This window comes from Chenopodium quinoa, unplaced genomic scaffold (assembly GCF_001683475.1).
Source record: "Chenopodium quinoa cultivar QQ74 unplaced genomic scaffold, ASM168347v1, whole genome shotgun sequence".
NCBI classification, from domain to species: domain Eukaryota; kingdom Viridiplantae; phylum Streptophyta; class Magnoliopsida; order Caryophyllales; family Amaranthaceae; genus Chenopodium; species Chenopodium quinoa.
The window spans coordinates 1289059-1361147 of NW_018744026.1; the positions used below are offsets into that span (position 1 = coordinate 1289059).

The 72089-nt window shown below is 39.1% G+C and overlaps 4 protein-coding genes and 2 long non-coding RNA genes across 8 annotated transcripts; 2 read left to right on the forward strand and 4 right to left on the reverse strand.

Moving 5' to 3' along the window:
• Window positions 1-21864: 21864 nt before the first annotated feature.
• Window positions 21865-24092, reverse strand: LOC110690343. Its single transcript, XR_002505076.1, has 3 exons — window positions 23670-24092; window positions 22267-22571; window positions 21865-22173 (listed from the first exon to the last, which is right to left on the reverse strand). It is a non-coding gene; the product is annotated as an uncharacterized LOC110690343 (long non-coding RNA).
• A 5915-nt stretch (window positions 24093-30007) lies between these two features.
• Window positions 30008-32005, forward strand: LOC110690330. The gene is made up of 2 exons (XM_021867157.1): window positions 30008-30958; window positions 31106-32005. Exons 1-2 carry the CDS (start codon window positions 30008-30010, stop codon window positions 32003-32005), a joined length of 1851 nt encoding a protein of 616 aa, XP_021722849.1.
• Window positions 32006-33971: 1966 nt separating this feature from the next.
• Window positions 33972-34767, reverse strand: LOC110690344. The gene is made up of 2 exons (XM_021867167.1): window positions 34592-34767; window positions 33972-34516 (listed from the first exon to the last, which is right to left on the reverse strand). The coding sequence occupies exons 1-2, from the start codon at window positions 34676-34678 to the stop codon at window positions 34202-34204; spliced, it is 402 nt and encodes a 133-aa protein (XP_021722859.1). The 5' UTR covers window positions 34679-34767; the 3' UTR covers window positions 33972-34201.
• A 7058-nt stretch (window positions 34768-41825) lies between these two features.
• Window positions 41826-43191, reverse strand: LOC110690281. Its single transcript, XM_021867104.1, has 2 exons — window positions 42055-43191; window positions 41826-41865 (listed from the first exon to the last, which is right to left on the reverse strand). Exon 1 carries the CDS (start codon window positions 43045-43047, stop codon window positions 42328-42330), a length of 720 nt encoding a protein of 239 aa, XP_021722796.1. The 5' UTR covers window positions 43048-43191; the 3' UTR covers window positions 41826-41865; window positions 42055-42327.
• An 8570-nt stretch (window positions 43192-51761) lies between these two features.
• On the reverse strand, window positions 51762-56280 carry LOC110690282. Of its 3 annotated transcripts, XR_002505054.1 has the most exons (5): window positions 56053-56187; window positions 55821-55890; window positions 53947-54070; window positions 52109-52758; window positions 51762-51991 (listed from the first exon to the last, which is right to left on the reverse strand). It is a non-coding gene; the product is annotated as an uncharacterized LOC110690282 (long non-coding RNA). The 3 variants fall into 3 exon arrangements; XR_002505055.1 differs by lacking the exons at window positions 52109-52758; window positions 56053-56187 and adding an exon at window positions 56195-56280; XR_002505053.1 differs by lacking the exon at window positions 52109-52758.
• A 2209-nt stretch (window positions 56281-58489) lies between these two features.
• On the forward strand, window positions 58490-59014 carry LOC110690331. The gene has a single exon (XM_021867158.1). The coding sequence runs from the start codon at window positions 58490-58492 to the stop codon at window positions 59012-59014; it is 525 nt and encodes a 174-aa protein (XP_021722850.1).
• Window positions 59015-72089: the final 13075 nt, after the last annotated feature.

Genomic DNA, 72089 nt, shown 5'->3' on the forward strand with positions numbered 1-72089 from the left:
AAGATAACCAAATTTATATCACAAAAATCGAAACTTTATGTTTCCAATCAACTCAAAATGATTAAAACATCAAAGTTTAACACAAAATAACATGGAATTTAGTGGTTTTTAAAGTTTCAATCACTTATCACAAATAAAGATTGAATCTTTAACACTTATGGAAGCCTCAAAATTAAAACTTTCACACTAAAAAGCAATTAGTTTGCAATTATGTGAAAATAAATCAACCTTTAAGCATCAAATACTACCAAGTAAGTGTGCTTTAAGGGGACATAAAATTGCAGAAAATAATGCAAATAATCAACCATATAATCAACAATTTATGCCATTAATTTCAAGGTTAGAAAAGACTTAAAATTTTTCGTCAAAAACGAAAAACCCCTCGAAAAAATTATTTCTGGTCAAAATTTGGCTAAAATCACAGGCCCCTTTGGGGATAAAAACCTTTCCAGAACACGTTTTCCACCCAAAATTCACTATTCTTGGGCGAAAATCTGGGTTCTGGGCCAAAATCGACATTAGAAACGGGATTAAAATAAATAAAACCGAGCTACTAATCTAATTAGCAACTTAAACCAGAAAATTAAGCCAAAATAAACCTTGAAAAACATGATTATAAAAATAAACGAGCAGGGCTCCGATACCGATATTGGGGTTTGGTGAGTCCGACTCACCGCGGAAACAAACCCCGACCCAAGGAACCACTCGCAATAATTAAAATCATAAAGCATAAATAAATAATTACTTAGAAAAGATAACGAATCTTACCCTCGAAGCGAGCTTCCCCAAAAACCGGGGCTCTTACTTGAAAGCTACGAGCACGTCATGCGCCGCGCCTCTAACGGTATCCACCCGCAAAAGGGCGAACACAACTTTAAGGTCTACTACCTGGGGGTTAGCGAGGTCCGACCAAAACCCGAGTGTTATATTTGTTTAAGAGTTTTTCCAATATTATGGAATGCTCTTTTTAACTCCCACTCAAGCATCATTTCCTAAGCCCAAAGTTGGGTATTTATAGGGAATGATGGAGTATGAAAATCTCTCCCATCAATGTGGGACAATGAGATTTTCTCATTTTATTTTAAAGCTAAAATAAAATTATTAAGCAAACTAGTAATAAATCAACAAGTGTCAAGCATACATGAGAGAGTAGGTGAGGACCACTTGGAGATTGCTCCCCACTCTCTCCCTCACCTTGTGCCACATGGCAACCCACTTGCTCCCAACCTTCCCCTTATACACGACCTTATGGCCCCGAGCCAAGCCACGAGCCAAGCCCGAGCCCGGCCCGCACCCAGCCTGAACCCAGCCCGCAACCAGCCCGCATCTGGCCCGCACCCAGCCCGAGCCCAGCCCGCACCAGCTGCTGCTATGGCATGGTGCGGCGCGGCTGCTGCTGTGCCTAGCTGCGGCTGGCCGTGGCTGCAGCACGGTGCGCCGGCTCGTCTTGCCCCTAGCATTCGGATGCTCGGGGCACTACGATGCTAGGGTATTTTCGGGAATATTGTTGATTTATTATTATTTTGCGTGTCTCGTCTTTTATTATTTAGACTCGACTTCCGACGATCGGTTTCGACGCTCTAAGCTCGAATTACCGACGTCTAATTATTTAGCACTCGGGCGACGAATTAATTTCTTCCGAATTAATTCGTCGAGTTGGTTCGCATATATTTGCTTGGGTGTGACCCGAAGGGTTCAGTCAAGATTAAGCTGTAATATTAATTATATTAATATTACTGATCGGAAGCGGCCTCCACCTAGGCATTCCGATCACTTGACCTTACTGAATATACTAGCTTTCTAATAATTCTGAACCCGCTATCAGAATAATACACTTGTTCGAAGGACACTATTCCTTTCAGAAAGTTGTCGCCAGAGTCGATCGGCGAATGCCCTTGGAGATAAACTGAGTCGACTCTACCTTAGCATGAGCCCGAACAGCAATCGGACCCAATAACTCCTCAACCTCTGAAGAGAAGACGCTGATCTCGTTGTCAAACGGCAGCGCAGCAGAACTAAACTCCAGTCCCGTAATAAGAATGAAGTCGACCGGGGTGACCATCATCTCACCCAAAGGGAAGTGGAAAGTGTTAGTGGTGTCCCAAAAGAACTCCACCAGGGCACGAGCCACGTGTTGACCCTCGCTAGAGGCCATCATGGCCTTTGCGGTCTCAAATTGTGAAGTCAACCCGCAAGACTCCCAGAGAAGTCTCACCTCTCCGTCGACACTAATATACATCTTGTACATGTCGCCTAGTGTGTCGCAGCCTGAGCCGTGGTAGCACGTCCTACCAACCATGATCCCACATCGCACCCTCTCAGAAATATGGTGGATAGGAGAGAAGTACAGAGTCCGCTCATCCCACTCAGGGAGGGGACCAAGAGAAGTGGACGGGTCGGCGTCCTCCTCTACGGGCTAATGCTCTCGTTGCGTGTCTCGGGACCGTGAACCCGAACCTCGCTGTATAGCCATGCTACATTGTGCAAAATCATTATAAATTAAGGTTCTGTAGTATCTAAGGTTTGCCTAGCCGCATGATACTATGTTCGCAAAAAAAGAGTACGTAGTACTAAAACAGAGCACAATTTCAAATTGAGCATACACGAAATTTTTCAAGCATTCAAACAATTTCTTGCAATACTATGGTAATTATTGTGAAAAATTGGACAAGAATTGCTAGTAAGAACACCAAGAACAAGCTACATTGTCTTCCCGACCTTAAGAGGTCCAACAATGGTGATTTGTTTGTTTCTTCACCAAATCGAGTCAAAAAAGTCTCATATTACTCCCAAGGCAATATATAAACATAATCAAGCAATTTCATGGCATAAAATTTGACAAACAAAGTGAATTAAGCATTTTAAGTTTCAAATTTTTAAGAAATTTGTGAACAAACATGTGCAGAATTCATTAAAACCGGAGTGAGTTTGGAGAAAACTTACATAGATCGCGAAAAAGGATGAAATAAGCTTTGATTTGCAAAAAATTTGAGCGAATTTGGATGACAAATGATCAAGAACGAGTGAATTGAGTTTCACCGGCGATTATCGAGCAAAAATGAGCAACAGTAGCGAAAATGACGAAGAAAGGGATATATACAAAAATCCCGACTATAGCGCCAATAGTTAGACTTTGGCGCCAGACGATAAGGTTTAGCGCCTGGCGCTAGAGCCAAATATGTGGCGCCAGCAATATTTCAGCAGCGACAGAATGTTCAGCTACTCAGTGCGGTTTTTTCGACCCCTTACAAACATTTTGGGTTCCTTGGTACGCCAGTTAGCCCCTCTAAGCAATTTGACATGATTTAGTGATAGGCTTGATTACAATTGCATAAAGTGATCGACCTGATGAATGAATCGTCTCACTTAGCTTAAAGCGCCTAAGCATTGGCTTATCGCAAAGCACCAACATAATGGGTTCATAAACAGCAAAGGCACCAACATACTAGTTCATAATTCATAAGGCACTGATATACAGGTTCAAAAGTAGCTAAAGCGCCGACGTATTGGCATATCGGAAGCAAAGTTCAAGCGAGCTTTTAAAGATCGACAAGTGTTGGTCTTCAGTAATTTTCCTCGGAATATTATCGCAACAAATGAGGATAGCTTCAGGCGAGGATATCTTCGGCAGCGTTCCCTAGCTTGCAGAGAGTTGTCACAAACAACTGAAGGTGATTTCAAGCGAAGTTGTCTTCGATCGTGTTCCCTGGCTTGCGGAAGATGGTCACAAAGCGCTAGAAGGTGGTTTCAAGCAAAGCAATCTTCGTGGGTTCTCTAGCTTGTAGAAGTCTATCATGGGAATTGGAGGCAGTTACAAATTTTACAGTCTTCAGGCGGCATTCTCTATCTTGCAGAAGATCGCAAAAAATAAAGCAATGCAACAACAGCAAATCGGTTACTTCTAGAGACGTGTGCTCGACGGTGCAAGATACGCGTTTCTTAACTCTTTTATCTGTTTAACTAACGCAAGCTTGCTGGTATCGGCGTTACAAGAGTGATTTAGGATCGCAGAACGTTCTGAATCATTCTCCTTCCCTATCGCTACTTTGGCTTTTGTTTTCGACACTTGCGTTTCTCCAAACTCAGTCAAAGTGGGGGCTTCTGTAGACACCCATTTTTGTCTCCCCAAAATCAAACCCGGTGATGAGTACCTTTCGCGTCGAATCATAATCGAATGAAGTGAAAGTGTGGAAAGTCTAGTGTTGCGGATAGTTTTAATTTCTTTTCTCTTCTCTTTGTTTTTGAAAACCTATTTTAAGAAAACAGCCAATCCAGTTTGGTTTGGTCCATATCAAGGGTAAAAAATGGTGTAGTTGGATGGGGCTTGAAAAGAGCTTTCCAACGATATATTATAAGCCCAATTCCGATGAATAATGAGGAAGTTATGACCAAATTACTAAACTGGGCCCGGTTTGATACTTATATGCGGCCCAATGATCAAGAGGAGGGCCTAATATGGATTTATCGTTCCTAATGCAATTAGAATTGATTTTAGTCTTCTAGAAGGTTCTTTTCATTCCTAATTCAATTAGCATTAATAAATTGACTTTGGTTGACTTTTTAGAGTATTAATTAGAATAAAAGAGTGTTTTTAAGGAAAATACGATTTTGCCCTTCTGTACGGCTAAATTTTATCAGAATTAAGAAAACGCGTGAAAATAATTTCTAGCGCCTGACGACAGAGATTAGCGCCTGGCGCTAATGCTTGGCGCTAATGTCCAGCGTCTGGCGCTAACCTGTTTTATTCTCGACGAAACTCTGATTTATTTTTCTATCTGTTTGGCTGATTTTCTCTATAAATAGCCTCCTAAAACCTCCATTTTCGATCATCAAATATCATCAATTCTCTAATTCTCTCTCTCTTCAAGATTCTCTTGATCTTTCTCTCTCTTTTTTAAACCAACCCTTTTGCATACAAATCTCCGCATTCACAAGACTAAGAAACACCTAGCCAAATTCGAAGTTGCCTTTGCCCTAGACGTGAAAGGTTTTAATTTCTGAGGGTTTGGTCCCAAATCTCTCATTCAATTATTTAATTTAATTGTTTGATTATTATTTTCCTTGAAGTTACTAAAGCGTGTATTTTTTTTATTAGAAAGAGGTACGAGGCATCCAAGTAAGTGCTTTTAATTGCTTTATTGATATTTTGATATGGAATCATGTTTAGGTTATTATTTTTATTCCTAGTATCATGTTTAGAGTAATTTCTAATATCAAGAATGATTAAAAGAATGCTTCCTAGTATCATGTTTAGGGTAAAGAATAAGTTCCTTGGATCAATTATGATTTCTGTGATGCCTTTTATTGTCTTTTCTAATATTCTTATTAGTATCATGTTAGGGTTAAAGCTTTGATCTTTATTGTTTAGTGACATGCTAGGGTTTGTTATTAATCTTGTTTGTATGATGCCTAGGATCTTGCTATTTTTATGCTATAACATGATTAATTTAATTATTATGATGATTATAATTATTTTAATTATTATGATTATTATTATTTTTATCGTGATTATCATTATGTTGCTTGATTTAATTGTTATTGCTTGATCACGCCTTTTATGCATGTTTAAAGGGAATTGGTACTTGTAATCACACTTAATAAGATAATTAATAATCTTGTTTAGGGTAAATTTGATTATAATTCAAGTGATCGCCAATAAAAGATTTATTTGTGCATTAATATTCAACCAACATAGATAAACAGGTTTAGGGTAAACCTATTGATTTCATGTTAGTCAGAAAATGCACATGAATACGAGAAGAATAAAGTAGAGGCCTATTATTAGGGCAGGTTCAACCTCTTTTAGGTTGGATTTGTACCTTCATCCCCGAACTACCAATCATGGTTCAAGACATATTGGAATTTACGATCTCCTGGATCGTTAAGGGGTGTAACCTTCACCCTGTGAACGGTTTACAAGTTCCTAAAACATTTTGGCGACTCTTTTGCTCTAACTTCTTTCCCTTTGGATGCCACCATGCTTAAGTGTATGATCACAGTGGGGTTCAAGCTAGGGATAATGCTTGAAATATTCCCTACACTCGTCAATGCAAGGAATAAGAGTCTACGACAATACTCGTCGCCAAGCTCTTGGAAAAATTACTATGAATGTAACAGCGAGAGCAATAGAACATGCCACTACTTTCCAAGTGGTAGATATTAAGGCTTCCTTCAACTTATTATTGGGACGCCCTTGGCTTCATGACCTCATGGTCGTCCCTTCATCTCTTCACCAACAGGTAAAATCCATAGTTGGAGGAAACCCTATCACAGTCGATGCTTCACCTATGAGGATTAAAGCTATCAAAAATCCGATCATTAATGTGGAGCACGATGAGGATGATGAAGACTTGTAGGGATTTAATGAAGAGGTTTCCTTAATCAAGGAGGATGAAAGGACCCTTCTTTGTCACGGATGAAAGGAGGATGAAACGACCCCCACTCCAATATGACAATAAATGTTATTTTCAAGAGACAAGGGCACTTTCTTGGAATGACTCTAGGAAAGAAAAAGGAAATAGAAAAACAAATGGAATTACTTGGCCTCCCTAAGTTAGATACTTTTGGACTTGGTTTTGAACCGACTCGGGAAGATCTTAAGTGAGCCCAAGAAAGGTCTAAGGCGCGTAGGAACGCTCGCACCCATAAGAAAGCAATCCCAACGGATCAGTATCCTCTTACTCTCAATGGATAGTTCTTAAGAGAAGGAGAGGACTATCCATGTTATTAATTTCCCAAACCTTTTGTTGTAAATGGCATAAGGCAACCTGGGTTCGAAATCTTTCTAGATTGCTAAATTCTAGATGAGATCCCAACTCCTATTCACATGGAGAAAGCACCCCCATGCTTTGACTTTAATGTCATGGGACTACTATTTGGGCGAGAAAAAGATTAGCCGAGATATGTAGAGGGTAGTTCCTCGCTCATCCAAACGTTCCTACAAAGCGAGAACTTTGACCCTTCAAAGCTCATCACTCCAGCGGAAGGATTAGTACAAGGGTGGCGCAAGACGGTCAAGGTGACTACTCCAAGTGGAAGGAAAATCTCCATAACAACAGGGCAAGGACCGATGTTTGAAGAGTCGTCAGAGTCAGAGTCAGAGTCAGAGTCTTTTCCTGTAGAGTCTTCCAAGTCTTTAGCTATAGCATCCCTTATTCCTAATTCTTCTATTTCTACTCCTAGGATAGTTAGTAATCAAGTCCCTGAGGGAATTTCCCTTATTGATGTAATGATTTCAGAATTAAATAATATGTCTTCTTCCGCTTACTCCTCGTGTTTTTCCTTAACCCAAGATGATGAGCATTGCTTAAATAATAATGAAAATGACAAAGAAATTATCAAAGCAATGGAAAAACTTGAAAAGAAAATACCGATAATTGAGGATACTGAGATGGTTGATATCTCAAAAGATTCAACCATTAAAAGAGAAGTTAAAATCGGATTAACGCTTTATGAACAAGAAAGAACCGATTTAATGAATCTACTTAAAGAATTTATTGATGTATTTGCCTGGTCATATAAAGATATGCCAGATATTAATAGAGAAATAGCTCAACACACTATACCACTAATTCCAAGAATGAAACCTGTAAAACAAAAGCTACGTCAAATGAAACCCGACGTAGCCCTTAAAATAAAAGAAGAAGTTCAAAAACAAATAACTGCAGATTTTATTAGGGTATCCAAATACCCCGAATGGCTAGCAAACGTGGGCCCAGTTCCAAAGAAGGATGGAAGGGTAAGAATGTGTGTTGACTATTGAGATTTAATAAGGCAAGTCCAAAGGACGACTTCCCTTTACCACACATCGATATTTTAATAGATAATACAGCAAAACATGCGCTTCTCTCATTCATGGATGGATACGCGGGATATAATCAAATTCTTATGGAAGAAGAAGACATGGAGAAGACAACATTCATAACACCATGGGGTACTTACTGTTACACGGTTATTCCATTCCGGTTGAAAAATGCGGGTGCTATTTACCAACGAGCAGCAACTGCCCTACTCCATGACATGATGCACAAACAGGTTGAAGTATATGTAGACGATATGATCGTCAAATCAAAAGATCGCCCAGGACATCAAATAGCCTTAAGAATATTCTTTGAAAGGCTAAGAAAATATAACACGTGGTTGAATCCATCAAAGTGCGCTTTTGGAGTCACCTCAGGCAAGCCCTTGGGGTATGTCATAAACTCTAGAGGAATAGAGATGGACCCAACCAAGATCAAGGCGATCATGTCAATGTCTCCGCCCAAAACCGAGAAACAAATTTGGGGGTTTATTGGCCAGTTGCAATATATAAGTAGATTCATATCGAAGCTAACAACGATATGCGAACCAATATTTAAGAAACTAAAAAAGAACATGACGACCAATAATATGGGACGACGAGTGTCACAAAGACTTTGAGAAGATCAAAGCCTATCTCGCAAATCCTCACGTGTTAGCACCAGCACTTCCAGGGATCCCTCTTAGGTTGTACTTAACAGTCACCAAGGAGACAATGGGGGCTATGCTTGCACAAGAAGTAGAAGGTAAAGAAAATGCAATCTACTATCTAAGCAAAAAGATGCTCGAGTATGAAGTACGCTACACACTGCTTGAGAAATTGAGCCTCGCATTGGTGTGGGCCACAACCAAGCGAAGACATTACATGTTCGTGCATACAGTCTTTGTCGTAGTTTCTCGAATGGATCCACTTAAGTATCTATTCGAAAAGTCTACACTCAATGGGCGCATATCAAGGTGGATAGTCAATTTAGCCCAGTTCAATGTAAGATTCATGCCTCAAAAGGCTATCAAAGGATCCGTGGTCTTAGATTTCCTAACAGATTTTCCAATAGAAGATTCGCCGCCATTACATGATAATGAATTTCCAGACGAAGATTTGATGGTCACAGAAGATGATACTTGGTCTTTATACTTCGATGGAGCCTCAAACCAAAAGGGATGTGGCGTTGGAGTATTATTAGTATCACCTAAAGAAGAGCACGTTCCAATCTCTATAAAGCTAGATTTCGACGTTACCAACAACGCTGCAGAATACGAAGTATGCCTGGTAGGCCTTTAAATAGCTTTGGCATTGGGAGTAAAGAAATTACGAATATTCGAAGACTCTTCATTGATCATCAACCAGAGTTATAAAAGATAGAAAGTAAGAAGTGAAAGTCTAGCCCCTTACCAAACTTATCTGGAAACTCTCACTAATCAGTTAGAAAAGGTAGAATACACTTATCTACCTAGAGAGGAAAACCAATTTTTTGATGCTTTGGCAAGACTAGCCTCAATGGTTAGGATTCCAACGGAAATTGAGCAAATTCCTCTAACTATAGAGAAAAGGCATAAACCGGCTTATATTCAAGCCATAGAAGACGATGAAGTGGTCCAAGATGAAGAAGATGAAGAAGAAGAAGAAGAAGAAGAAGAAGAAGAACTGTGGTATACGGATATATTTAATTACGTCAGCAAAGGAGAATACCCTCCTCATGCTGACAAAAGAGCAAAGCGAGCATTAAGACTCTTAGCTTTCCAATACATACTCATAGACACCGAGTTACATAAAAAGGTACCTAAGGGTCGAGCTCTCTTATGTGTAGGGAAAAAGGATGCCCAAAGGGCTATGAGGATAGTCCACGAAGGCATTTGTGGAACCCATGTTAATGGAAAAATGCTAGTCCAAAAGATAATGTGAGAGGGGTACTATTGGACTACCATGAATAGGGATTGTCATCAATATGTAAAAAGATGCCCTTAATGCCAAGTTTATGCCAATTTACAACATGTTCCTCCATCTCTACTTTACACTTACACTTCACCGTGGCCATTTTCTACATGGGGAATTGATATTATTGGTAAAATTACCCCTCTTGGGACAGGAGGTCACGAATACATCTTAGTAGCAGTTGATTTCTTCACAAAGTGGGTTGAAGCGCAATCGTATGCTAAACTCACTGCAAAACATGTATCACTCTTTATCGAAAGGAATATTATTTGTCGATACGGAGTCTCACATGAGATGATAAGTGATAATGGCACTCACTTTCAAGCTGAATGTGAAAAATTGTTACAAAAATATGGCATTCAACACCATAATTCTTCCCCTTATAAACCTCCAGAAAATGAAGCAGTTGAGGCAGCTAATAAAAACCTAAAGACTATTATCGAGAAAATGACAGAAAATTACAAGGATTGGCCTAGCAAACTCCATTTTTCACTTTGGGGTTATCGCACGTTAGTTTGCACATCAACAGGAAATACGCCATTCTCCTTGGTTCATGGAATGGATGCCGTACAACCTGTAGAGCTAGAGATACCATCTCTATGCATTGCATTAGAAAGTAAACTCGATGAAGTCGAACGGACTAGAGCAAGGTATGAAGAGCTAATTCTACTTGATGAAAAGCGACTAGAAGCTTGTAGACATCTAAAAATGCCTCCCCAAAACCAAATCCGATGATGAACAACCTTTCACCGCCATAATTGATCGGGTTCAGTATTTAATCCCGAGAGTGCTTAAAAAATTGTATTTAATTAAATTCAATTTTTGAATAGTCCATGGATCAGTCTTGATGTTTAGTCAAAGCATAGTTCTTTTTTTAATTTCAGCCCAATCCTTTTTATTTTATTGTTTTATTATTTATTTTGGCCCAAATCTTTTATTTTATTTATTTATTTATTTATTTTGGCCCAATTAATAATAATAAATCAGAAATGGCCCGAAATAATCAATCGGCACTTAAAAATGCTGAACGAAATTAGGGTAAAAAATGAATTTAGACGGAAAAACCGACTAAAGGCTCTCGCGTCACGGCAATTGACCACCGTGTCACGGTAATTTTCCCCTTCTGACGATGGGATTCCCCGTGACACGGTGCCTTTGTTGTGACACGGGGTAATTTCGTGTCCTTTTCACGTAAACCCTTCATGCGTTTTATTCCCCGTACCCTAAACATTTCCCGCGTCACACAACTATCCGTGTGTTCCCTCAACACATTTTTTCTATAAATACCCCCTTATTTATGATGTACGGGGCATCAATTAATTCTCTATTTTTCTCTCCTCTATGCTCAAGCCTAAACACTAGCCTACCCTTCTTCTTTCAAAATTCCTTCTTTAAGCACTCAAAGGAGTCCATACTTTACTCGTGGTTCTGTCCTTAAGCCAAGGCGTGAAAGGTAGAATTTTTGAGGGTTTTGCCCCCAAATCAACTTAATTTAATTTAATTTAATTTAATTTAATTATCATATTATTAATATTATTTCCTTGAAGTTACTATCTCGCTTATTATTTTATAGTTGCAAGCAAACAGAATCAAAGTAAGAATTATGTTCCTTTATTTCTATTATTTTTCTAACGATTTTATATTGTTGGATTTATTGCTAAATTTCTTCTAATATTAATGTTTATTCTATTGTTATAATGATCACTATATTGCATGTTTAAAGGGAATATGTAATTGAAAATCATGACTAATAAGATAATTTGGATAACCGGTTTAGGTTCCTTTTTAATCTTGTTAATTAATTCAAGTGATCACAAATATTTTAGAATTATGTGTTGTATTAATATTTAACCAATTTAGCTTAATAATAGTTTGGAGCAAATTGAATCTCCGTTTGTATGCCTTTGCGATGGCAGGAATGCTTTTCACCATAAGAATCGAGTAGAGACCAATACGGGCGAATGTGACTCCATGACTCACTTCGTACCATCATCCCCGATCCTCCTTTCGTGGTTCCGAACCATATGGAGTTAGTAATCTCATGTATTATGAATGGGGTGTAACCTTCACGGGTCAATCGTTGTTGCCTATCGTTGTCCCTTAATCGTGGTTGCCTTTTTATGATTCGTGAACGGTTTACAATTTCATTAAAAAACTTGTTGGCGGCTCCCTACTTTATTTGTCCCTAATCATATATTTCAATTCCCACTTCCTGTGAGTGCCAAGCATATTCACACATGCTTTTAAAGTAGGCGCACTTCGAACGACGCCTACAATTTGGTGACTCCACTGGGGAGGATTCTTGGTTATTTATCGATTTGAGTGATCGGTATTTAATTAAGATGAGTGGATGAGACTTGAAAGATTCTTGATAAAATATTCCTGTGATTAATTTGGAATTTTTGCATAAGTATAGACGTTTTAACGTCACATTTAGGTCTATCCCGTAGGAAAAATTGAATAACTTGATTGCGTACGAAGGAAGATAGGGCACAGTCGGATTTTTTGACTGTCGTGCCATGGCAGAATCTGCCTTGTCACGGTGCAGTACACCGTCTGACGGTGTGCAGCATCGTGGCATGGTGCTCTTTGCCGTGTCACGGCAGTCCTAAAATCAGTCCGGTGGCTTGTTTTCTCTTCTCACAGTCAATTTCCTTCCATTTTTCGGAAAAAACGTGTGTGTTATACATGTGTCTTAGCCCCGGGGGATTTAAGCTCTATCAACCCAAAAACGCTCATGGCAATAAGGGTTCATCCGAATTATTAAATCCACCCAAACCATGGAGTCGAGTTTGATTTCATCACGAACTCGCGGAGCCGCCCGTTGGCATACAACCTCAAGGGAGGCGACCTTGCTAACGCGTTCAAACTTTTAACCATGGTACCCTTTTGACACCCAAAGCTTAACCAATAGTTGTACATAGATCTTGACCTTAGGTTGCAAACTCTTTTTACATAATTGTGACTAAATGCGACATGGTTTGTTTGGTGCTAACCCTCATGTGTTTGCTCTCTTGGTTTAACCCATGACCGAGGGTTTTTATTTCCACATAGTAATTAATACGGACTAAAAATTGATTTAAATCTGGAAATTACACAAATTTAGGCTTGGAAATTGCGTATCGTCTACCGCGCCATGGTGTGCAATGCTGTGACATGGTGCATTGCCCCGTCTGACGGTGCACTGTACTGTGTCACGACAGTCAGCACTGTGACACGGTGCCCAAGAGGTTTGTCCAGTCAGCTTTTTTTGTCTTTGTGCATGCTTATGTGGTTCGTATGTCTAGTTTGGTGTCCTGTTTAGCTGTACGGTCAAAACACGTGTCCATAACCTTCACTTAATCACTCACATGTCGTGTTCACACAATTACCGTTAGTCGTGCACCATTTCATGACAGTACTTTAGGGTAGTCTTGTGTCGTCTTTTTTATGTCGTTTTTTTTTCGGAGTAAGTCGGATGGTATCCTCCCATATACTTTTTTTTAATAAAATAAATTTCAAAATTCAAAATAAGTTTTTTTTTAATTTCTGGATGGGTTAAGGTTAAGTTTGGTCCTTAAAGGTGTGTTTGTTTCCGTGTCACAACACTTGGTCAAGAAGTAGGGGTAGATTGTTATGGTTCGAGTCAATACCTCAACAACCTCTTATACCAAAGAGGCGTACAAGGAAACCACCACAATCATCTCCACAAGATCCCTATCTAGTCTAATTTCAACCAATGGCTACTAAGGAAGATATTTAGAACATCAACAAGACAATTGAGATATTGTTAAACATGATGCAAACACTCACCACTAGAGTCAAAACGGTAGAGCAAGACAATCAAAACAATGTCACTACCACTACAATGGACAAGATTAAGGAACAGATGAGTAAGATCTCTGAAGGTGGAGCAACCTGTCACCTCTTCGTCCATGAGGGACAAACTTCCTGAGAAGTTTTCCACTGCTGACATTCCCAAGTTCAAGCCTACTGATAATCCGCTTCTCCACTTGAAGGTCTTTTCTGCGACCATGGATCTTAAGGGATTAGATGTGACACTCTTTCCTACTGTGTTCCCTCTTTCCTTGGAGCATGCCTGTCAACATCGGTTCTACTCTCTGGAATCCAAACATGTTGCGACCTGGGAGGACGTTACCGAAAGCTTTATGAATCATTACAAGTGTAACATCCAGGCCAAGACTTCTGAACGTGAACTCTCCATTTTCAAATAGAAGGAGAATGAAGACTTCACTACTTACCAAAGCAGGTGGAGAGAAACAGCTGCACTCTTGGTGGATCCTCCCAAGGAGAAAGAGATGGTTCGCCTGTTTATTGCAAATTTGACTAATAAGTACAAGCAACACTTGAAGTTTCGCCTTTGAGTACCTTCGAAGTTGTGTACGATATTGGAATCAATATCAAAGATGAACTAATGAAGACTGCTGGTAGCAACAATAATAACAATAACACTTAGAAAAACAAGAGGAACGACACTCCTTCTTCTTCGTCTTCCAAGCCCAATAATGCAATCAACAATGTCAATATCAATGATGTGCTGGCTCTTAATGCTCCCCCTCAAAGATTCCAAAGGCAAAGGAGGGTTTAAACACCTTTGGGAATGACTTATGATGCTGCTTTTGATCACTTGCATAGTGAAGGACTGATTATGCCAATTGGACCTTTTCAAGAACCTCGACCAGAGAATAGAACTGCTAGCTATGACCCCAATGCTCATTGCAAGTTTCATCAAGGAAAGGGTCATACTACTGAGAAGTGTTGGAGGTTGAAGGATGCGATCCAAGACCTGATTGATGCTAATCAACATCCTGTCCCTCCAGGGGGCAAGAAGCCTAATATTTAAACATGTCCTCTTTCTGATGCTTTGGTTATCATGGGAGATGAAGTCTCCTTTGATCCATCAATACTCATTTAACCTGTGAATGAACCTCTGTCGGAAGTTTTATTTGTCTCAACCTATGAAGAAGTAAATGGAATTTGGGATAGTGACGATGAAGACGTCTATCTCAAAGATATAGCCTGTTCGTCTCTTGGCACAAGTGAAGATGTTTGGGGAGACCTTGAGGTCAAGGTTCTCACTAGAAGTGGACGATTGCAACATCCTAATCCACCTCCACCTCCTCCGCAATCACAACCAATAGTTGATCCCATTGACCCTGTGAACAACGATGTGGTCAAACAATTACAAAAGACCAAGGTGGAAATGAATGTATGGGAGCTTTTGGCTACCTCTCACGAGCATCAAAAGGCTGTGATGAATGCTCTAGTGAAAATAGGAGTCGATGATGATATGACTCCTCAAGGACTGGTCGATTTTCTCACTACTGAATTGCCAAGTACTAGCAATCTGATTTCCTTCTCTAACAAGGATCTGCCCCCGAAGGGGACCAACATAACAAGGCCTTACACCTCACTGTGGTGCGTAGGCAGATGAATGTTCCTATGAGCCTGGTGTGTAGGCAGATGAATGTTCCTATGAGCCTGGTTGATAATGGCTCTGCAATCAATGTATACCCACTCCGCACTGCAAAGAAGTTGGGCATAAAAAAATGAAGAATTGACTCCCTCTACTCAAGGGATTCGTGCTTACGATAATACACGCCGTCAAGCTGTGGGTACTACCATGCTAAATATAACTACTGGAGCCATTGAACCTCGCACCAAGTTTCAGGTGGTGGACATTAAGGCTTCTTTCAATCTACTGTTAGGTCGTCCTTGGCTTCATCACCTAAAGGCGATCCCATCGTCGTTGCACCAAAAAGTGAAATCCATAGTTGGAGGAGTTCCAATTACCATTGATCCTCCCCAATGCGCATTCAAGTTATCGATACTCCCATCGTCCATGTCGAGCATGACGAAGAAGATGAAGATCTCTGGGGGTTTTCGCTAGACGATGTTCTCATGATCGAAGAAGAGGAAAAGTGTCACCTCGACTTTGATCCTTATTCAAATACCAATGTTAATACTATTATGAATAAGCAAGGGCATTTCCTTGGAATGACCCTCGGACTCAAAAGGAAAATGGCTGAACTTTAAGGCCATCATGGTGCACTCAAGAAAAATACCTTTGGCTTGGGATTCAAGCCAACAAAGGAAGATGTGAAACAAGCTCTCCTGAAAAATGAAGGCTCTCAATAATGCTTGAATCACGAAGACGGAAATGGCCATGGATCCATATCCATTCACTCTCAATGGCCAATATATCAAAGAAGGGGAAAACTTCACATGTTATGCATTCCCTGAGCCTTTCGTCCATGATGGGAAGCGTGAGCCAGGGTTTGAGATGTTCCTTGATTGTGACTTCGTCGATGAAGGCAATGAACTCTTCGACTCTGGCGCTCTCTCCTGTTTATCAACTCCCTGAAAAAGTGTAGCGCTCTCCCCTGTTTATCAACTCCCTAAGCAAGCGTGAGTCCAACATCGACTCTGGCAGAGGTAAGGGCACCAAAAAGCAATCATCACTGTGCTGACGAACGACACGCTCCCTAAGATACCAAACAAAGCGTCCAGTACCAACAAAAATAGTACGGTACGTCGAAAGCTGCAAGACCTCGGGAAGATAAGTCATCCCAGCCCATGGCCGATACTGGATATCAATAACAACCTGAAAACCATAAAAGTTGCAATGAAATGCCAAAAATTGTTGGGGTTTGGTAAGTCCAACTTACCACGGAAACAACCCCGACCCAAAGAACCACTCACAATTAATAAAACCATAAAGCATAACAAATAAACATAAAAGGATAAAATTGGAATTTACCTTTGACGCGTGTTTCGCCCGACCTAATGGGCTCTTACTTGAAAGCTTTAGCTCCGAAAATACCGAGCCTCCAACGGTATCCACCCACAAAGGACGAACACCGACTTTTTAGGTCCGCTACCTTGGAGTTAGCAAGGTCCGACAAAAACCCGAGTGATTAAATGAGTTCAAAGGTTTTCACAATGGTGATGCCTTTTTCAACTCTCACTCAAGTGAGTTTCCCAATACCCCAACTTGGGAATTTATAGGGAAAACAAGAGAGTGAAAAAGCTCTCCTATCAATGTGGGAGAATTTGATTTTTCCATTTTATTTTAAAGCTAAAATAAAATTAATAATCAAACTAGTAATAAATTAACAAGTGGCAAGCTCATGAGAGAGGTTAGGTGAGGACCATTTGGAGGAGGGGGAACCAAACTTGCTCCCCACTCCCTCTCCAAAAAACCGGCCAACACACCCCTCAAACCTCCTCTTAAATCACGCCACATGGCACCACACTTGGGCACCAAGGCACCCAAGGTGGGCTGCCATGCGCGGCTACCAACAGGCCCAGCACGCTAGCATGCGCGCAATGGCCCATCCATGCTGCGTCTTGCGTGCATTGCGTGCTAGCTGCTGCATCTTGTTGCGGCATGGATGCTAGCCAGTGCACGCACAAGGCAACACTAGCAGCACTAGCACGCACTAGGCTGTGCCTAGTGTTACGGTGCTAGCATTGGTGCGGTAGCACGCACCAGCTAGCCTAGGCTCGGCTTGGTGCGCATGCTAGCCACCATGCTATATCAAATGCCCCTAGCACTTGGTTTGCTCGGGGCATTCCGATGCTAGGGGTATTTTAGTCTTGTTGATTTATTATTATGTTCATGTCTCATCTTTTACTATTTTTTGACTCGACTTCCAACGCTCGGTTTCGACGCTCTAAGCTCGAATTTCCCACGTCTAAATATTTAACACTCGGACGACAAATTAATTTCTTTCGAATTCATTCGTGGAGTCGGTTCGTATATTTGCTAGGGTATGACCCGAAGGGTTCAATCAAGATTAAGCTGTAATATTAATTATACATTAATATTACTGATCGGAAGCGGCCTCCACCTAGGCATTCCGATCACTTGACCTTACTGAATATATTAGCTTTCTAATAAATGTGAACCCGCTATCAGAATAATACACTTGTTCGAAGGACACCATTTCTTTCAAAAATAACGTTAAGGTAGAAAATAACAGGCTACAAAATCAATTCTTACACCAACAGAAGAGGTGCCTTGGCGTAGCAGCCCACGTAGCGTAGGGACAGACTCCACTCGTGACTCGCCTCGGTCACGCCAGCTAGCTCCGATAGGGAAGTCATGGACCGCTCCACAACGCCGTCGAGGGGCCAATCTCGAAAAGTACTCATAGAACCATAGGTGCAATGACAAGTAATCTCTAAGCACATGAGTCAAACAGATTAAAACAAAACAAGAAGAGGAAAGATTGTCACCTCTACGACTCTCCATAAACCGTAGACAGTGACAGGGGCCTGGTCACTCAGCTGCTTACAACCATGGTGTAGCGACAAGAGAAGATCGCCATATCCAAGGCTGGCCCAACTAAAGGATCCTATCTCACTGATCTTGACCAAAGAAGGAAGGTAGCACACGAGCACATGTGAACTCCTATCAGGAGAAAGAGTCATGAAAATGAGAATCAAAAGGAAGATCCGCACCCGCTGCTCAGGTGATGTCTCATCCATGTCAAAGCCACGGGCAAGAACAGAAGCCAAATCGGATCTCCCGCTCTTAGGACCACCTTGAAGCACCGGCTGAGTCCTGATGTACTGAACGACCGGACCTAACAAATCGGCTACCTCAGCCGCCCCCCAAGAAAGGTCAGACATCTGCTGTACGACCTGACTGGTGAAGCGTAAACCACTGATCATGCTAATATCCAGGGGTGTCACTGTCATCTCCCCCCAAGCAAAGTGAAAAGTGTTGGTAGTATCCCAAACACAACGCGCGAACGAATGTCGGGCCACAACCCCGGGGGCTGCAAAACCCTACGACTGCCGAATAAAAATCTACTAAACCAGCAGATTCCCACAAGGCGTTTGTAACAGGATCCCTCGTGATAATCCCATAACGTCGAGGAACCAAATCTCCAGCTCCGGATCCATGATGGCGAAGCGTACCATCGACTATGCCGGCGAGTGGACGCTGAGAAACGTGGTTCTCACGACAGAAAACCAACTCATCTGGCGTCCACGGAGGTAGAACCCACCTGCCCCTACTCGAAGAAGGGCGAGCCTCGGTCTCTAGGGCATCGTCGTCCATGCCCTCAGGAACTGTGGGAGTGTCCTCCCGAAAAGCCTGCCACGAGTAGAAAGATCGCGATCCCGTTGTCTAGGCATGCTATTACAAAAATAAAATTCTAAATGCTTTACATTATTTCCTAAGTTATTTAGTTATTATTCAAAAGCGGCTTAACAGTTACCTTAAGTGACATTTTCTATTATATGCAAAATTTTTACCTCAAGGCTAAAAATTAAGCAAAATAATGGAATTATTTCTAGTATTTAGTTTCTCCATGACGAACTTATTCTATGTTCTCTTAATTGCATGATACTATGTTATCCATGACAATATAGTACATATGCAAAACAAAACATGTTTCAAAATTGCACAAGAACGATAAATTGGCACATCATGGCATATTTTACACGATCTACAACTAATATATCATCATTTCAAGTGGAAAAGAACAACATGAACAACAAGAACACCATTTCACACAAGTAATACCAAAAAATGGTGATTTGCTCAATTTCTCACCAAAACACACAAACTTAGTCTCAAATTGCTCACAAACACACATAAATCCATATACAAGTCAATTCATAGCAAGAATTTTGACATGGAAGCTCAAAATTAAAAACCCCCAATTTGATTTTTTTAGGGTTTCAAGTAAATATGGAATTTACAATAAAATTTGAGACAAAGTAAAGGAAACTTACATAGATCCTTGTGAGAAATCAAAAATGAAGAAAGTAACAAAAAATTGGAACGAATTTGGCGGAGAATTGATCTCCAAAAGCTCGAAAAATCGCGGAATTTGTGCAGCACAACAACAGCAACCACCGCAGCACGGGCAGCTGACGCCGTGACCCGGTGACTGGGGTCCGTGTCACGGTGATTCTGGGACGATGGCGGAGCTTTGGCAGCAACAGTAGAGCTCAGGCAGAAGCAGCGAAGATGAAAATAAAAATGGTTCTTGCACACCGTGTCACGGTAACCTGAGCCGCGTCACGGTGATGGCTGACAGGCGCCGGTGCTGGGCTTCATGGCATGGTGGGCGGAGACGCCGAAATGAAAAAAAAAAATTGAGAAGAAAAGGTGAGAATAGAAGAATGAAAATGGTGAAGAAGAAGTGAGAAAATGGGGAAGGAAGCAATGAATTTAAAGCAAAAAAAAGTAGTCGTTATCCTCCTCCTTCCCATTCCACGTACCCTGTTACCAAGTAACGGTAAGATTTCAAAAAAAAATAAAAAAATAAAAAAAAGGGGGGGGAGAAAGTCCCGCATCACGGGGATTCCCCACCGTCTGACGGGGACAATCACTGTGTCGAGGGGTATATCCACGTGGCACGGTGACCGTTTTTTGTCTTGCACACTTCTTTTGACCTTTTGGAAAATACTCTGGCATCTTTGACTAAGTTAGAGTAATTTTCCGCAACTTTTGGTCAATTATTTTCTCATCGGAATTGCACGAAAACTTTTTATTTAGTATTTAAAAGGTGTCAAAATTACCGATTCACCCCTAACAAGCATTAGGGTTGCATTTTCTACATTTTAAGCGCCTAATATAGTCGGATAGTCAATTCAAAGATAAATCATATGCGGCCCTCGTTCGGGGATAATCGAACTATCATGCACTTGCAAATTTCAGTGATTACATCAGTCGTTAGTTTTCCTCAGGCATGGAAAACATTATCGGTGGATTTTTCTTAAAGTATAGAAAACCGTCAAGTCGGCTTTCCTCAAGCATGGAAGGCGTTATCGGTGGATTTTTCTTCAAGTATAGAAAACCGCCAAGTCGGCTTTCCTCAACATGGAAGGCGTTATCGGTGGATTTTTCTTCAAGTATAGAAAACCGCCAAGTCGGCTTTCCTCAAGCATGGAAGGCGTTATCAGTGGATTTTTCTTCAAGTATAGAAAATCGCCAAGTTGGCTTTCCTCAAGCATGGAAAGCATTATCGGTGGATTTCTTCAAGCATAGAAAAAACACCAAAATCATACGTCGACTTTCCTCGGGCATGGAAAGTATCATTCGGTAGGTTTCTTCAGGCTTAGAAAGCTACCAAATTCATCAGATGGCTTTCCTCAGGCACGGAAAGCATTTCAACAAACGTCATCCAGTAGATTCCGTCAAGCATAGGAAGCTGTCAAACTCATTTGTCACCGATACACTGGTGTCAGATACGTATTATATCCTTTTACTCTTTTATCTGTGGAACTAACATTTTTCTGCAGGTATCGGCGTATACAGAGTGATTTAGGATCGCCAAACGTCTTAAATCATTATCCGTCCCTATCAACTACTTTGACTATCGTTTTCGAAACTGACGTTTCTACAAACTCAGTCAAAGTGGGGGCTTCTGTAGACATCTAAAAATGTCTCCCCAAAACCAAACCCGATGATGAACAACCTTTCACCGCCATTGTTGGTCTGGTTCAGTATGTAATCCCGAGAGTGCTTAAAAATAGTATTTAATTAAATTCAATTTTTGAATAGTCCATGGATCAGTCTTGATGTTTAGTCAAAGCATAGTTCTTTTTTTAATTTCAGCCCAAACCTTTTTATTTTATTGTTTTCTTATTTATTTTGGCCCAAACCTTTTATTTTATTTATTTATTTATTTATTTTGGCCCAATTAATAATAATAAATCAGAAATGGTCCGAAATAAACAATCGGCACTTAAAAATGCCAAACGAAATTAGGGTTAAAAATGAATTTAGACGGAAAAAACGGACTAAATTCTCCCGCGTCACGGGAATTTGCCCTATCTGACGGTGGGATTCCCCATGACACGGTGCCCTTGCTGTGACACGAGGCAATTCCGTGTCCTTTCCGCGTAAACCCTTCTTGCGTTTTAATTAGGGCTGTCAATCGGATCAGGTCGAGTCGAGTTCGTGTTCAGGTAAGCTAATTTCGGGTCAGCTACCCCCTGACTTGAACCTGATCCATTTAAGGTTTTGGGTCGAAAACCTTAACCTGAACCTGATTTTTTCGGGTTCGGGTCAACCTGAAAATGACCTTATTTGACCTGATTTTTTTTGAGTTTAAATAAGGTTATTTGAACCTGAAATTAACCTGAATTTGACCTTAAACTGACCTAACCAAGTGAACAACCAAGTTTCAAACCACAAAAATTAATTGCTTCAAACAATCAAACCTAACAAATAGGAAATAGTCCAACATAAAACAACATAGTGTAACTACGATACCTAATTATCAATTACAAACCAAGTGTACTAACAAACTACAAACCAAAGTTCAAATATACAAGTTCTCAAATAACATTACAGGATTCAAAAGGGCTTTCTAGTTTTTCAAATTCGGGTGATATATGTGGCGTATCATTCTTGTTCTCCATCTCGAGCTTCATAATTGATCCACAAATCATTTCCAATTGAGAATCCATAGAATCTACAAAATACACAATAAAAAGCAAGTTACCATCAATAATACATAACATAAGAAATAAAATCATAATACATTATATATAACATTATTTACTACCTTCCCCAAGCCTAATCCCTTAAGAAAATGAAAGACTCCACTATTTCTAGCTTCAATGAACTTCTATAACAATCAAGTACCCGACTTTCGGTACTAAAGGCTGATTCAGAAGCCACAGTTGATACGGGGACAGCAAGAACATCCTTAGCCATTTGAGCTAAAACAGGGTAACGAACCGAACAAGTTCTCCAATAAGCTAAAATATCAATGTTGCTGGATCGAGGCATAAGTGGCTCCTCATAATACATATCCATCTCTGATTTCATAGCCATAGATGATTGCTCAACAGAAAAGTCATCAAAATCCTATAAAAACCAAATCATAGATATAAGATTTTATTATTATATAATCATATTATAAACAGATTAAAACCAGATTATATAAAACAGAATATAATCAGATTATATAAACCAGATTATAATCAGATTATATAAATCAGATTATAATCTAATTATATAAATCTGATTATATATATCAGATTATATAAATCAGATTATAGTCAGATTACATAAATCAGATTATAGTCAGATTACATAAATCAGATTATAGTCAGATTACATGAATCAGATTATAATCAGATTATATAAATCAGACTATAGTCAGATTACATAAATTAGATTATAGTGAGATTATATAAATCAGATTATATGAGTCAGATTATAATCAAGTTATATAAATCATAAAATAAATTACAGATTATAATGAACATATAAAAATCAGATTATAAAAATCAGATAATAAAAATCAAATTATAATGAACTTAAGAAAATCATATTATAAAAAATTAGATTGTATAGATCAAATTATATAAACAAAAAAATCAATTCGTATAATCCATTCGTATAATAAATAAAAAAATCAATTTGTATATTCCATAACAAAATCAATAATTCAATTTGTATAATTAGTATAATTCTTATATCAATTCATATAATTACATAAAATCAATAACTAGCATGAAAATAACAAAATCAGTTCATATAATCTACAAAACAATTCGTATAATTACATGAACTAGCATAAATTCGCATAAATGTATAAATCAACTAGTATAATTACATAAACCAGCATAAATTCGCATAAATTTGCATAAATCAGTTCGTATAATTACATAAACCAGCAGAAATTCGCATAAATCCATAAATCAACTCGTATAATTACATAAACCAGCATAAATGTGCATAAATCGATTCGTATAATTACATAAACTAGCATAAATTCACATAAATCCAAATATTAACTCGTATAATTACATAAACCAGCATAAATTCGCATAAATCAATTCTTATAAACTTGTAAAGTAAAAAAATCATTCGTATAAACTCATAAATTAAGAACAATTAGCAAGAAAATAATTAAGAACAATAAGCAAGAAAAATATTGTATGAGAGTGAGAAGATAACAATTGTAGTCGAATTCAACAATTGTGAAGAATTGAAGAACTCTGAATCAACAATGGTGAAGTGATTTTAGCCTTTTAGGGTTTTTGAGTGTGCCGTTTTTGAGGAGTGAGAAAATTACAAAGAGAGAATAGAGAAGTGGGTATAACGGCAGATAAAAAATGAGGGTAGAAAATGAAAATTTAGGGTTTTAATTTTATATGTGGAAGCCTCTTAGGAATTTGGGCTAGGCTTATTTACATTTTAAAGGATTTTACGATTTTTTTTTACTTAAAATATTTCGGGTTTTCAGGACGGGTTCGAGTTGACCCGACCTGATTTTGACCTGAAAATTTATTTCGGGTTAGGTGGGTCGTTTTCGGGTTGAGATTTTCAACCTTAACCTAGCCCATTTAATTTCGGGTTCGGGTTCGTGTCAACCCATTTAAGTTTTCGGGTCGAAAATCTCAACCCTAACCCGCTTTTTTCGTGTCAAGTTCGGGTCGGGTCAGTTTTTTCCAGCCCTAGTTTTATTCCTCGTACCCTAAATATTTCCCGTGTCACACAGCTATCCACCGTATCACAGGAACCTGTCCCATCTGACGGTGCCAGGCATCGTGTCACGGTGCATTTTTTTTAGGGTTTTTATTTTTTTTGGGTTCCGTGTGTTCCCTCAGCACATTTTTTCTATAAATACCCCCTCATTTCTGATGTGCGGGGCATCAATTAATTCTCTATTTTTTCTCTCCTCTTTGCTCTAGCCTAAACATTAGCCTACCCTTCTTCTTTTAAAATTCCTTCTTCAAGCACTCCAAGGACTCCATACTTTACTCGTGGTTCTGTCCTTAAGCCAAGGCGTGAAAGGTAGAAATGTTTGAGGGTTGGGCCCCAAATCAACTATATTTAATTTAATTTAATTTAATTATCATATTATTATTATTTCCTTAAAGTTACTAACTCGTTTATTATTTTATAGTTGCAAGCAAACAGAATCAAAGTAAGAATTATGTTCCTTTTATTTCTATTATTTTTTTAACGATTTTATATTGTTAGATTTATTGCTAAATTGCTTCTAATATTAATGTTTATTCTGTTATTATAATGATCACTATATTGCATGTTTAAAGGGAATATGTAATTGAAAATAACGACTAATAAGATAATTTGGACAACCGGTTTAGGTTCCTTTTTAAGCATGTTATATAATTCAAGTGATCACAAATATTTTAGAATTATGTATTGCATTAATATTTAACTTATTTAGCTTAATAATAGTTTGGAGCAAATTGAATCTCTATTTGTATGCCTTTGAAATCGCAGGAATGCTTTTCTTTATAAGAATCGAGTAGAGGCCAATACGGGTGAATGTGACTCCATGACTCACTTCGTACCATCATCCCCGATCATCCTTTCGTGGTTCCGAACCATATGGAGTTAGTAGTCTCATGGATTATGAATGGGGTGTAACCTTCATGGGTCAATCGTTGTTGCCTATCGTTGTCCCTTAATCGTGGTTGCCTTTTTATGATCCGTGAACGGTATACAAGTTCCTTAAAAAAACTTGTTGGCGGCTCCCTACTTTATTTGTCCCTAATCGTATATGTCAATTCCCACTTCCTATGAGTGCCAAGCATATTCACACATGCTTTTAACGTATGCGCACTTCGAACGACGCCTAAAAAGCTGTACTTTATACCCAATGCTATCAAACCCGTATGGCTAGGCACTTTAATAAGAAGGTCAAGACAAGAAACATCAAAGTAGGAGACTTGGTGTTAAAAGCACTAAGGAAAAATGTTTTGGATCCAAGAGGCAAGTTTAGGCCTAATTGGTCCGGACCCTATATTGTTAAAACCACCCTATCAGGAGGTGCAGCAAAACTTACTGACATGGATGGAAATGGGTTCTCAAACATGACGAACCTTGACCAACTTAAAAAGTATTACCCATAATTACTTGAATAGGACACTCAAGAGAGCTACGTTTGTCCTGATTCCTTAGGAAAAGATACGTAGGCAACCCTTTACAGGGTGCGGCCACTTTAATTTTCGCAAACCCCGCATCCCAGAAATAAAAGGAAATTCGACGAAATAGCAGCGCCACAGAAAGATGTCTGTCGCCGGTCGACAGACTGCAGCGCAAAGTGACAGCGCTTGTCGCCGACCGACAGATAGCAACGCCTGGCGACAGCTGCAAAACGGCGGCGCCGTTTTTTGTGAGTATCTGGGCAATTTTCGGTGTTTTTCAGAAAATTTTCGACTTCCGTACTCGAAAAAATTTCTGGAAAATAAAATAATTTAATTTGTTTTCATTGCTTTAATAAAATAAATTTAAAGAGCTTGATTTAATTAAAAACTTGAAATTTCATTAATAAAATTAAATAAAAAAATACATTATTGATGGAATTTAAATGAACGCTTAATAAAACAAATTAACTTTAAATTTAAAACTAAGTCTAATAAATTGGAAGTTACGCAATACTTCAATCTTTCTTTTCTTTCTTTGCTCTTTTCAAATTTTTATCTACATCCTCTTCATCATCCATGACTTTAGCTAGTAGGCATCCTTTAGAGGACCTACATTCAATTTTAGAGTAAATGGTTTCTCCCTTAGCTAGGACCCCACATGTTTCTTTTCTACCCAAACCTTCTTTTCTGAAGTGTCAGCTTTTCTTTTCCATTTATCCTTTGTAGAGTCTTTCTTCTTAGGCATCACAGGTATTTTGAATTCAATCTGTTCACCCAAGTGTTCCTTAATAGGAATCACTTTGTCACCCAGACGATTCTTCACATTGGTTTTACTCTAATTTTTCTTCATGTCCTTTGAAGGCTTATTAAGAAGCCATCTCTTCACATCATTGGGCAAAGAAGGAGGAACCTTTTGGGCAATCACTTACCATAAAGGCCTAGCACTTGTTAAATTTTTCTACCTCTTGTGAAACAGGGAATTCATAGGGACAACGGAGATCCCTAGAAGGAATTGTTTGAAGTAAATCGTACTGTCTTTTTACCCTGCAGGGATAATAAAAAGTCATCTTAGTTAAGCTTGGAAGACAACAGAAGGGTTGCTTGTTGACACCAACCATCTTCTCTATTTTCCACCAAGGGATGACCCACTTGATAGCAAAGTTCCAAGAAGCAAAGACTTTGCTCCACTCATGGCGCCCCATCTTAGAGAAGCGTTTCTTTTGCCGCACAAAACAATTTGGAGTATATTTTTCAATATTGTCAGGAGGACTAATTAATTCTAGTCTTTCCATTAGCCATATCTGCAAACAAATTTAATGCAAATAAATTAATATTACTATACAAAAATATGTTTTTGATTCTTGTAATTAAAAATATTATTTTTCTACCTGTAATAAATTGGAGAGCCCCGAAAAGTGCTTTGGGATTTTTCTTTAATTCATCAAGACTAAGCATAGTCTCTCCAACAATTAATGGCATTGGATTCCTTCCAGATTCAATTTGCTCCAAAACAGTTAATATAATTGCTTGACCCTCACTAGTTCTACCACTAGTGAGAAGATATTGGTTAAGCATGCAAAAGAGAAAAGCCCTTCTTTTATAAACATGAAAAGATTTAGAATAAGGTCTATCAAAGTAAAGGCGTGCAAATTCTTTTAGATTAACTACACTACCATCTACAATATTTGTTAGATCTATGTCTCTTAAATTAGAGAAGCGCACAAAATCTTTATAATAATATTCATTTATTCTAGGGATTACCGCAAGATCTAATGAAGGGAAGCCTAGGATGGCACCAAATTCTTCCGGTAAAGGGCTAATTTCATCACACCCTAGTCTAAAACAATGTGTACCTGTGTCCCAATATTGTAAGGCGTCATGAATAAAATCGATATCAAGATCTACCCCTCTAACACCATAAATACCTCATATTTGAAAAAATTCGAGTTCTTTTCTCTCTTTAGCAGTCAAAGATCGACACCATTCACGAGTGAAATTGCTAAAACTTTTAGTAACTAAAGACATGATTATTTGTTGAGAAACTAAGATAATAATTAATCTGTTCGAATTATACAGAAATTCGACAGATTAGGGGGCTATTTATGCACAAAAATCGATGCAGTTTAACTTCGGAAAGGACTCGGAATCAGCGCACTGCAGCACCAAACGACAAGCCTGTCGCCAGAGTCTATCGCCTGGCGACAGCAGCAGCGTGATAAGCCTTCTTATCATGGGTTGAGAGAAGCATTTTAGGGTGTGTTTTGATGCTTTATATGTACTTTTGTTAGCTTTTGTGAGTTTGGGGCTGTGATCTCACTTATGTGCAAAAGGCGGGATTTATGAGTATAAGTGAGTGAGTGAGCTCGGGAACCAATGAAGAGTTATGTAAGAAGGATGGACCTTGGCTCGTGATTTGAGAGTTGTGATGGAGCATGGAAGAGCAAGGAAGAAAGCTTGAGGAAAAGGTGAAGCAAAGCAAGAAGAAGAAGCAAGGAAAGAAGGCAAAAACAGCAGGAACCGCTGCCAGGGCCGCTGGCAGCTGGCCAGAGCCGCTGGCAGCGGGTATACCAGAGTGAGGGGCTGCCAGAGCAGCTGCCAGCGGGTCCAGAGCAGCTGGCAGCGGCTCTGGCAGAAATTCGGGTTGTTTTGGTTAATTTTCAGCAATTTGGCTTTGTTTTGGCTCGTGTTTTGGATATTATTTTATTATTATTATTGTGTTATGTTATTAAAATATAGAAACATATAAATAGCTTAGTTTTAATTAAGTTTTAAGTTAGAAAAGGAGAATTAAGTTTTGAGAAAAAAAAGCTTTCTAGGGTTTTTTTAGAATTTTCAGAATTCTTTGTTTTGGAATTAGAATCCATGGAAGCTTAATCTTCCGGATTCTTGGTTAAAGATTGAATCTTTTAGCTACGAATTGTGAGATCTTTCTTCTCTTAATATCTATTGAATATATATTGTTCCTTGAATTAATTTCATGATTTGCTTTAATCAATTGCTAGGTTAGAATTATTGGATTCGCTTGCATCTAATTAATCTTTCCAAAGTAGCAAATTTAAGTTATTGATGCATGCTTTTGGTTGATAACTTGAAGAGGGAATAATATTATTGAAGAAATTAGACCGCTTGTGTTAATTTATTCAATCCTTGTTGATTTCTCCGTTTATTTTCTTCTTGTGGATAATTTAGAGCGCTTGTCTTGAATTGTGCATTGGAAAGGGTTAGAAAGGAGCGCTTTGCTATTTCTAACTATTTATGAGAATTTAGAATCTAGGAATTCTACAACAAGGTGTTCAATAGAGCTTGATTGAGGAGACTTCTATGATCAATTTGTATGTTCATTAGTGGATTTCGCATAACCAAGACCGTTCTTCTCATTGATTACCTATTCATTACGTTCGTTGTTCTTACTTAGTTCATTTATCATCATTGCTCATGAAAACCCCCCTCGTTACTTAGGTTACTACCGTCCTAGAGTATTTCCACTTAGGTTTCCAGTTATTAGTCCCTTTTTCCCTGTGGATTCGAACTCGACTTCCCTAACTACGTTTATTTGCAGTTAGCTTAGTTGTGATATTTTTGGTTGCATACGACTGAGGCACACCAAATTTTGGCGCCGTTGCCGGGGACTTAAGGCGTTACTTTTTAATTGTTTATCTTAGTAGAATTTATTTTAGGACTGTTCTTAGCTATCTTTCTTTGTTTGTTCGCTAGGGTATGATAAGTACCCGTTCTGCTAACAAAGAAGTTTTGCAGTTTGATCCAGAAATTGAAAGGAATATTTCCAGGTTGCGTAAAGAGGCAAGAACAACCCCCAGTGAATCAACATACTCCTTCAATATTCAAGAAGAAGAGGAGATGGCTGACAATCGAACTCTAAGGGAACTCACAGCTCCCAACTTGAACCAACAACCGTTGTGCATTGCATACCAGCAGTTGGAGGAAGGTACTAATGTTGAGATCAAATCCGGTCTAATTCATCTATTGCCGGCATTCCATGGCATGAAAGGCGAAGATCCGAATAAACATCTGGCAGAATTTCATGTGGTTTGCACTAGCATGAAACCGATTGGGATGACTGATGAACAAATTCAGTTGAGAGCATTTCCTTTTTCTCTCAAAGATGCAGCAAAGGATTGGTTTTACTATCTTCCCCCAGGTAGCATAACAACTTGGGCAGATTTAAAGAAGTGTTTCCTTGAGAAGTACTACCCAGCCACTATTTCTGCAAGCCTTAAGAAAGCTATCAGCAATGTGGATCAGAAGGAAGATGAATCCTTGTATGAGTATTGGGAGAGATTTAAGAGATTGTGTGCTAGTTGTCCTTACCATGGGTATTCCGATCAAGACCTCATCCTATACTTCTATGGAGGTCTAACTGATGATGACTTGAGTATGGTGAATGCAGCAAGTGGTGGAGGGCTAGTGAATAAGACTCCAGGAGATGCAACTAGGTTGATTGCAGAGCTAGCAGAAAATTCTAGGCAATTCAGTCAGAGAACTCCCACGCGCCGGGTGAATTTAGCAAATTCGAATACAACTGAGTTAGAGAGTCAAGTAGCTGATTTGACTTCTATGATGCGTGAGTTCATGGTGAACTCAAGGAATCCACAGCAACTGAATGCTTGTGGTTTATGCACCTCCATGGGACATCCCACTGATGCATGTCCTCAATTACAAGAGGAGCAGAATGAGCAGGCCAACGCCTTAGGTTTTCAAGGGCAAGGTCCGCAGAGAAGATATGATCCCTTTTCAAATACCTACAACCCAGGATGGAGAGATCATCCAAATTTGAGATATGGGAATTCCCAAGGAAACCAACAACATCAGCATGCTCAAGGTCAACAACAGTTTCAGCAATATAGGGCACCGTTCCTAACACCTCAAGGCCAAAGCTCTAATTCAGGTAATATGTCAACTGAAGAAATGATTAGATCACTAACTTCTAATGTTTCTACCATGCAGCAGAATATGATGCAGTTTCAACAAGAAACCAGATCAAGTATTCAAAACCTGGAGAATCAAGTCAGTCAAATCTCAAGTGCAGTAAGCCGACTTGAAGCTAAGGACTCTGGAAAGCTTCCATCCCAAACGGAGCTGAACCCTAAGCAACAAGTTAATGCAATAACATTGAGAAGTGGCAAAAAGTTGCAAGAAACTGTAGTTGCACCTAAGAAGGCTAAAGACTTGATTGGAGTTGAGGAGGAGGAAGTAGAACAAGAAACTAAGGCGAATCCGCCAACCTTTACCTCTTATGAGCATGTGCCACCTTTCCCAGAAGCCTTGCAAGATACTCGAAGGTATGAGAAAGACAAGGATATTTATGAGACTTTCAGCAAATGTGAGGTAAATATGCCCCTCTTGAATGTGATTAAAAGTGTTCCTCGTTTTGCTAAGTTTATGAAGGAACTGTGTACGATCAAGAGAAAGCACAGGTTGGGAGGAAAAGAAAAAGTGAAGGTGAGTGCTCATGTTTCTGCAGTTTTCCAAAAGAAACTCCCAGAAAAATGTGGTGATCCTGGTATGTTTACTATTCCTGTTACAATAGGAGACACCACATTACACCGAGCCATGTTGGACCTAGGTGCATCAATCAATGTCATTCCCTACTCCCTGTTTAAATCTTTAGAACTTGGGCCTTTGCATGAAACTGGGGTAGTAATTCAGTTAGCTGATAGGTCCAATGTATATCCTAAGGGGGTAATAGAAGATGTACTTGTTAAGGTTGATGGATTGATCTTTCCTGCTGACTTTTACGTCCTTGACATGGAACATGACAAACAAGCAGCCCCCATCCTGTTAGGAAGACCTTTCTTAAAGACTGCTAAGACAAAAATCGATGTGTCTACCGGTTCTTTGACTATGGAGGTTGATGGGAAAGCAATTGTGTATAACATTTATGATACCATAAAGTATCCTGTTGATACTCATTCTTTATATTCTATAAATGTTGTCGATCCAATATTGCATGATGTTTCTAACATTGATCATGGGGATGAGCTCCTCACACCTATTACTAATGTTGTGTCTGGTGATTGCTTGGATTCTTCTATACCTACTAATGTGCAGGTGAAGGTGGCGGAATTGAATGAACAGTCCAAGCTTCCACCTATACCACTAGGGGCAACACCCACCCCGTCATCATTTCTGGGCAAGAAATTATCCCAGGTATACCACAAAGCAAAGAATAAGGTGTGGCATGACAAGATGAGCTCCCGTTGGAAGGGTCCAATTCAAGTTGACAAGGTCTATCCGCATGGAGCGGTAGAAATTCGGAGTTTAGAGACCAACAACATGTTCAAAGTGAATGGAAAAAGGCTTAAACCATACTACGAAGGGTTCAAGGTCGAGAATTTGGAGAACATCGATCTCTACGAGCCATCAATTGATTAACGAAGTTTCATGAGTTGTGTCGAGCCAACGACGTAAAACAAAGGCGCTAATCGGGAGGCAACCCGAAAACTCTTCCCCGTTTTCATTTATTTTAGTTTTTATTGTTTTTGTTTTGATGTACCAAGTGCTTTTGGTGGATTTATGTAGGAGGATGCTTTGGGAGTACGTATTGTGAGCAAAAACAGAGCAAAACAGGTAAAAACAGACTTTGGGAGGCAGCCCCTGCAGGAGCCGCTGGTAGCGGGCTGGCTTCTTATCATGGGTTGAGAGAAGCATTTTAGGGTGTGTTTTGATGCTTTATATGTACTTTTGTTAGCTTTTGTGAGTTTTGGGCTGTGATCTCACTTATGTGCAAAAGGCGGGATTTATGAGTATAAGTGAGTGAGTGAGCTCGGGAACCAATGAAGAGTTATGTAAGAAGGATGGACCTTGGCTTGTGATTTGAGAGTTGTGATGGAGCATGGAAGAGCAAGGAAGAAAGCTTGAGGAAAAGGTGAAGCAAAGCAAGAAGAAGAAGCAAGGAAAGAAGGCGAAAACAGCAGGAACCGCTGCCAGGGCCGCTGGCAGCTGGCCAGAGCCGCTGGCAGCGGTTATACCAGAGTGAGGGGCTGCCAGAGCAGCTGCCAGCGGCTCTGGCAGAAATTCGGGCTGTTTTGGTTAATTTTCAGCAATTTGGCTTTGTTTTGGCTCGTGTTTTGGATATTATTTTATTATTATTATTGTGTTATGTTATTAAAATATAGAAACATATAAATAGCTTAGTTTTAATTAAGTTTTAAGTTAGAAAAGGAGAATTAAGTTTTGAGAAAAAAAAGCTTTCTAGGGTTTTCTTGGAATTTTCAGAATTCTTTGTTTTGGAATTAGAATCCATGGAAGCTTAATCTTCCGGATTCTTGGTTAAAGATTGAAGCTTTTAGCTACGAATTGTGAGATCTTTCTTCTCTTAATATCTATTGAATATATATTGTTCCTTGAATTAATTTCATGATTTGCTTTAATCAATTGCTAGGTTAGAATTATTGGATTCGCTTGCATCTAATTAATCTTTCCAAAGTAGCAACTTTAGGTTATTGATGCATGCTTTTGGTTGATAACTTGAAGAGGGAATAATATTATTGAAGAAATTAGACCGCTTGTGTTAATTTATTCAATCCTTGTTGATTTCTCCGTTTATTTTCTTCTTGTGGATAATTTAGAGCGCTTGTCTTGAATTGTGCATTGGAAAGGGTTAGAAAGGAGCGCTTTGCTATTTCTAACTATTTATGAGAATTTAGAATCTAGGAATTCTACAACAAGGTGTTCAATAGAGCTTGATTGAGGAGACTTCTATGATCAATTTGTATGTTCATTAGTGGATTTCGCATATCCAAGACCGTTCTTCTCATTGATTACCTATTCATTACGTTCGTTGTTCTTACTTAGTTCATTTATCATCATTGCTCGTGAAAACCCCCCTCGTTACTTAGGTTACTACCGTCCTAGAGTATTTCCACTTAGGTTTCCAGTTATTAGTCCCTTTTTCCCTGTGGATTCGAACTCGACTTCCCTAACTACGTTTATTTGCAGTTAGCTTAGTTGTGATATTTTTGGTTGCATACGAGTGAGGCACACCACAGCGCTTGGCGACAACACAAAACACGTGTTGACACGTGGCACTGTAGCGTTTCCTCAACGTGCTATGCGAACCGCGTTTTTTCTGGCTATGATTCGAATTCGTACAATGACTTTACAATTTCGCCCCTTATTAAAAAATCCCACATAATTTAATATATTTTCCTTCTATTTCCTTTTTGGATTTATTTAAACTTAATTAAATTTGTTTTAAGTCCAATATATTTTTCATTTTTTTCTTTATTTGGGGGAGAAAGTCGGATACCCTCCATTAGTAATAAAAATGACGGAAACTTTTGCGCAAAAATTAATCACAATTTTTTGCGCACACACATACGTACATAAAAATGAAAAATAAATGTAAAAATAATACATTCATAATAGATAATAATATGTATGTACAAAATATGTCTAACAAATGTGTCAGTCAGGCAAAGTCCTATAAAAGTCAGAATAAATAACAACATAGGTACAACTACGGCGCTGGAGGACGCAGATGATGAGGAATGTTCATCATGTCAAAGAACTGCGTAGAACGAGGAGTATGCTCTCCACCAGCTCTAGCCTCTCCGGGAGGAGGGAAGCTCAACTCAGGGCCCGTCCGCCCAAGGTCGCCGTGGTGATGAATAAGCAGAGGCGGAGGTTATGGAGGCTGCTGCGACGATGAGCCACCTCGTACGTCCCACCACCTCTCGGAGCTAAAGTCGCCTCTCCCTGGCCTATCGGCCCAGCATGTGCACTCTCTGATGAAGAGCCTGAGCCCTCTACCGCCTCGGTACGGGCAACATCTGATCGGCCACCCCAACCACCAGAAGTAGTGCGGCAACGCCTTGAGCTAGACCTAGCCGGCTCTCTCCGAACCTCAGGTCTCATCCGAGTATGGAAAGGAATAGGCTGTCCCTGCAAGAAGAAATCAAGTCAGAGGCAACAAAAATATAAATATAAACAATGCAGAAATAAAAGGAAAAAAGCTACCTCCTGAACAGTGTTGTCGCGCCGACAGTAAGCCACATTCCTCATCCGCACGAGCTCACTCTGGAAGGCGTCTATGCACTTCGCCATCGCCGTAACCACCTTGCGCGAGAACTGTTAAAGAAATAAAATCAGTAACAATGCAAGACAGATATAAACAAATAACAAAGTATATAACTCACCCGAGTCTGGTGGCGAGGGATAGATCGCTCAACAAAACTCTGATCCTCGGGAGCCGTAGGGATCATCTCCTCAATAGGCTCGTATGTCCCCTGAGACTGGATGGACATACGAGGGGTAACGAACTCAGTAGGCTCGGCCTGGCAAAAAGCAAACCAAAGTGAATAAAATATCACCCGGGGGCTACTTAGCAAAAAGATAAATGATAAAAATCATACCCCCGCCTCCTCAGACAGAACAGGGGCCGGAGCTACTAACGACAGCAAGTCCTCCTCGTAGCACCGCCTTGAGCTAGCATGAGATCGCCAAGGTGACCAACAGGCGTCCTCCCCGATAAGCTGAGCAGCCTCATGTCATCGAACATATGACGTGGCGGAGGAGCAGGGACGACTAAAATCTCTAAGGAGTGCTGAATAGCAAACCTTTCTCCTAGGTACACCGCCGCCTCATACGTCCCCTGGAAGTAGCGACGCTCAATAGTGTACTGCGCAGCCAGCGCAGGAATGACTAAACCGCCCTGAGGCAGTATAGCACGTCAGGCTCCTGCAAAGAATGATTATAAGATAAAGCTCTACCAAAAGCAATACAAAGATGCCAACTATGCAAAATAACATACCGAGAGGATCAGCTCTCGAACGCGGGCAGTAGTCGCCCGGTTATTGTAGCGGCCTTTCCAACAGGCGCCAACAGGGAACTCGAGTGGAGATGGCCTCGCTGGCGCGAGCGAAGGAAAGTACTCGTAGAACCAAATCTACAAAATATAAAAAGATATCAGCATAGGCCAGAAAGAGCGATGTCTCCTATGTAAGACCGGTGTCGATAGGAGTCTCACAATCCTCGCAGAAAGTCAGCATAGGCCAAGCTGGCCCAATCATAAGTCCCGATTAGTTGAAGATCGCAGACAGCAGGAAGGTAGTAAAACAACAGCCTACTACCCTTGTTAGGGGAAAACGCCTCTAACAGCAAAATAAGTGCAAAGATGTGCACCCGCTGCTCTCGAGTGGTCGCATCATCTTCGAAAGCCATTACCAGAGTTGACCGGTGAATGCACCTGGCGCTGAAGCGTGATGGCTCCACCTCAGCACGGGCCCGAAGAGCAATCGGAACCAATAGCTCATCGACCTTAGTAGAAAAAACACTGATAGAGCTGTCAAATGGCAGCACGGTCGAACTAAACTCCAGCCCCGAGATGAGACTAAAGTCGGTTGGGGTGGCCATCATCTCACCCCAAGGGAAGTGGAAAGTGTTGGTGGTATCCCAGAAGAACTCCACCAAAGCACGAACCACGTCGTGGCTCGCATAAAACAAGTACATGGCCTGCGTAGCCCGAAACAGGGCAGTCAACCCACAAGACTCCTAAAGAAGTCACAGCCCCTCGTCACCACTAAAATACTTGTTGTACAGCTGTCCCAGGGTGTCATTGCCCGAACCGTGGCAGCGCATCCTACCGCTAGTAATCCAACGATGCACTCTCTCTGAAATATGGTGCTATGGGGCAAAGAACAGTGTCCGCTCGTCCCACTCGGGGAAGGGACCGAGTGAGGTGGACGGATCGGCGTCCTCCTGAACGGGCTCATGCTCCCGTCGCGTGTCTCGGGACCGGGAACCGAAACCTTGCCGCCTAGCCATACTACATTGTGCAGAATTGACAAAAATTAAGGTTCTATAGTATCTAAGGTTTTTCTAGCCGCATGATACTATGTTCGCAAAAAAACAGGGTACGTAGTACTAAAACAGAGCACAATTTCAAATCAAGCATATACGGAATTTTTCAAGCAACCAAACCATTTATTGAAATATTATGATAATTATTGTGACAAATTGGACAAGAATTGCTAGCAAAAACATCAAGAACGAGCCACATTTTTTTCCCGACCTTAAGAGGTTCAACAATGGTGAATTGTTCGTTTCTTCACCAAATTGAGTCAAACAAGTCTCATAATACTCCCAAGGCAATATATAAACATAATCAAGAAATTTCATGGCATAAAATTTGACAAACAAAGTGAATTGGGCAACATAAGTTTTGAATTTTCAAGAAATTCGTAAACAAACATGAACGAAACTCATCAAAATTCGAGTGAGTTTGGAAAAAACTTACATAGATCAGCAAACTAGATGAACAAAGCTTTGATTTGCAACAAATTTGAGCGAATTCGGTTGAAAAACGAGCAAGAACAAGCAATTCGAAGTTTTCGCGGCGAACTCGAACGAAAATGAAGCAGTAGCAGCAACACGGGGAAGAAAATGGGATTTATACAAAATTCCCGACTCAAGCGTCGCACGACAACTCTGTTGTCGACCGACAGAGTGCAGCGTTGGCGATAGGGAAATCATCTCAGAACAACTATTTTGTCCTCGTATAGCAATTTTCGGTTCCTTGATACACCATTTAGCCCCTATAAGCAATTTGACATGATTTAGTAATCGGCTTGGTTACAATCGCATTAAGTGATCGACCTAATAAATGATCGTCTCACTTAGCTTAAAGCGCCTAAACATTGGCTCACTGCAAAGACACCAACATAATGGTTCATAAACAACAGAAGCACCGACATACTGGTTCACAATTCAGAGGTACCGACATACTGGTTCACAAGCAGCAAAAGCGCCGACGCATTGGCATAGCAGGAGAAAAGTTCAAGCGAACTTTAAAGGATCGACAGGCCTTGGTCTTTGGTGATACTCTTCAGAGTATTATCGCAACAAATGAGGATAGCTTCAGGCGAAGCAATCTTCGATCATGTTCCCTGGCTTGCGGAAGATGGTCACAAAGCGCTAGGAGGTCGTTTCAGGCGAAGCAATCTTCGATAGGGTTCTCTAGCTTGCAGAAGTCTATCACATCGAAATTGGAGGCAATTAAAGGCGTAGCAGTCTTCATACGGTATCCCCTAGCTTGAGGAAGATCGTTAAAGCAGCAGGACGGCGTTCCCCAGCTTGTGGAAGTTGTCACAACAATAATGCAACAATCGGTTACTTCCAGAGACGTGTGCTCGACGGTGTAAGATACGCGTTTCTTAACTCTCTTATCTGTTTTAACTAATGCTAGTTTGCAGGTATCGGCGTTAAAAGAATGATTTAGGATCGCAGAACGTTCTGAATTATTCTTCGTCCTTATCGATAATTTGACTTTTGTTTTCGAAACTTAAGTTTCTTCAAACTCAGTCAAAGTGGGGGCTTCTGTAGACACCCATTTGTGTCTCCCCAAAACCAAACCCAGTGATGAATACCTTTCATGTCGAATCATAATCGAATGAAGTGAATGTGGAAAGTTTAGTGTTGCGGTTAGCTTTTTAGTTCTCTTCTTTCTCTCTGTTTTTAAAAACCTATTTTATGAAAATAGCAAATCTGGTTTAGTTTGGTCCATGGCAAGGGTCCAATAATAGTGTAGTTGGATTGAGCTCAAAAACAGATTTCCAACAATATATTATAAGCCCAATTCCGATAAATAATGAGGAAGTTATGGCCAAATTACTAAATTGAGCCTAGTTTGATTTTTATATACGGCCCAATGATCTAGAGGAGGGCCTATTATGATTTAGCATTCCTAATGCAATTAGGATTGATTATAGTCTCCTAGAATCTTCTATAAGGTTATTTTAAATCCTAATTTGATTAGCATTGATAATTAAGTTTTAAGAGTTTTATTTAGAATAAAAGAAGTGTTTTTAAGGAAATTACAATTTTACCCCTTCGTACGTTTAAATTTTATCAAAGTATGTGATAGGCTTATCGCGTACCTAACAAAAATAACCTAACTATTCCTTCTAACTGTGTAGTAGGGCAAGTAAGGATCGAATCCCAAGAGACTATGGTTCATTCAATTAATCAGACTCAATTAATCACTAAGCACGTCACCAATCAATAATGGATGATAATAATCAACTAATATATTAAATAACACAATTAACTAGAGGAAATATTAATCAATAAACTAAAGCATCCAAGATCAAGCATTACCACGATTATGATTGATAAACTAATAAATCTACCCCCAATATATAAATCAATTGACAAGAAGAAAAGCAATCCCTAATAATAATACCAAAGGTCTCTTCCAAGTTATCAATGGCTTCCCAAATTAACTATCAAGCCTACTTCCGTGGAATCAAGCGAATAAGGGACATTAAACACCATGCCTAGATTCCTAATTATTCAATCATCTACTTCCGTGATGATCTTCAAACCCTTAATTGGAATAACCTAATCCCATTAATACCCAACTTCCGTTGCAATAAGAACAAAGGGATGATAACAATACTAATTATTCCTAATCTAGTATTGGCATAAACACAATCAATTAAGCATGTCAATTGGGATTATTATTGGGGAATTTAAAGTTTTAATTCATGCATCAATCATAATTGGGCTACCCTAGATCTTGGAATAGAAAATCTACTCACACATATTGAAAGAAACAATAACAATCATGAATATGGAAAACATAATTGAAAAGCAATTATAATTGAAAGAGAATGAAGTAGAAGTGAATACCAAGGATTCTTCAATTGAAAGGAATTAAATTGTTGAAAAACAATGCTCAAATCTAATGGAAAGAATTAAAATTGCTTCAAAGTAATAAACTAGAACTCTAGAGAGAGAAAGAGGAATAATGGAAAACTTAAAACTTCTTTCTAATGAAGATTACAAGGGGTATTTATACCCTTAATGACCTAAAAATAAGAAAATAATAATACGGAGTGTCGCATAACTGTGCCCGGTCCAACCGGGCAAGCACCTCCCGATCGGGCGGTGAGAGTACGGAGTTGCTTTCCTTCGTAGCACTTCTTCCACCACGTGCCCGGTCCAACCGGGCTGACCTTGCCCGATCGGGCGCGTGGGGCGGTCTTCATAAATTGCTTTCTACCTTCGAAAATACCAAAAATCATCTAACTCCTATGTGCCCGGTCCAACCGGGCGGACCATGCCCGATCGGGCACGTAGAGGCTGCAGCAAATAGTTTGTATTTAACTCATCTTAAATCAGTCATAACTTCATATCCGGAGCTCTGTTTGAGGCTTGTAATATATCGTTGGAAAGGTCTTCAAGTCTACTTTCCAATGCAATTTGAATCACTCCATTATCATTTGTATATCAAAAGTTATGAGCATAATAGTGAACAGGTGTCATATTTGTCAAGTATTTCATCAACGTTTTGCTTCATTTTCACTCAAGTTCGTCTCGAACACATGATTTGATATTCTTAAGCAATATGTTTTCATACTCCATGATTATTATACTCAATATTAGCCAACCATACTCCATTTGCATATAAATCACCTGAAATTCATCAAAACACACAAACGAAGAGTAGTAGAGCACAACTTAAGCAAATAATGCAAATATGCACCAAAGATCTCTAATTTTGTAATAAAATGAGCTTAGATACCCACCTAAAACATGTGCAAAATAGGACTTATCAAATTCCCCCAAGCTAAACTCTTGCTTGTCCTCAAGCAAGACAATTAACAATAATCAACAACAATCAACAACCAAACAACATGCTTCACCCCATAATGCAAAATCAAACAAGGATTCAAAATCGAAATCAAACGAGCATGCATCCTAATCAACCAATCAAATTACTCAAACCGTCGATCCACCTAATTAATCGTCAAATGAGACCAACCATTTATAATTCAAGAATCGAAGACTAGAGTATCTCACATCGGTGGTCACTCAACACACTTTTTATGTGGCGAGCTAAAAATGAGCTCGATCTCTCACCATCCCCACCAACAATGCAATCCCCCCATCTCACAACACTCGCGTGTTTAGAGGGTTATAATAACGCTCAACCTAGTCAATGTCGACTTGAAATGCAACATATACTCCAGCATTTTGACAAAAGACTCAATTCACATGAACGCAATGCTATGCACGAAGATCGGAAGGACTTTGTGAAGCTTGTAACGTAGGTCGGGAATAAGAATGGGTAGGACAATAATTTGGGGAATGAGAGCTATAATAGTCTAACCGGGGGGAACTATCAAATGCGATGAGTCACACCTCGATTCATCAACTTCGATCAATGAAACACAAACCCAATTACAATGAAAACACAACCATCATCTCATCCACCTACATTCTCAAATCTTCAACCTTCTTTTACTTGTTTGCTTCATTTCTTTATTTTTTTTTTTTTTATCTTTTTATTTTTTTTATTTCAATCCAACAATTTTTCATTTGAAACTTTTTCCAAATATTTTTCTTTCTTTTCTTTATTTCTCTCTTTCTTTTTCAAGAAATGTTACTTTTTTTTTCAAGTAATTCAATCAAACCTCCTTTTCTCACTTTTTCTCTTCTTCTTCCTTTTCTTTTCAATATTTTCGCATCAATTGCAACTTGAAACAGAATCACGCAAAAATACCGCATAAAATAGCTCCCCCAAGCTAGACTTGGGAAAAGTAATCAAATTGGGGCCAAGGGGTAATTTTTGTGGAGTTAATGAAAAATATAGTCAAGCTACAACATGGGTAAGCAAGAAGGGAACTGATGTTCTAATTTTGTCTGGAGGCTACCTAATGAACATGGCCTTCGTCATTTCAATGTGCACGTGCAATGCATTACGACACACTACTAAGAGTCTAAAGTCAAAACTAAGATCAATGCTACACCAGGAACTAAACACACACAAGAATGAATATATAAGGCTCAAGCCTCACGGTTAACACAGTCAAGCTCCTGAATCATACATAGTTAAATAACCTTGACTCCTACTAGGGATCAACAAATTCAAGGTCAAATCATGATCTTTTAGTCCACTATGCAAGTCTTTCAATCGAAAATAAATCAAAACCTTTTGGCATAAAGGATAGGGGCACAGGGAAGTAGTTCAATGGCCGTTGGCCGTTCATTATCATGATTCTTTTATTTTTCATTTCTTTTTCCAGAAGAAAGCATTAAACCTTACTGCTAGTGAAAACACACTAAAGTAGAAAGAGAGAGTGAAAGATGTACCTTGTGTACACAAGAACTTCCCCCCAAGCTAAATCAGACAATGTCCTCATTGTCTTAAAGGGAAACTTGTAGTCAAACCTCATCTTCATCATCACCCAAAATAATGTCACCAAAGCCTCGAGGATTGCAATGCATCTCTTTGGAACAAAATTGAGCAAAAACGAAACAAAGTGTTAGTGGGAAAAAGAATAAAATTGAGTCATGTGCACTGTTTTGATCATAACTTTTGATGTATAAAATATAATGCAGTGATTCTAATTGCATTGGAAAGTATACTTAAAGATCTTTCCAACGATAGGTCACATAAAAAAAATCCGATAATTAACCAGAAAGTTATGGCCTGTCGAAATTGAGCAGTTTTGCTGATCCATACGCGCGCCCGATCGGGCGAGCTCTTCCTGATCGAACTCGAACGCAGTCCAGCGAATTCTTCTCCTTTTAAATCAGCCTTTTAGATCAAAATCTGCACCAAGAGAACTCCCACAAGCATAAGATGTACTCTCCTTACCTCTCTAAGAATCAAAGAAAAATGAAAACACACAAAAATTAGAAAAGACTAAAATAAAAATAATGAAATACGGGTTGCCTCCCGCAAAGCGCTAGTTTATCAAGGTCTTAAGCTTGACCATTCTCCTTCCATCAGAAGAATTTAACGCCTTGAGTAACTTATCATACGCTCCTGCAAACATTTCATTAAGCACTATATAGGGCTCAATTGCAAGCACAGTAATCCTTACATAGAAAAGATTAGGAGCACACAAAGATAACTCAAGGTAAAAAGAAAAATCAAAAGAAAAAGATGAAGATACACCACAACCTTCTGCTTCCTCCGCTAAAAATTTAGAATTAATAGAACGAACATGGAGGTAGTCTTGTTCTTTATCATCACCCAATAACGTCTCTATTATTTTACGCTCACGAATAAGTTCATTAGCAAAAGAAAAAAAATTTTCAACCATTGGTTCTACAACCAATGACTTTTCAACCAATGGTTCTACAACTAATGATTCTTCTTCTATTGGAACCAATGATACCTCAACCACTGATTCTATAACCAATGACTCTTTAACCATCGGTTTTTCAACAAATGATTCTTCCTCCGACGTATTATACAAATTATGATAATATTCATCATGAATCCTCCAATAAATTTCATTTAGAACAAACCGTTTTTTAGAATAATCATATATGAATGGAAAGATTCTAAAATCATCCGGAGCTCGAACAAAATACTCACTATAAGGGCAATCAGGGTTTTCATGATAAAGATAATAACAAGAACAATGGCCAGATGCAAGACGTGACAATAAATCATCCATCTCCAAGGCATGTATATCATCAACTCATAAGAGAAAAAGAAGTTAATAATAGCCAAAGCAACAAACCAAAATCTTAGCAAAAACGAATCACAAATAATTAGATGAAAACCGTTAGTCCCCGGCAACGGCGCCAAAATTTGATAGGCTTATCGCGTACCTAACAAAAATAACCTAACTATTCCTTCTAACTGTGTAGTAGGGCAAGTAAGGATCGAATCCCAAGAGACTATGGTTCATTCAATTAATCAGACTCAATTAATCACTAAGCACGTCACCAATCAATAATGGATGATAATAATCAACTAATATATTAAATAACACAATTAACTAGAGGAAATATTAATCAATAAACTAAAGCATCCAAGATCAAGCATTACCACGATTATGATTGATAAACTAATAAATCTACCCCCAATATATAAATCAATTGACAAGAAGAAAAGCAATCCCTAATAATAATACCAAAGGTCTCTTCCAAGTTATCAATGGCTTCCCAAATTAACTATCAAGCCTACTTCCGTGGAATCAAGCGAATAAGGGACATTAAACACCATGCCTAGATTCCTAATTATTCAATCATCTACTTCCGTGATGATCTTCAAACCCTTAATTGGAATAACCTAATCCCATTAATACCCAACTTCCGTTGCAATAAGAACAAAGGGATGATAACAATACTAATTATTCCTAATCTAGTATTGGCATAAACACAATCAATTAAGCATGTCAATTGGGATTATTATTGGGGAATTTAAAGTTTTAATTCATGCATCAATCATAATTGGGCTACCCTAGATCTTGGAATAGAAAATCTACTCACACATATTGAAAGAAACAATAACAATCATGAATATGGAAAACATAATTGAAAAGCAATTATAATTGAAAGAGAATGAAGTAGAAGTGAATACCAAGGATTCTTCAATTGAAAGGAATTAAATTGTTGAAAAACAATGCTCAAATCTAATGGAAAGAATTAAAATTGCTTCAAAGTAATAAACTAGAACTCTAGAGAGAGAAAGAGGAATAATGGAAAACTTAAAACTTCTTTCTAATGAAGATTACAAGGGGTATTTATACCCTTAATGACCTAAAAATAAGAAAATAATAATACGGAGTGTCGCATAACTGTGCCCGGTCCAACCGGGCAAGCACCTCCCGATCGGGCGGTGAGAGTACGGAGTTGCTTTCCTTCGTAGCACTTCTTCCACCACGTGCCCGGTCCAACCGGGCTGACCTTGCCCGATCGGGCGCGTGGGGCGGTCTTCATAAATTGCTTTCTACCTTCGAAAATACCAAAAATCATCTAACTCCTATGTGCCCGGTCCAACCGGGCGGACCATGCCCGATCGGGCACGTAGAGGCTGCAGCAAATAGTTTGTATTTAACTCATCTTAAATCAGTCATAACTTCATATCCGGAGCTCTGTTTGAGGCTTGTAATATATCGTTGGAAAGGTCTTCAAGTCTACTTTCCAATGCAATTTGAATCACTCCATTATCATTTGTATATCAAAAGTTATGAGCATAATAGTGAACAGGTGTCATATTTGTCAAGTATTTCATCAACGTTTTGCTTCATTTTCACTCAAGTTCGTCTCGAACACATGATTTGATATTCTTAAGCAATATGTTTTCATACTCCATGATTATTATACTCAATATTAGCCAACCATACTCCATTTGCATATAAATCACCTGAAATTCATCAAAACACACAAACGAAGAGTAGTAGAGCACAACTTAAGCAAATAATGCAAATATGCACCAAAGATCTCTAATTTTGTAATAAAATGAGCTTAGATACCCACCTAAAACATGTGCAAAATAGGACTTATCAGTATGAAAACGCGTGAAAAAACTGATTGCAGCGCCGCATTCCAAACTGTCGCCTGGCGAGAGGCTCTGTGGTTTGGCGACAGGGGCGTGTTTGACGCTGCAGCCGTGTTTTATTCTTTTCGAAACTCTTATTCTTTTTTATCATAATCCGACTGATTTTCGTTATAAATAGCCTCCTAAAACCTCTGTTTTTAATAACCAACTCTCATCAAGAAATTTTTGATTCTCTCTCTCTCCCTTTTCTAAACTAGCCTTCTCAAATACAAAATTCCGCATTCACAAGATCTAGACACACCTAGCCAAGTTCGAAGTTTCATTCGCCTTAGACGTGAAAGGTTTGATTTTTGAGGGTTTGGTCCAAAATCTAGTCTAAACTTTCTTAATTCTCTATTTCAATTATTTAATTTAATTGTTTTGATTATTATTTTCCTTAAAGTTACTAACGCTTGAGGTACGAGGCATCCAAGTAAGTGCTTTAATTGCTTTATTGATATTATGATATAGAAATCATGTCTAGGTTTTTATTTTGATTCCTAGTATCATGTTAGGATTCTTTTCTTAATTTGATGTTTAGAATGACAACAATAAGTTCCTAGTATCATGGTAGGGCTATATATTTGATCTTTGATGTTTAGTGACATGCTAGGGTTTGTTAATAATCTTGTTAGTATCATGCTTAGGAACTTGTTATTAATATTATGCTTTAACATGATTATGATTATTTTTATGACTATGATTATAATGATTATGATAATTATTTTTATGATTCTTATGTTGCTTGATATTTATTGTTATTGATCACACCTTTTATGCATGTTTAAAGGGAATTTGTACTTGTAATCACGCTTAATAAGATAATTAATAATCTTGTTTAGGGTTAATTTGATTATAATTCAAGTGATCGCCAATAATAGATTTATTTGTGCATTAATATTCAACCAACATAGATAAACAGGTTTAGGGTTAACCTAATGATTGCATGTTAGTCAGAAAGTGCACATGAATACGAGAACAATAAAGTAGAGGCCTATTATTAGGATAGGTTCTTTCTCTTTTAGATTGGATTTGTACCTTCATCCCCGAACTTCCAGTCATGGTTCCCGACCTATTGGAGTTGACAATCTCCTGGATCGTTAAGGGATGTAATCTTCACCTCGTGAACGGTTTACAAGTTCCTAAAACTTGTTGGCAACTCTTTTACTCTAGCTTCCTTCCCTTTGGACGCCGCCATGCTTAAGTGTATGGTCACAGTGGGTTTCAAGTTTGGGGTAATGCTTGAAATATTCCCTACAGTTTTTTGGTGCCCCCATTACCAGAAGTAGGGTAATGCTTGAAATATTCCCTACTGTTTGGAACCACAACTGGAAGTTCGGGGATGAAGGTACAAATCCAACATAAAAGAGACTGAACCTGACCTAATAATAGGCCTCTACTTTATTTTTCTTGTATTTATGTGCACTTTCTGACTAACATGCAATCAATAGGTTAACCCTAAACCTGTTTAATCTATGTTGGTTGAATATTAATGCACAAACAAAACTATTATTGGCGACCACTTGAATTATAATCATATTAACCTAAACAAGATTAATAATTATCTTATTAAGCGTGATTACAAGTACAAATTCCCTTTAAATATTTATAAAAGGCGTGATAAAGCAATAACAATAAATATATATCAAGCAACATAATAACAAATCATCATCAAAACAATAATCACAATCAAAATAATCACGTTAAAAATAAAGCATAATATTAATAGCAAGATCCTATGCATGATACTAATAAGATTAATAACAAACCCTAGCATGTCACTAAACAATAAAAATTAAAGCTTTAGCCCTAACATGATAGTAACATGGTATTAGGGAAGAAATAAGAAGCATCATAATAAATCATAATTGATATTAGAAATATTAATTAACCCTAAACATGATACTTAGAAGCAATCACACATCCTAACATGATACAAGGAACCAAAAAACAATCTAAGCATGATTTTTATATCAAAAGATCAATAAAACAATTAAATTACTTATTTCGATGCCTCATACCTCTTTCTAATAACAAAATACACACGTTAGTAACTTCAAGGAAAAATAATAAATCAAAGCAATTAAATTAAATAATTGAATACAGATTTGGACCAGACCCTCAGAAATTATCAACCTTTCACGTCTAGGGCGAATGCAACTTTGAACTTGGATAGGTGTTTCTAGAACTAATGTATGAGGAATTTTGAGAGAGGGAAGGTTTAGAAAAGGAATTGAGATAGAGAAAGCTTCTAGTTTTTAGAGAGAGAATAGAGAGAGATGATTGTGAATGATCAAAAACGGGGAGATACAACCCCTATTTATAGAAAAAATCACACAAAAACGGTAGAAAAGAGTTAAAGTCCCATTTGGAATAAAAGACCTCCTGTCGCCAACGGCAGGAGCAGCGCCATACACCAAGCTCGTCGCCAGGTGATAGACATGTCGTTTGGCGCTGGAACAACTTTTTGCGGATTTTGTTTTTATCATATCTTTTGATCCAAAAGTCCAAATAAGTCATATAATATGTCGTTGGAAATCTCTTGAAGTCTACTTTCCAACCCAATTATAATCAGATTAAATATTTTTGTAAATAAAAAGATATGACCGAAATAGTGGAAGGGTGTTTTGGATAGAGTTTCGCATTCCATTCATATCTTTTTCGTTATAGCTCGAAATTAATATTATAATATATCATTGGAAAGATAATTTCAAGATCTATCCAAAAATATAATATATAGATAAAGATTATAAGGAAAAAGAATAATATCTGACTGTCTTTGAACATTTTTAAATTCGAATATAATTAGGATTTAAAAAAAACGAAAGTTTTATTCAATTTCAAACTCTTTAATTTTATATTTTCAAAAAGTATAATTAAGATCTTTTAGAAACTTATAGAAGATTCTAATAAATCCTAATTATTTTAGGAATAGTATTAAACCTTTGGACCATCCACATGATCATTGGATCGTAGGTAAAATCCGATTTGGGCCTAATTTAGTATTTTGGACATAAGTTCCTCATTATTCATCGGAATTTGGCTTACAATATATCGTTGGAAAGGTCTTTTCAAGCCCCATCCAACTACACTCTTATTGGACCCATATCATGGACCAAAATAAACTGTAATGCACGTTTTTCATAAATAGGGTAAGAAAAGAAATATTTTCAAAAACAGAAAAAAGAAATATTTTAATAAAAACATCCTCATCACTAGACTTTTCACACTTTCGATTTGTTCAATAATCAAATGACATGAAAGGTATTCATCATTGGGTTTGGTTTTGGGGGACACATTTGGGTATCTACACTTTTCCTTCGTTATTTATTATTATATCATATACTCTTTCTCTGTCCTTTTCTCTCAGTCATATTCGCTATTTATCACTCTCTTTATTTCTCTTCCAACCCCCTTGCATTTCTCCTATCCCTATATCTTTTTTAGCCTCTCTCTATCTTTTTTCTTTCCTTCATGACTCATATTTCTATCTCTCCCATTTTTTCTAACTTTTTTTTTTCTCCCGGCCTTTATCCCTTCTTCTAGCCTACCCCTTATCTCTTTTGAACTAGTATCTCTATCTTTAGGCCTGCCCTATCTCTTAGCCCCTTTTTGTTTCTCTCTTAAAACCCTTCGCTTTCATAGTTCCCTTTCTCTCTCATGATGATTCTTTCTATTTTGGCCCTTCTTTCTTTACCTTCCTTTCCCTTTCTCTCCTTTTCTCCTTCCTCTCCTCCTCTATCTTAAGTAACACCTGACCAACTAACCTTGAACTAAGTAATTCTTCAAGTAACCCTGAATGAACCCTCAAGTAGCCACTGACACTCTTTAAGTAATTCTGACCAAATTACTCAAGTAACCCTTGTCCGAACTTCTTAAATAACCCCTTACCTAGTAACTCGAGTAACCCTTGACCGAGTAACTCACATAACCCATGACCGAGTAACTCCTCGAGTAATCCTTGACCGAGTAATTATTCGAGTAACCCCTAATCAAGTAATCCCTCACGCAACCCTTAACCGAGTGAACCTCTCGAGTAACCCCGATTCGAACCCCACAAGTAACCCTTGACCAAGTAACTCGAGTAACCCCTAATTCCATAACTCGGATAACCCTTAACAAAAAAACTTGGGTAACCTCCGCTACAAGGTGTGGCTTGTTGCACCAATAAGTTGTTGTGTGATAATATATGTTGTGATAAAATTGAGTTCAAATAAGTGAGAAAAGATAAAACAATAATAAAAAATTATAGGTCGCACTTATTCCCTTTCTCTCTCTCCCTCGAGCCTTCTCCTTCGTTCTTTATTATTATATCAAATGCTCTTTCTCTATCGTTTTATCTCAGTCATATTCTCTATTTATTACTTTCTTTATTTCTCTTCCAACCCCCTTGCATTTCTCCTGTCCCTATATCTTTTTTTAGCCTCTCTCTATCTCATCCTCTTTCATTCATAACCCATATTTCTATCTCTCTCATTTTTTCTAAAACTTTTTTTCTCCCGGCCTTTATCCCTTCTTTTAGCCTATCCCTTATCTTTTTGAACTGGTATCTCTATCTTTCGGCTTGCCCTATTGTAGTGAATATTTCAAGCCATCCCACACTTGAGCCCCATTTTTATCATACACTTAAGCATGGTGGCGTCCAAAGGGAAGGAAGCTAAAGTAAAAGAGTTTCCAACAAGTTTTAGAAAGTTCTCTGGGTGAAGGTTACATCCCTTAACAATCCAGGAGATCATTAACTCCAATAGGTCTGGAACAATGACTGGAAGTTCGGGGATGAAGGTAAAAATCCAACCTAAAAGAGATTGAACTTGCCCTAAAAATAGGCCTCTACTTTATTCTTCTCGTATTCATGTGCGCTTTCTGACTAACATGCAATCAATAGGTTAACCCTAAACCTGTTTAACTATTTTGGTTGAATATTAATGCACAAATAATGCTGTTATTGGCGATCACTTGAATTATAATCACATTAACCTAAGCAAGATTATTAATTTTCTTATTAAGCGTGATTACAAGTACCAATTCCCTTTAAACATGCATAAAAGGTGTCATCAAACAATAACAATAAATATATATCAAGAAACATAATAACAATCATAATAATAATCATAATCATGTTAAAGCATAATATTAATAGCAAGATCCTAGGCATGATTCTAACAAGATTAATAACAAACCCTATCATGTCACTAAACCTCAAAGATAAAAGCTTTATCCTTAACATGATACTAACATGATATAAGAAAAGAAATAGGAGGCATCATAATAATCGTACTTGATATTAGAAATCTTAGTTATTTCCCTAAACATGATACTAGGAAGCAATAAAACATCCTAACATGATACTAGGGATCAACAAAATAATTAAATTACTTACTTCGATGCCTCGTACCTCTTTTAAATAACAAAATACACACGTTAGTAACTTCAAGGAAAAGAATAAACAAACAATAAAATTTAATAATTGAAATAGGGATTTCGGACCAAACACTCAAAAATTATCAAACCTTTCACGTCTAGAGCGAAGGCAACTTCGAACTTTGAAAGGTGTTTCTAGAGCTAACGAGTGAGGAATTTTGAGAGAGGCAATGTTTAGAAAAAGAAGAGAGAGAGAAATCTTCTAGCTTTTAGAGAGAGAGAGAATAGATAATTCTGGGTGTTGATGATTTGAAAACATGGAGATACAACCACTATTTATAGAAATAATAGCACGGGATCGAAGAAAATCATATTCGGAATAAAATACTTCCTGTTGCAAACGGCAGGAGTTACCGCCAGACGAAAATTGAAATATTTTTGAAAAAAGAAAGAGAAATATTTTAATAAAAACATCCTCATCATTAGACTTTCCACACTTTCACTTCGTTTGATAATCAAATGACGTGAAAGGTATTCATCACTGGGTTTGGTTTTGGGGAGACACATTTGGGTGTCTACATAAGCCCCCACTTTGACTGAGTTAGGAGAAAATTATTTTGAAAACAAAATTCAAAGTAACGATAGGGACGGAAAATGATTCAAAATATTCTGCGATCTTAAATCATTCTTGTAACGTCGATACCTGCAAACTAGCGTTAGTTAAACAGATAAAAGAGTTAAGAAACGCGTATCTTGCTACGTCGTGCACACGTCTCTGGAGTAATCGATTTTGTGACGATCTTCCTTAAGCTAGGGGATTCCTCCTGAAGACTGCTATGCTTGCAACTGCCTCCAATTTCCGCTATGATAATCTCCCGCAAGCTAGGGAACACTATCAAAGATTGCTCTGCTTGGAACGACCTTCTACCGCTTTTTGACCATCTTCCTCAAGCTAGGGAACACGATCAAACACTACTACAAAAAGCGTGTTTTTGGACGCTTTTTAGGCCTTTTTTCGACACTAAAAAGCGTCGTAAAAATGTTTCTCCACGCTGCTAAAAAGCGTCGAGAATACGTGAGTCGAGAATTTTGAGGGACACAAAAAAGCGTCGAGAATATCGACGCTTTTATGTGTCCTAACTAATATACGAAGTGTCGGAAAATACTCATTTTGCACATTATCCCAAATTTGTGTGGTTTTTTAGCGACGCTTTTTGTTGTGTAGCATTTATTCGTGCCAGCCTATGGTATGGCGGGAAACTCTTGAAATATAAAAATTTGCAAAATAGGTAGACATTAAAAAGCGTCCAGAATTTTTTTTAAGCTTTTTTTCTTTTTTTTTCCTTTTATTAAATTATTACCACCATACATACATTATAGTTATTTAAATTTATCATAAATTAAATTAATAACATTAAAATTAAAATAAACAAATATTCTATATAACTAGATTAAAAAAAAACAATAATTAATCAACAATAATAAGAGTACGTAGTTAATACCAAATTTATAAAAGAAAACATCAACACAATTAATAATAATAAAAAAAAAATCGCATATTATAGTAGCTTGTCCCTAAATAAATACATCACTAATATAAGACTAACAACCAAAATAGATAGATGATGACCTTGTAGATGGTATAGTCTCTTATTTTGATGCTCAAGTGTCCCGGCCTATTCTCTTATTGCGCCTACATTGCCTTTTCCAATCTTCAAATAATAAAAATACAAAGTACAAATTAGTATATTACACAACATAGGCTCAAGATTCAACACGTCGTATTTAAACAACAATGAAAAGACCAATGTATTTAAACCAGAACATACACATGCTGAGAAAACTACAACTTTAAGAGCATATTAAGAACTAGTCCACTAGTGGTGGGTCTGCAGGGTCTGCTGAGTTGTCCACACCTTTCAGATTATGCTACGAAGACTGTTGCAGAAGTAGCTGATACGAGTGAGAAGGCTGCAAGTTCAAGTGGTGGGTCTGCAAGGCTTGCTGGGTTGCCCTCGGCTTGGGCACCTCCTGGAATTAGATGGTGCAAGCTAAATGTGGATGCGTACTGTATTGATAGTGTTGGCAGTGATTTTGGTGATGTGATTAGGGATAGTGCAGGAGTAGTATTGGCTGTAGGGACTTTTCAGTGTGGGGATAAATGGGAAGTGAAGGTGGTAGAAGCAAAGGCTATAAGTCGGGGTCTCAAATTGGCTTGCAGGTTGTTCAAGCATTGCGTGATCGAAGATTGGGCTCAAGTGAATTTTTTCTTATCTTAGAGGATATTTTATGCTTTTGTTCAAACTTTAATACTGTTAAATGGTGTTTTGTTAATAGGGGAAGGAATAGGGTAGCATATGAGGTGGCTCGTCTTCAACCTTGGGAGATTGGTCATCGAATGTGGTTTGATGATATCCCGACTCATATCCTCGGTGTAGCTCATTCCGATCAATGCAATTAGTCCCCTTTGTGGGTTTTTCTAAAAAAAAAGAAAAAAAAACGAACTAGTCCACAATAGAAACTAATAAAAGTCTTTGTATCAACCAAGTATAATGAAGCACCATAATTATACCATGATAAATATCAAAGCATAAGATAAAACAATTAAAATGAGTTTCAACAAGTATATAAGTTAAGATAAACGACAAAGCTAATAAAAAGGATACTCGATGCTTCTACACACACACAAGCTCTTAATTTCACACACACACACACACACACAAGCATTTTGAATTTTAGCTCTGATTTACAGCTCTAAACTTCAGATCTGAATTCAGTTCTGAAATTCAGCTTTGAATTCAGCTTTGAATTCAGTTCTGGATTTCAGCTTTAAAATCAATTTTGGATTTCAGCTCTGATTTCAAATTTGATTTTCAGTTTTGAATTCAGCCCGAAATTCTACTAGAAACTGAACGGAAAAAGTGTTAAGAAAGTTTGTTAAACTCTTAGTATTTGCATAACCAATTTTCTTCTTCATATTACATTCACCTGTTTTTTGCTTTGAACTAAATTTTCAGGTCCAATTTCAACTTGGTTTATTCGAGCAAATACTTTAAAGCTGGTTAAGAAGGTTTGAGATATCATGTTTGATCAACCGTTTAGACTTCAGAACATCAAATAATATTAATTTATCTCAAGAAAACTAGAATACCTAGCAACTTGACCACATCTATCTAGAGAGTGGAAGTCAGAATAATAATGGAAAATGCTTGTTAAAATTTAATCAAGACAACCCAATAACCACCCTACTGAACATGACTTTTGCTTACAAAGTTTTCTCCTCTATGGGAAATAATACTGGAGACTGATAACAAGTAAAAGGCAGATGACTTAGGTGAATTTAGCAATTTGTAGATGCCTCACTAGGTAGGGTGAAAGCCACAAAGATTTTAGAAAACCAAGATTCAATCTAGTTATAATCCTGTCTCATAATGGAAAGTGCAAGTTGATCTGAATTTTTATCCATTTAATAGCAGCTTATTTGATCAATTTGTAAATATAACATCTCGTTGCCATTGAAAAAGATACTACAAACCAGCAAGCATAGGAAAAGTCAAATATTTTTTCATTTTCAACATAATAATTTTGTAAGGGGTTTTAGAACTTTCATTTCTAGTAAATACATAAAACTGACATGTATTCTGTAAAGTGGTAAAAAAAAACTTACATTTATCTTGTAGCGCGGTACATCCAATGACTACACCTTAAGCTTCTTAAAGGTATTTCTTTCGACGATGAATGTTTGTCCACATATCCATGTCAAGAACATGGCTAATAGTGTGAGAGGCAACCTGGAGAAAAATTTACAATAGAGAAAAGGATCAAAGAATGTTGATTTTTACATACGGAACCAAAAACAATTAAACAAAATAAAAAATTTATCGAAAAGAGGCTATCAAACAACTCAAAAGTCATCATATTCGTGCTTCAAATGCAGAACAAAAAGCCAAATTTTCAGAATAGACATAAAATAGAAGCACAATGAACATAATAATACTTTGTATACATGTAAAAACCTTGAAATATCTACTGTCTATGAATCAAATATTTAAACAATACTAACAAAGAAATTACTAACGGGAAGGTAAAATTCATCAGGTTTATTGTAATGAGTTGACCAAAAGTAGCAACATAATTTAGACAATATTGAAAATCAAACAATCAATACCTTCATAAGATATTCACAAGTAATCTGGATCCCTCAATTTTGTAAAGAAATGCACAAAAGTCAACTAAGATATGTATGGTAATGTTTCTAGGGGGGAGAATAAGCTGAAATTGCTACTAATGTCAATATGTCAGAATACATGGTTCGGGTTATTTAGTGTATGTGTGTGTATACAAGGGATATTTTAGAAACATATTTAATGAGATGTTAATAAAAATGGCGACAGATTTTGTTTGGCATTATGGTTCTGTTTATTTCTATTCATTAATAACCTAAGATCTTAGGTATGGTTAGTGTGGTTCCGAATTATAATGAAATTTTTTCCCTATGCTGCTTTTATATGATAAATTGATAATATGATGTCAAAACTGTGATTTAAAGAACTGTATGAATTTTTACTTTTGTTGTCATGCATTTCTCTTTTATCCTCTCTAAAGTACCCATCTCATAATATTGGGAGTTTTGCTCAATTTTTTGTTGTCAATTGTGAAATTTGATTATCACCCTTTTGATAAATTGTGTTGTGTATTTTGTATCAGTCTAGGGAATTGATTAATATCACTAGGGAGTGAGAAAACATTAATTCATATGGCCAAGTGCGTTGCTGGGAACTAAAGGAAGCAAGATTTAGGCCTGTAGAAGCTGGGAGAAGTGTCAAAGTTAGAAGTTATTGCAACTAGATGCTACCCTTAAGTCCCTAAGCAGGATTCTACCAGGAAAACTACAGCACCACGTAGAAGTCTTTTCCTTGATATCATTATTGTAATGATTTTGATTTGGTCAGCAAATATCTCTATGTTTCTTCCTTTTGGGTTTAAATGATTTTAATTTGGTCAACAGAAGGGAAATTTTGCAATTAAGTTTTAGTCTTTCGAGTCCTGAATCACATTTAGCTTTTTTGTCTTCCACAGGCTTGTACAAAAACGTGAACCAAGAGTACTTGTCTGCAATTAGTCAATATCTTACTAGCATCAAAACGAGAGAGATTATGCACTATGGGGCATTTTAATATCAAATATATAAACAGGCAGAGCTTAATTGAACTAGGAACCACAACAACGGAGGTCGTAACCACTATATGAACTGTTGATTCAGTTAAAACAAAAGCAATATTTGAACAAAATTAATGAAAATCAATATAATTAAAATTATGAAGCTGAGTATTTTAGAATCTAACTATATATCTGAAACAATTCTGCAATTAAAAAAACAAACTAACATCAAGAACTCTTCTTACCTAGAAAAATGAATGTATCTCAGCTAATAGCCTAATAAGTTGAGAAATCACCAATAATAAATCACATCAAAGCAACAAAAAAGAAATAAAAAAATTCGTATCAATTTTATAAACTGCAAATCGCAAAGAGACATACATTCAGCAATATTCGCCCTTTGCTATTAGAGACTCGGCGATTCAACTCTGCTTTGATCCAACCAATAATTCTGAAAGAATGGAGTAACAAAATCAATGTCAAGTTTTACATGTCGTAAAAAAATAGATCCAAACAAATGAATTTAGCAATCCAATGAATCACTAATGTGTAAGAAAATATCTAGAAACTAAGAGATTAATTGTAAAAATAGAAATTCAACAAGATCTATAACCTAGGGTTTGAAAACGAGTAAAATTGAATAATTGCAACTTGCAAGTATCAATTAAAATCACACAAAAAATGAAAGAAGCAATTTATATCTGTATAGTATAGCTCCCGCTGAACTATCGCCCAACCCCAGGGTGCGTACTCACTGCCGAGAAAGCAATTAAAGGAGGGCTCACTAGCCAGGCAATGTCAGCCCGCATGGCTGACCAGGCTGAACTCTCCAGGAAGGAGATGGTACGCCTATAAATAGAGGATAAAGTACAACGGAAAGGGGGTAAGACAATAAAGTCATTATACTTTCTACATCTTTCTAAGTACACTTTCTCTCTCTAAACACTCTCTAACATAAGCTTCGTAAGGGTTCCTCAAGCCACCCCCGAGGACAGTTTACGTGTGCTGCCTTTTGTAGGTAGTTGATGGGACCCAGTTCACCCAGCAGAACCCTTGGATCCGCACCTGGAACAATTGGCGCTAGAAGGAGGGGAAGGATCATCTAACATGAGGTTCACCATCTGAGCTAGGGAATAGTTAACTAACCGCCATGGCCGGAGAAGAAGTTGTACAAACACACATGTCTAAAACTAATGAGACCAGCCAAACACCATAAAAAACACCCCCAGTAACCATTGATCCAAAAGGATCCACCAGAAACCCCAAATCGACCATCTCGCAGAAATCCAACCCCACCGGATCGACATCAGCTGCTGCTAAAGCGGCGGCAAAACCAGTAGATCCGGTGGGATCCAGTTTCGTTTTCAAATACGGAATGTCATTAACAGGGGCGAATAATAAGCTCATTGTTTCAGCACCTGTAACCCCGAAACCGCAGCCCGTAAATATGCCAGCCATTTTGCAGAACCTCTCTAAGTGCAGTGAGGAGCAGCTGGCTGCAATGACCGCAATCCTCACCAGTATGGGTAAGGGGGCAAGTCCGTCACCGGCAGCGGCAGCTGCGGAGCCCGTAACGAAAAAGCCGGCGTCCACGACCCTCACCCCTGAGCAGAAAGAGCTCATTCAGCTGAGGAAGAAGGTATTGGAGCTGGAAGCTCGTAACCTGAATCGAGAATGGAGCGTGGAGAAAATAGCCCCTGCTCGAATCAGTCCGGAGAAGTGGGTCCCCTGCAGCAGGTCACCAGCCTCGGAGCGGGAACCCAGCCCAGAGAGAGACAAGCGAGCGCTAATCTAGGTTGTTCTAGATGATTCCCCATTTTGCTGGGAGATTCTGGAGGAACCAATGGAGAAAATAAAGATGCCAAGCTGCAAATACAGCGGAACCACAACACCCAAAAGCCACATATCAGCTTTTGAGAACCACATGGTACTTTACACTATGACAGACTCAGTCTGGTGTAAGGCTTTCTAGCCGACCCTAGAGGGGCTGGCGGCGGAGTGGTATGGAGACATTCCCAAATGTTCCGTATACTCGTACAACCAGTTGAAGAGAATGTTCATGGAGCATTTCATAACCCTGGTAGACCGAACCAAGATGACAACCGAGCTGATGTCGTTGGTTTAAGGGAAAGACGAGCCCCTAAGGGAGTTCATCACCAGATTCAACAAGGAGGCAACAACCATCCCAAATATGAGCCAGGAGGTAGCGCTACTAGCAATGCAGAGTGGCTTACTACCGGGATCACCGTTCAGAGCATATATGGGGCGTAAGAGCCTCAAAACACTTGTTGAAGCGCTGAGCAAAGCGCACGAGTTCATCAAAGTAGACGAGACTGACAGAGTAATGCTGGGTAGGAAAGCACCTGGTAACTTAGTTAAGCGGGCAGAGGACACCCGGGCAGAGAACACGCAGGGTGGACCAGCCGAGCAGGGCTGAGCAAAACCACAGAGAAGCAGACAGAGCAGTAGGACTGAGAAGGTCAGACCCAAAGAGAGGGCCAAGGCCTGAGAGGTTTGACCAATATACCCCATTAACCCATTCCAGGTTTCATATATTCAGCGTGAACAAAGCTAATGACAAGTGGTAGAGACCCCCGAGGATGGTTAACAGAAACCGTGATACCAGTAAATGGTGTGACTTCCATAGGGACCATGGTCACACCACTGAAGAATGCACACATTTGAAGGACAACATAGAAGACTTGGTCAGGAGAGGGTACTTGAATCAGTTTAAACAGCGCGATGACCCTCCCAGAAGGAGGGATGAGGATAGAGCGGGCCGCCCTGACCGCATAGGAGGTCATAGGGGCCCAGCCGGAGACGGAGACATAGATGGCAAGCCAGAAGGCAGGGTGTATGTGATCAGCGGGGGCCCAGTACATGGGGGAACAGTCAACAGAGTGCGGGCTGACCTGCGGGCGATGATACATCAAATAAATGACAATGATAAGCGTAGATGGCCACCTCTTTCCCCGCAGCCGTAGGCCACGTTTGACGAGTATGACCAGAAGGGCATAAATTACCCCCATGATGACCCGCTGGTGGTGACAATGAGAATCGCAAACTGGGAGGTGGATAGAATGTTGATAGACGGAGGCAACACAGCCAACATCATATACATCAGTGCGTTTAACGAGCTGAAGTTGGACAGAAAATACCTGAAGAGGGTGAGCTACAAATTCACCGGGTTTAATGGATCAGGGCTTACCTCGGAAGGTATAATCGAACTCTCAGTCCGAGTAGGGGAAAGATCAAGAAGGCGTGATGTCCGGGCAGAGTTCCTCGTGATAAACTCCCCTTCACCCTACAATATGATCATGGGAAGACCGCTCATCCACAAGATAGGCGGGGTGGTATCCACCTATCACCTTGCCATGGCCTACACAACTAATGAGGGACTGTCAGCAAAGCTCAGGGGAAGTCAGAAGATAGCCCAGCAATGTTACATAACCGCTCTAAAGCATCCCGCAAAAACCAGACAACAGCCTGGTTTTGAGAGAAGGCCCGTTGAACAACCTGAGAGGAAGTCGAGGAAAAAGAAGCGTGAAGAGTATACCAGGGAAAAGGATAAGTAGAAGTTAGCAATGGAGAACTTTGAGCCTACAAAAGAGGAAATGACCAGGCCACTTCCCAGTGGGGAGCATGTCATAGTGGAGCTCACAGAAGGTGACCCCTCAAGGACGGTGAAAATAGGGAAAGACATTGTTCCCGGAGTAGGGGTACACCTCATAGAGCTCCTGAGGAAGAACAAAGACATTTTCGCATTTTCCGCAGATTAGATGCCTGGAATTGACCCACCAGTCATGGTACACAGGTTGAATGTGAAGGAGGATATTAAGCCAGTTAGGCAGAAAAAGCGAAGCTTCTCCACAGAGAAAAACCAAGCAATCCAGGAGGAGGTGGAGAAGCTCCTGGAAGCAGGATTCATTGAACCTTGTGACTACCCAGAGCGATTAGCCAACGTGGTCATGGTAAAGAAAGCAAATGTCCAGTGCAGAATGTGTGTTGATTTCACAGATCTTAATAAGGCCTGCCCGAAGGACTATTACCCGCTGCCGCGGATAGATCAGCTGGTAGACTCAACCAGCGGGCAAGCCCTGCTAAGATTCATGGACGCCTTTTCAGGGTACCATCAGAACAACCTGCATGAGCCAGACAGGTAGAATACTGAATTCATCACTAAAGGGGGAGTGTATAATTACATAGCTATGCCCTTCGGGCTGAAGAATGCTGGGGCAACTTTTCAGAAGGCAATGGATAGAGTATTCCTTCACTAGAAGGGTAGAAATGTTGAAGTATACGTTGACGACTCAATTGTTAAGAGCGTCACGCAGGCTGGACATATCATGGATCTGGAGGAAACATTTGCAACCCTGAACAAATATAAAATCAAACTCAACTCGAAGAAATGTGTCTTCGGGGTGAGCTCGGGAAAGTTCTTGGGTTTTCTGATCAGCGAGAGAAGAATAGATGCCAATCCAGAAAAGGTCGAAGCAGTCCTCAGCCTGCCTGAGCCTAAGTGCATCAAGGATATCATGCGGTTGACAGGCAGAATGGTCGCGTTGACCAGGTTCATTAGCAAGTCAGCGGATAAGGCCCTGCCTTTCTATCAGCTATTGAAAGGGAATAGAGAATTTAAGTCGGGGGCTAAAGAGAAAGAAGCCTTTGAGGGAATTAAGGAGCATCTAACTAAGCTCCCAACAATGATCAGCCCGGAGCTGAGGGTAAAGCTGCAGCTGTACATCTCTGCATCAATACAGACAACCGCAACCGTTTTACTGGTAGAAAGACAAAAGCGACAAAGGTAAATATACTTCGTGAGCCACGTGCTGACCGAGGCAGAGCAAAGGTACCCATTGGTAGTGAAGCTAGCCTTCGTAGTGGTCACAGCAGCAAGGAAGCTAAGCCATATTTTGACGCGCATGTAATAGAAGTCCTCACAAACCACCCGTTGGAGAAAGCATTACAAAAAATGGATGCATCGGGCAGACTCTTAAAATGGGCAATTGAGCTTTCTGAGTACGAATTCGAGGTCAAACCTAGAGCAACCATCAAGGCACAAGCTTTAGCATACTTCATAGTGGAAGCTTCCTACGAGGAGAAAGAAGATGATATTGGGGTCTGGAAAGTGGAAGTGGATGGGTCCTCGGCCCAAACGGGGAGTGGAGCAGGAGTCATAATGACATCTCCAGAAGGAAACGTTGATATGCTCATTTTATATAGTGTTTTACCCCCGTCCCTTGGTCGTTATTAGTAGTGTTTTTGGCTCTTTCGGGCCACTTTTATTACTAATTTGTGTGTTCTAGTGTTTTCGTAGTTTTAGTTGTATTTTACAGGAAATTGCACTCTTGGAACATTTTCCCGGGCTTTATGGATCAACTACAGAAACTAGAAGCACGTGACCACTTTTGGAGCCCAGGATCGGTGAGAGCCGGTGATTAAGGGCTCGGTAATTGGGATCCCGAGGCATTTGGACCAAGTATTCGAGACCCGAGAGGAAATCCGGATTGGGCCGAGAAATCTAGCCCAATCGAAGTCCAAGCCTCAAGGAAAAGCAATCGCCCGATCGGGCTACCTTTAGCACGATCGGGCGCGTCAGGACTATTAGGCTGAGCGTGCTGAGGCGTGCCCAATCGTGCGAGCTTCTAGCACGATCGGGCGAGGTTGCTTGGGAAGAACGCGAAGAAAAAGGCACGCCCGATCGGGCGCGCGTTTCTGGAAGACCTGATTAAGTTTAGTTTTAATTCTCGTTTTAGAAAACGTTTAAATACGTTTTTGTACGGAATTATTAGACAATCTTTTTTCTTAGACTTTTTCTCTTTACTTAGGATCTTTTCTCTCTCTTAACTCTTCTCTCAACTCTTGTTCTCGATTATTTCCATTAATACAGATTAGTTTGGTAACAATTTCTCTTCTCTTAATCTTTTTTCCCCTTATCATGACTTATTTTATTGCTTTGATTAGTTTAATTTCTACTATGTGTGAGTAGTCTATTTCTAGGGTTCATGGGGATCCATAAATAATATGAAGGGGTAGTTTATTGTTGTTAATTATCAATGCTAGATTAATTTCCTATTGATTGAGTTAATGCTCTGTGACTAGATTTGAGCAGATCTTTTATGCATGAGTTTAACAATATTGATTCGAGATTCGACAGATGAGAATTGATGTTTAGGTCTAGTTTCAATAGGCAGATTAATTTATAAATGGTTAAGTCGAGATTCAAGAGATGAGATTTAATATCTGTAAATTAATTATGTGATTGTAATACGTAGCGAAAGCCCTTTACAATCTGGTTGATTGATGCATTGATGATTGACTATTATTGATTATTGGTATTGCATGATAATTTCTTATTGAATTGTTTTAACGTTTTACAATTGCGGCTTGTAAAAGTATAGCAATATTAAATTGATGAATCGATCAGATGTTAATTTGATATTAAAGGCTATTTTCAATAAGAACTTAGATTTAATAAATTGCGAGAGCCTGTTAGATCTATGTTGATTAATAAATTGCGAGAGCCTGTTAATCGTGTTATTTATGCAATGTCAATGATTGATTACTATGTTTTACCCTGGAGTATTATTTATTGGTGAACCTATGCCCTAGATCCTTTTATTCATTGTTTTCTCCTTACTCTTAATCTTCGTAGTGTAGTTTCCTTTAATTACAATATATTGGTTACTTTATAATTTAGATTATAATAATTAATTAGGAGTAAAAAGACTTGTTTCCCTGTGGAGATCGACCTTACTTCCCTATCTACTGTAGTTAGAGGATTTAGGTATTTACTTTTTGTAAAGGTATAGGTTTAAGAGGTCAAAAGACTTGGAAAAAAAAAATTTTTGAAGACGAAGAAAAGCTAAGGAAACGACTAGGCATGGGCCCGATCGGGCGAGGTCGCCCGATCGGGCGCGCAAGCAAGGCAAATTCCAGCCTTAATTTTGCCCGATCAGGCGTGGCTTCCTGATTGGGCGCGAAAGGTGAGCTGGAATCGAGCCTTATTTTGCCCGATCGGGCGCGCAAGTTCAGTAAAAAACTCGAGCAAATTTCGCCCGATCGGGCGAGGTCGCCCGATCGGGTGCAAATCGAGTGAAGGAAAAGATATATCTGGCCGAGCTCGCCCGATTGGGCGCGCAACTTCAATTCTGGAAATTCAAATGATCCGCCCGATCGGGCGCGCCTATTTTTGGCCATCCATATACTTTTCCTCTTCTTTCTTTCCTCACTTTCTTCTTATTCCATCTTCTTCTCCATTACTTTCTCTCTCTAAAACCTCCATTTTTACATCTTCAAACTCACTTCTTTTTCAAGATCTCCTCAAATTCATCCATCAAAACCTCAAAATTTCTACATATTATTAATCCTCACATCTTCCTCTACATTTCTCACCTATTTTCTCCCACTTTCTCTCATACTTCCTTCAAACCCCTAGAGAGAGAAAGCTCCAAGCATCAAGTTTTTCCTAATATAATGGCCTCATAACGTTCAAGGACACAAAGGGGTGAGAGTTCGAGGGCACCACAACCAACGGTCAACCCGGATCTTCAAATTTCGGGATAGGAGGAGGTTGTCATTACCTAAGAGGAGCAACGGCCTAGGATGCTAAACCTTATCGATCGCCAGGTAATCTCTACCCGTTTTATTCATCATCCCACACTAGTTAGGTTAGGCCTAGATAAATATTTGGAAAAATTGTTCAAAGGTATAGGCATGAGTGGTTTCTTTCAAATGTGCCATGATACGTATGACTACTTAACATTGGAATTTATTTCAAGTTTTAATGTTATTAAAATGAATGCACTAATTACTCATGTACAATTCCGATTATTAAACAACGATGTGAGACTAACTCTTAAAGAATTCGGAAAGTTGTTTGATTTAAAATCAGATAAACCGATTGAACCCTCTTAAGACCACACCGCCGTGGTCTATAAGAGGTTAACAGGGGAGGATTTAGTTAACCTTCAGCATGCCAAAGGGAGGTGGATTCAACATCCCGTCCCGAAACTTTGGCAAAGATTTGCCGGCCTCACTATTTTTGGGAGGCATGAACCGGCAAATGTTAGGAGAGATGAATTGGAACTTTTAGCATCCTATGTAATTCCTACCGCCGAAAAATTGAACATACCCCATATGATAGCCAATCACTTCCAAAGGGCAGCCAATGCGGCCGAGGCTAGTAGGTCTAGGGCACCTATTTATTTTGGGGGGTTAGTGACCCACATTGCTAGGAAACACCTAGGTTGGAACCTAGATGGGCATAGGAAAGTTGTAGGATCAAACCTTATGGACCTACCCTATTTAGGGAGTTTGAACTGGGTGCAACCCATGGGGAGTGATACTTGGTGGATAGTCCACCGACAATCGGGTAGGAGGGATCAAGCCTTTACCTTACCTAACCCCGCCTTGACCAAATTTGAGAAGGGGAAGCCTTCTTATACTTTCCAGATTAATGGTCAAGGTGAGGTTCAACCACCTCACCCTTCACCACAACCCCACCAATCCCCCCTAGACCATTCACCACACTACCAACCACCTCAACCCTTCACCTATGGCATGCCCACTTCCTCGGTCGACTACAACGTCGACCCCAATGCCCCTTATGACTTTTCAGCTTTTAGGAGCCAATTAGACCGTATCGAGACGAGGCAAAGGGAGAGTTGAGGGTATGATGCAAACCCTAGATTCTAGGTTAAGCACCTTAGATGGGCGGGTTGGTTACATAGAGAGGAACCTCGGGAGGGGCCTATATCCCATGTATGATGATTACGCCCGTCGGGGGGCTATTCCTCCAATACCCCCAAGGAGGGTATTCTCACCCCGGTGTGTATGGTACTTATGTGGACTACTCTTCAGTCCACGGATATGGGGGGTGATGCTCCTTTTGGGGGTATGGGTGGGAATGTGAACCCTAACTACTTTGCAGGTGGTCCGGGTTATGGTGGTCCTGGACCCAGCCAGGGTGGTGTCGGTTCGAGTCATGGAGGAGGATATGAGAGGATGGATGATGACGAGGACTAGCTATTCTGGGCTAGTTTCCGAGCCAATGAGGACATTGTCTGATTCTGGCTTGGGGGAGATTTTGGTTTGGTATATTTCTTTTTCTCTTTTCTTTTATTTTTAGTGTGCTTTCTTAGGTTAGATTTCTTGATTTCTAGGTTAGTTTTATTGCTTTCTTATATGTATAAAAATACAAAGAAATTGAAAAATAAAAATACGTTCCAATGAATTGTAAATTATGCTTCCCTATGCCCCTTACTTGAGAAAATTGTTTTGATCCTTGGTATTTGATGATACGCATTGTGGATTAGTTGATCATGATTTGATGTTTGATTGCCTTGAAACCGTTACATGCGTCAATTTTGTCCAACTACTTGTGAATATAGTGCTTGACTAGGTTATTTGGTAAGGAATGTGTGATAGTTCCATAGTTCCTGTTATGTCAATGAATTTGAGTATTGGTTTTCAACTATTAGTAATATTTATATGATTCATTATTATGCACATTGAGGAGGACGAAGGCATTTGTTCTTTTAGGTAGCCTCCAGATATTGTAGATACATTTGTTCCCTTCTTGCTACCCATGTTGTTGCCTTAACCTTTTATTGTTTATTAGCTGCATTACAAGCCTATTTTGCCCCATTGGTTACTAGTCTCGAGCTTAGCTTGGGGGAGCTATTAGTGAGTGATGTGAGGGAGTTTGTAGTGTGCTTATTATTTGCACAATTTGGGTGGACCTTTGAGAAGCTATTTTGTTTTTGATCATGTTTATTTTTGATGAATTGAGAGTTATATTTTCTTGAAAAAAATAAAGCATGATATTATGAAATAAACAGAAGTTCAGAGAAAAAAAAAAGTGAAAAAAAAGTGACCTTCAAAAGAAAAAAAATGTTCAAATGTTCTAGTTTGAGGTTGATCAAAAGAAAAATGATAGAGCTTCAATGAAAAATTTCAAGTTTGGAAATAAAGTTTGTTTATTCACTCTATTACTTCATTATTATATCTTATGAGTGAAATTGTAAGAGTTGGGTTTATTTATTATGATTGGAGTATATTTTGGTTGATGTTAGAGTTGGTTATGTAGGAGATGTTGATCATTAATTATTTTTGATCATGGGTTTTATTAGGATATGGCTCCTTTAAGCATAGCTTTTCTCTCACTTATTCCCAAATTTATCCTACCCTTTACCCTAGCCTTACATTACAAGCTTTAAAGACCTTTTGACCTTTGTGCATAGAATTGTATGAATGTGAAAGTGCTGTTTATCTATGCAAGTTATGATTTGGCATATTTCGAGTCGACTAGTAGGATTGAGCGTTCATTGTTTTATACACACGAGGGTGAGTTTGGAGGGCATTGTTCACATAAAGGGGTTGGATGGAGAGCGATCGAGTACATCTTTTACTCTCCACAAAAATGAGTGTTGAGTGTGTGAGCACTAGTCTTGAATTCTATATGCTCTTGTGGTTTTCTCTATTTGACAATTGTTAGGTGACGAGTGCTAAATCGGTCGCACAATTTAGGCTCATTCAAACACATTTATAACAAACACCTCACTCAAACAAGTACAATGGCAAGCAAGGGTTCGGTCCACGGAGAACGGGAATCAAATGCTAAATAATCTTAATGCTCAAGCTAAATTGAAATCAAGGTATAAGTGGTGATTAACTAACAAACTACAACTAAAGGTTGAATTCAAGGGATTAAAACACTAGGGGAATGGGATTCACTCAACCAATAGCAATTAGGAAAATAGGGAGGAATGAGGGTAATGGAATAGCAAAGACCACATGCAAGATCAACATCAAACGATATGAAAACAACTCAGATTACTAAGCTTAGATCCCTCATTAACTTAGCAACAAAAGATACATAATCATATTGCAATAGGTAATGAAACATTCAACTCACATTTCCATGTCGAACCAAACATTTCATGCCATCTAGTTCAATAATCTAGGTTAATTACTCCTATCATGAAGAACTAACAAGCAATCCCATATAATCAAGTTTAGTCGCAATCCATCATCAAAATCACTCCCAAACTCACATAATCACCAATAGGTTGAGTTTCACCCAACCCCTAGCCAAGAGGACTACTCACAATTCATTGTGAGTACATGCAAATTCCAAGTTTGGATTATAAGCGATTCTAAGATTTGGAAAAACAAGTGATTATCTATGGACAAAGCTAACATGCAACAACAATATATCAAGATTGAGAGAAAATCAAGTGGCTTACAAAACAAAAAAATAAAATCAGAAAATAATGAAGGACAAATGAAAGAAGTTACTATTGAAGCTTCAAAAATGTTGGATAATTGCTGAAATTCTTGAGATAAATCTTGAAATTTGCTTCTACAATGATTAGATTTGAGAGTTTCTAAAACTAAATCAACTAATTTAATGAAGTTGCTAACTAAGAGAGAGTATCTTTTTTGCTGAAAACTATTCTACTGTTTTTCTTCTCTCCCCCCCGAAAAACGATCTCAAAAGGACCTTAAATAGTCAGTACAAAATTGGGGAAAGGTCCGACCGAACTCTGGGTAGGTTCGGTCAAACTCTGTGTAGGTTCGGTCGAACCTCCCTGATCCTTGTTTTGTCGAACTTTTGAGGTTCGACCTCTCCTGCAAAATTGCTGAAAACTGGTTTGACACTGCCTTCACTGCACCCTGGAGGTTCGGTCAAACTTTTCAAAAGTTTGACCACACCTAGGTTCGACCGGACCTTTCAGAGGTTTGGCCACACCTCCTCTTGCACTTCCTTTTCTTGCTTCCTCTCCTTCCCTTTTGCTCCTCTTGCCTTTGTCCATGGCTTCCATACTTGGCCAAGGGCCTCCCACCGTGCATAGGACCGTCATGGAACCTGCAGAAGATACCAAAGTTCACGAGAGCATGGGGATAATAAAATAATGCATGAAGATTATCAAAATAAGCGCAAATAAGCATTACTTTTCATCAACACATAAATAAGCCATAAGAGGATAAATGAGGTGGAAAAAACTAAGAAAAATAAGAGGAAAAAGACCTAAATGCTACCCCTAAGAGTGACATAAATGTCACTCATCATTAGGGAAGAAAGGTAATTGGATGGATTCGATCGGTTGACTCTGAAGCATGTTTATTTGATTTACCTTGAATCGTTTGTGCTTGATTTTTATGGATTGGGGTGAAGCATATTTATTGATTCATTGATGAGTACTTTGCTTAGGGACAAGCAAAGGTTTGGCTTGGGGGAGTTTGATATGCCCATTTTATATAGTGTTTTACCCCCGTCCCTTGGTCGTTATTAGTAGTGTTTTTGGCTCTTTCGGGCCACTTTTATTACTAATTTGTGTGTTCTAGTGTTTTCGTAGTTTTAGTTGTATTTTACAGGAAATTGCACTCTTGGAGCATTTTCCCGGGCTTTATGGATCAACTACAGAAGCTAGAAGGACGTGACCACTTTTGGAGCCCAGGATCGGTGAGAGCCGGTGATTAAGGGCTCGGTAATTGGGATCCCGAGGCATTTGGACCAAGTATTCAAGACCCGAGAGGAAATCCGGATTGGGCCGAGAAATCTAGCCCAATCGAAGTCCAAGCCTCAAGGAGAAGCAACCGCCCGATCGGGCTACCTCTAGCACTATCGGGCGCGGCAGGACTATTAGGCTGAGCGTGCTGAGGCGCGCCCGATCGTACAAGCTTCTAGCACGATCAGGCGAGGTTGCTTGGGAAGAATGCGAAGAAAAAGGCGCGCCCGATCGGGCGGCCCTTCGCCCGATCGGGCGCGCATTTCTGGAAGACCTGATTCAGTGTAGTTTTAATTCTCGTTTTAGAAAACGTTTAAGTACGTTTTTGTACGGAATTTTTAGACAATCTTTTTTCTTAGACTTTCTCTCTCTACGTAGGATCTTTTCTCTCTCTTAACTCTTCTCTCAACTCTTGTTCTTGATTATTTCCATTAATACAGATTAGTTTGGTAACGATTTCTCTTCTCTTAATCTTATTTCCCCTTATCATGACTTATTTTATTGCTTTGATTAGTTTAATTTCTACTATGTGTGAGTAGTCTATTTCTAGGGTTCATGGGGATTTATAAATAATATGAAGGAGTAATTTATTGTTGCTAATTATCAATGCTAGATTAATTTCCTATTGATTGATTTAATGCTCTGTGACTAGATTTGCGCAGATCTTTTATGCATGAGTTTAACAATATTGATTCGATATTCGACAGATGAGAATTGATGTTTAGGTCTAGTTTGAATAGGCAGATTAATTTATAAATGGTTAAGTCGAGATTCGAGAGATGAGATTTAATACCGGTAAATTAATTATGTGATTGTAATACGTAGAGAAAGCCCTTTACAATCTGGTTGATTGATGCATTGATGATTGACTATTATTGATTAATGGTATTGCATGATAATTTCTTATTGAATTGTTTTAACGCTTTACAATTGCGGTTTGTAAAAGTATAGCAATATTAAATTGATGAATCGATCAGATGTTAATTTGATATTAAAGGCTATTTTCAATAAGAACTTAGATTTAATAAATTGCGAGAGCCTGTTAGATCTATGTTGATTAATAAATTGCGAGAGCCTGTTAATCGTGTTATTTATGCAATGTCAATGATTGATTACTATGTTTTACCCTAGAGTATTATTTATTGGTGAACCTATGCCCTAGATCCTTTTATTCATTGTTTTCTCCTTACTCTTAATCTTCGTAGTGTAGTTTCCTTTAATTACAATATATTGGTTACTTTATAATTTAGATTATAATAATTAATTAGGAGTAAAAAGACTTGTTTCCCTATGGAGATTGACCCTACTTCCCTATCTACTGTAGTTAGAGGATTTAGGTATTTACTTTTGATTAGGGGATACGACTTTACCCTGTCAAACATATTCGAGTATGCCATAAAGTTCAATTTCAAAGTCGATTAACGAAGCTGAGTACGAAGCGGCGCTGGCAGGGCTGCGTATGAGCCTCGCAGCCGGAGCCCGTAAAGTACACCTGCAAACTGATTCTCAGCTCGTCGTCATCCAACTGCAGGGGGCGTATGATATAAGGGAAGCCACCATGCTAAAGTACGTAACCGAGGTAAAGGAGTTGGCAGCCCAGCTAGTCCACTTCCAGATAGACTTGGTCCCTAGAGCAGGAAACTCTCAGGCCGATGCCTTGTCCAAGTTAGCCAGCTCCACTTTACAAAGCCTAACAAGGACGGTGATGGTTGAAGTACTAGAAGAAAGCAACATTGCCGAAAAAGAGCAGGTAAACTGTGTTGAAAGGCAAAGAGCCTGGTTCTCAGACATCTTGGCGTACAAAGTCCACGGCTCACTGCCTGATGATGAATTACAGGCTAAGAAGGTGAAGAAAGACGCCAACTGGTATGTAGTGATGACCGGGGAACTCAACAAAAAGGGCTTCACAAAACCATTGCTGAGGTGTATTCTAGAGTCGGAGCAGGAGGACATTATGGAAGAAGCCCACTCCGGAATATGCGCCAACCACATTGGTGGAAAAGCATTGGGAGTAGAGGTCCTCAGAAGGGGGGCATATTGGCCAACTCTCGCACAAGACGCACTAGCATATGTAAAAAATGCGACAAGTGTCAAAAGTATTCACCAGTCACAAATCAGCCAGCAAATGATCTAACTCCAATCCTCAGCCCGATCTCGTTTGCTCAGTGGGCAATGGATATATTGGGACCTTTCACCACTAGGTCAGCGGGCAGGAAGTATCTCATTGTGGCGATAGATTACTTTAAAAAGTGGATAGAAGCCGAACCCACTAAGTACATAAAGGCAGCCCAAGTAAGGACATTCATATGCAAAAGCATCATCACAAGATTCGAGGTGCCACATTGTATAGTCTTTGATCACGGTTGTCAATTTGACTGTGACACCATAAAGGACTACTTGGGGGACATAGGAACAAAGTATGCAAGTGCCTCAGTCTGCCACCCGCAGAGCAATGGTCAAGCAGAAGCAGCAAACAAGGTGATCCTGACAGCCCTACAGAAGAAACTAGAGAAGTACAAAGGCTGTTGGGCAGACTTAGTCCCAGAGGTCTTGTGGGAAAACAAGACCACTAAGAAGGAGTCAACCGGTAAGAGCCCCTTGACCCTGGCCTACGGGGCTGAAGCAGTTGTCCCAGTGGAAGTACAAATCCCTAGCCTGAGGATACAGCACTATGAGCAGCAAGGAAATGAAAAGCGTATGCTAGAAAAGCTAGACTTCCTGAAGTAAGGCTGAAAGCAGCTCTCAAGTTGGCAGCCCAGAAGAACAGGATTTCAAAAGCTTTCAACAAGAGGGTCAAGCATAGGGAGCTCCTGCCCAGAGACTTGGTCCTTAGAAGGATAACAACAGTGGGAAGAGGAAATCAGCATGGAAAGCTATCAGCAAACTGGGAAGGCCCTTTCATCATTCACGAGCAAGTTGGAACAGGAGCGTTCCACCTTGCAGATCAAGAAGGTCAGGTCTTAAGAAACAATTTCAATGCGGATGTGTTAAAGAAGTATTTTGTTTAAACAGTCTGAAAAAACAAACATAGTTGTTTCAAGTCTGATAAACTTTTATTCAGTCCATGTTATGTTAATTAAGGCATTTGAGCCATTTTTATTAAATGAAATACAAGCCTCTACGTGAGGGGTATGCTGCGTAAATTTGTTTAATAAGTTATGCCCAAGCATCATATGCTAACATGCAGAAGTCAAATAAAGACAATAACAAAGTGTTATAGGCAAGAAGCACTCTAGCGTAAAGTGGCAAAGCAAACGCATCCCTCCCTAAAACTTCACCTCACCTGCTCACAGCAAAACAGGGCACCACCTCAGGGACGCCTGAGGGGGAAGCCTGACACGTTCAGCTTGAGCAAGAGAGAAAAGGGGAAAAGAAGAAGATGAGCTATGTGGGCAACACTAAGGCTCTCTTAGTCCCACTTAGCTCATCTCTTTGAGGGGGAGAGGAAAGGAGAAGACAACCAGACAATAAGCCCTTACTAAAAGAAGTAAGTAGGCACAAAAAGACAAAGTCGTAGCATAAACAAGCTGAACGACATAAATAAGTCACAACAAAACAAGCTGAATGACCACTCACAAAATGACAAAGTCGCAGCATAAACAAGCTGAACGACATAAATAAGTCACAGCAAAACAAGCTGAATGACAACCCACATAATGACAAGTCGCGGCATAAGTAAGCTGATCGACACAAATAAGTCTCAGCAGGGAGGCCCAACCTACGAGGCCCCACCAAATGCAATAAAAATGCTGCAGCACTAAAAGATCTGGATACTGCTAAGAAAAGCATAGTTCCAGCCAAATGTGCAAACAATAAAATAAACAACAGGCGAACCACCAGAAGAAGATCATAAAAAGCATACATTATAAAGCTGAACCCTTGCCCTCCAAGGCAGAGTAAACATTCAGCAAGACATTCGCGGGACAAATGAAGCCGAGCCCTCGTCCACCAGGACAAGGAAACACTCAGCAGGTAAAGTTAGGAGAACACAAATTCAAGTTAAGCTAGGTAGACCCAGCAACAAAAGACAAAGTATTCAGGAATTACACAGAGAAACATAATCTTTGGCAGCTATACACCCCAAAGATAGTAACAAAAACTACCTAGTTACAACAGATCCGGGTGAGGGAAACTC

Coding starts and splice junctions, on each gene's coding strand:
- LOC110690330 (XM_021867157.1), top strand. CDS start 30,008: ATGGTGAATGCAGCAAGTGGTGGAGGGCTAGTGAATAAGACTCCAGGA. Junction 30,959..31,105: donor AGACTTTCAGCAAATGTGAG/GTAAATATGCCC, acceptor GTTTTCCAAAAG/AAACTCCCAGAAAAATGTGG.
- LOC110690344 (XM_021867167.1), bottom strand. CDS start 34,678: ATGGCGAAGTGCATAGACGCCTTCCAGAGTGAGCTCGTGCGGATGAGG. Junction 34,517..34,591: donor GCGACAACACTGTTCAGGAG/GTAGCTTTTTTC, acceptor TTCTTCTTGCAG/GGACAGCCTATTCCTTTCCA.
- LOC110690281 (XM_021867104.1), bottom strand. CDS start 43,047: ATGGATGATTTATTGTCACGTCTTGCATCTGGCCATTGTTCTTGTTAT.
- LOC110690331 (XM_021867158.1), top strand. CDS start 58,490: ATGAGAATCGCAAACTGGGAGGTGGATAGAATGTTGATAGACGGAGGC.